We start from the raw sequence: 72,089 nt of genomic DNA on the forward strand, positions 1-72,089 counted from the left end.
TGCATTTTTGGGCCCCTCACCACAGGAAAAACACTGAGGTGCTGGAGAGAGTTCAGAGAAGGGCAATGAAGCTGGTGAGGGGTCTGGAGCACAAGTCTGATGAGGAACAGCTGAGGGAACTGGGGCTGTTCAGCCTGGAGAAAAGGAGGATGAGGGGAGACCTTATTGCTGTCTGCAACTACCTGAAAGGAGGTTGTAGTGTGGAGGGGGTTGGTCTCTTCTCCCAAGTAACAAGTGATAGGGCAAGAGGAAATGGCCTCAAGTTGTGCCAGTGGAGGTTTAGATTGGATATTAGCAAAAATTTCTTCACAGAAAGGGTTGTCAGGCATTGGAACAGGCTGCCCAGTGAAGTGGTGGAGTCACCATGTCTGGAAGTGTTTAAAAGATGTATAGATGAGGTTTTTAGGGACATGGTTTAGTGCCAGTGTTAGGTTAATTGTTGGACTCAATGATCTTGAGGGTCTCTTCCAACCAAAGTAATTCTATGATTCTGTGATTCTATGAAGAGGAGCTTTGGCAAGTCCCCTGTGGCATGTTCAGAGCTCTCACCACATGCTGTGCCAGACTTCACTGCTTGAAAAGCCCTCGCTGGGGCGTGTGCCCCGTGCTGAACTCCTCGGCACATCAGCTTGAACTGTCAGGGACAGGAGGTCCCAGGGCGCTTGCTTGGTCTGAGGGGCCGAAACCTGGAAAGCAGCACTAGCACAGGAGCTCCTTCATCAGCTGCTTCCACTCTCACCACACCTCTCTTCTGTGCCTGGACAGTAGTTTTTCACCCTCACTGGTCTTTGCCTAGCTCACAAGTACTAAGATATAACCTCACTGATTAGCTTCAACTAATAAGGTGATTACCAGAATGACTGGATTTAGCATTAGTGACTGCTTGTAATCTCAACATTTTTCTCACTGCATCTGCTGGCAAGGACTGAGATTTTCTTAACAACTCAGCTACCTTGAAGTCAAAACATCACCTGATAATGATTTTTACTAGTAGGAGATGGGTAAATTTTAGTTATAACTTAAACTAACTACACAGTCAGTGAGGATGCTACAGCTCATGTCAGACTTCACCTGGTGCCAAATTCAGCCCCCCATTACATTAACTGAAGCAAACTGCACAGATCCACGGTAGTTTCACAGCACACATCAGCACTGCTCGCTGCAGCAACATGCAGGCACCTGAACTACTTCTAAATAAAAAATATGGGTAGGAAAAGCCATACTGCTGCATTATAACAGAGGTCCATATGGATTAATTTTATTCAAGACTGCTGATGCAAAACACAGTGCTACTGCAGTTTACTTCCAATGCTCAGCCTCCCTTATTTACATCTTGCCTTGGATAGTTTTTATACCACGACAGAATATGGCCCTGGAGACCAATGTTTACATAGTATGGTCCCTCTGCTCTCATCTCACTTCTACATAAAACATGTGAAGAATTAAGCAGAAGTATTAATGGATTGGAGCTCTAGCCCTGAGGGACGTGGATGGGGATCTGCTGGTTGGGGACTGGAGAAGGACCTTATCCAGCCCTCCTCCCTCTGCGGAAACCAGACCCAGGGGACTCCAGGTCCCCTCAGGGGGAAAATGTAGCTCTGAAAATGTGTACTTCTGAAATGTTGTGTGGTTGTGGGAGTTTTTTGTAGTTTGTTTTGTCTTAAATCACAGAAAGCTGTTGGAGTTGCAGCGTGTCACATCAATCAACACACCACACAGTGTCTATATTAAATATCCTACTGAGTCTCATCGGGAGTCTGAGACTTCCGATGACAGAAGATAAGAAAATATTCAGCAGGTTTGTTAAACAATTTATATGTTAAGGGACTGAAAGGTCAGTGAGCAGAAATTGTGTTTTATCTTCCTTGCATATATATTTCCTGATGATTAGGTCAAAAATGCTACAAACACAGATGCAAGTAAAAAATGCTATTATTCATAGCAGAGATAGGAAAAGAGAGGGCTTTTTTATGCTGTTCATTTTAGTCCTGCACAACAGATTCAGAGTATGAATGTGCATCGCTAGAGAATGGGAGATCTGCTTTTCCATCTCTTATGGGTATTTTCGGTCTTTTGCATTACCATACCTGCACAGCTTGCCTAAAGTTACTAGTAAAATACACTTTTTATCAATTCTTGGCTATCATCTCCAGTGCAAAAATGCACGAAGAGCTAGTTCATCCCTCAACTGGCAATATTAGACAAGTGCAAATTAGGTACATTTCCATACTATTGACTGCTAAAGGGTTTGATCTTGTCTTCAAACACTTTCAGGGAGAGGTGGTTCCTCAGTAGACCTGGTAAGACTAGTTGGATAATTAGTGCTGAAAAATGTATGGTGCACATTTCCTATTTCAGGGAGTAGATGTACTCTGGCTTTTCTGGAAAAAATAATTCATCAAAAGGATGAGGAAAGACCAAATTCAGATCTTCTGTGTAGGGACTTTGCCTTGTCTCAGCTGAATTGAGTCAGAAGTTTTTAGCAATGAAGCTTTGGTTATGTTGGATTTTAGAGTAGTTTTCATTTCAGGAAAAATAAATGAAAAAGAATAAAGAATTTTTAATGCATAGGGCAGGCCACTGAGTACAAGGCATTTCTGGGCTTTTTGCCCAGATCTGTCATTGACTTCTTGATTGTATCTTGTGGGTCTGTTTAATTTTTTTAAGGAAAAAAATGCAGTAATCAGAATGCTGATCACTGCAGCGTGATCTGTAGGGTCACGTTGCAGGGTGGCTTAGGAGACCTTCAGTTATTTCGGTCCTTTTCTATATCCATTTTGCCTCTTGTCTTTATTATGTACTGGCTATAACTCTATGGTCTTTGGGGCAAATGCTCTACCTGGCTGTATGTGTGCAGTGAAAGTAGTAGTGCAGGATAGAGATATCTGTGCTAGCTTTAAATTACGTCTCATTAAAGGGGATATATGTACAAGCAAAGTCCCCAGGCTTCTCTGAGATGCACGAAGGTCCAGGCTGATGTGATGAAGGTGCTTTTGATGTTTTAGCCAGCTCCCAGCCATGATGCAATGTGCAGGATAGGCTTATCCCTGTACAGGAATTTTCTACAGGATGGTACAGAACATCCACCTCATGCTGCGGAGGACACAGGAGAGGCTGCTTATCCTTTATTGTTCCTTTTCACAAACCCCTCTTCTTGGTGAATTTGTGTGTATAGGCTCTGTGGATACACACCTGTGTGGCTACAGAAAACAAGAAGAAGAAAAAGCCCAAAAGCTGATAAGATCTGGAGATTTGTGGTCTTGTTGAAACCCAGATAGCTGATAAACTCAGAACAGCAAGAGTCTGTGGTGTGTGTCCAACACCATTAGCACACAGGAGCATCAACACTGGGTTTTATAACATAGACCATAGCCAAGGAGGTGGCAGCTGCTATAAGCAGACACAGACCACAGCTAAGGGGTTTATATACGCCTGGGGAAAGAAGGGACTTTGAACACCTTCCTAAAAAACACTGGTGCACTGGTAAAGTCCACCATTTCTCAGTAAACACCCATGGTTGGCCTCCCCACTGCTGCTCTAGCTGGGGAAAATGAAGGTTTGAGGGGGATAATTGAATGGACAGTGCCAATAGTTACCTGCTATTAAGTGACATCTTGATTCTATTATTATTAATAATAGTTTAATTCATAAACTGTGTTCGAATAAATATTGGTAGCAGTCTGTATCTCCCCCTGACTGGTTCCTCTATTGGGAAAATTTACCTCTCTCACCCCCACAGTTGGAGAGAAGGAGGCAATGCAAAGAAGATGCTACACTGTCCTTGTAAGGGATGAGGAGGAAAGGACGATGCTCTGGGGGGAGGCAGGAGAGAGGAAGGCTTTTACCGGGGCAAGGAAGAAGAGGCCAGCAACCTACCCCAAGTATCCTGGGCTCACTGAGGTCACTCATGACATCTAGTTACTGATAAAAATACAATACATATATTAACAATAACGATGGCATTAAAATACCAAGATCCTTAGATGGATGGTGCTACAGGCTGTTCTGCCTCTTTTGTTCGGTGAGTAAAGCAGATATAAGTGGGTAGTCATGTAATGATTAGTAAGTATTCTTGTCCGCAGATGACTTTTTGCAGAGACTAACTCATTTTTGAATGCAGTTTAATGTCTGGAAATAGAACACCTCAGTCCACAGAATTTTTCTCTCATTAGTAGTGTTAATTGGCTCATGAATGGACAACAAAATGTTTGCCTTTATGTTCTCCCACCCTGTTGCTAAGAGCTATATACAGTAACAAACTGTTCACATAAATTTTCTCATTTTTCTTAGCTAAAACCCCAACAGGAAGAAAAAAAAAAATCTGCTGACATTGATAAAGAATTTGAAAAAGCTCCTATGGTTTTCACCATTCCAGACTGCCAGTTTATGGTCTGGGAACATTATCGCAGCTTCATTTCCACAACAAAAAGGCCCCATTCTTTTCTTAAAGTTTGACCGTTCATCCTGTCCTTGGTGTTTTGCATCAGAAATGCACTTGTGCTGTCAGCCTTTCTATTAGCACTCACTTATCGAGGGTGCCAAAGACAAGTCTAAGAAAAGGACAAGTGTCTAACAGGTTACTATAGTTTCTTTTGTGCTCTTAAATCTGCAGAATTCAGGCGCTTAAAAACGTAATTAACATCTGTGCATATGATAAATTTAAAAATTGGGTGAACTTTTCACACTTGAATGTTAACAATTTCCATTGTCTGCTCCCCAGTAAATTTAAATCGTTGGTTATTTTTACTCTACGGATTTTTGCTGGGCTGTAATCCTGCTGGGTCATACTGGACATTTTGCAGACACAGAACAGGAAACAACCATTTAAATTTTCAGTGTAAATCTGGCAAAATAGAAGGCATTTCCCCTCCACAGGTGAGAGAAAAGGATTTCAATTATTGCAGGCTGGTAGGTGGGAAGCATCTTGCTAGTATTACATTATTGAGTTCTTTTTTTTTTCTTTCATCACTGTCATTTTATATAGTCATTTAGTTACAAGTGATGAATAATCCACTTATGCTCTGTCAACTCTCTGTGTAAAACACAGTCCCATAAGCAAATAAAATATGATCTTGGAAACATTTAAAGGTATGCTGGAATGAATGCACTCGAGGATGGAGAGATCATACATCTCACAGAACAGCATTCTTCCACTGAAGTTCCCCAACTAAATTTCAGGACAGACTAATCCTGTGGTTACTTGAGGTCCTGCAAGAAGTGAGTCCAAAGCTTTTAGTGTCATGTAGTGTAAAGCATACTGGCGTCTATATCACAAAACTGTATATCACAACACTACACCACAAAACTAATCACAGTTTCCTGATGTGGACTTGTGACACACAGTTGACAGCCTGGTTGGCAAACTCAGAAGCAAATGCAATGGCTATCACATTAGCCTCTGGAGGCAGCATTGGCTGGTCAGAATGAGGTAAGGCAACATCAGGAAATCTGCACTTTGCATATTCCACAGTCATACCCTAAACTTCATTCTCTGAGGCTACCAGGTGATACCCATCAAAGGTGCTAGTTCACACACTCCTTAAAGATGTGGTTGAGGCTCTGCCTGTAGGAGGATATTACACCAACATGACTTAGAAAGAGACGAACCTAAGTCAGTGTCTCTGAATTTTGTTGATGTGTCTCTTTCAAGATCGATTCCCAAGAGAAAAAAATGCCACAACATAGAATTTGAGAGTAAACACCTCGGCATTTTAATAACTGCAAAAACTATTTTTGGTGGAATGCCACGAACATTATTGCTGTAAGATAAAGCAAAGGGCAATCCTATAAAACAGTACATAAAAAGACAAAGACATTACTTGTCACACTGCTTATTTCAGGGCTAAAATGCTGGCTACATATTCCCATTGCACTATTTTAATGTTCCCAGATGGTTTCTGCAGCGGAGTGCTTACTTTTTCTCACAAAGGAATCAGTCTATTCCCTCTTCCAACACGATTCATATAGGAAACACAGAAAAAATGCCTCCCTGTTAGCTTTTTGCTCCCCATCTCACTGGGCTGGTGAGACAGATACTAATTACAAATCACAGGCACCAACATGAGATTTTTTGAAAGCAATATAAATAAAACAATGTTGAATCAAAGGGACATAAGTTCCATTCAGCAGCCTCACCCCATTGCATGCATCTGTAGTCCCTCTTGTATGTATGTGCTGGCGTGAGGTGGGAGCATCACAACAGCATTAAAGGCATCAATCTGCTTGCTAATGTCAGAGAGAGGATGAAGAAACTGAAGCCAGAATATTTACTCCTGCCCAAATGGCAAGGAGCCTGGAAAGAAAGGACAATGAAATGAGAACTCTGGGAGCAAAAAGGCAGGGGGTTGCATGTAAATCTGAAGAAGGTCTTGGAGAGACAGATATCCAAGGTATTCAAAAGGATTACAGATTAAGACTCATGAAGCAGGTGAAAAGATTCGGACTGGAGGAAGACATGGTTAGAAAAAATGAAAGTTTAGCAAATTTGTCTTAGATAACAGCTTGGAAGTGAAGGCAGAAATAGGCAAGTATCTTAGCAATTAAGATAAGATAAATTGCCATGGATGGGCTTGCTAATGTCATATGGAATAAAATTGTTCTATTTAATAAGTGTGTAGATGGAGGCCAAGGTGACATTAAGGCTACAAGAAAAGGAGGATAGTAAAATTCTGAATAAACAAACAAGGGAGAAAAGAGCATTCTTTGGGACAGATAAAAAAGTCTCATCTGAACAGAGTGTGAGATGGCATGGTAACATCAAAGAAGGTATGATGGAGGCAAAAATTCACAACAGGAAAAAAGAGTTGTAAGTAACATAAACTGTTGGGGAGGATAAGTTAGTCAAAATAGAGACTGTCAAGACAAAAAGAGGAGGACGGAGGGTGAAAATCTGAAGGGTGCCAACAGATAGTGGAGAGGGAGTGGGAGGATCTACAAGAGGAGGCGCTGAAGAGAACAGTGTTTGAAGTAAAAGTAGAAAGTGGAGAGCACAGGCACACCAAAGGATAAAGTGGAAAGGAAGAAGATGTGGCCAGTGGTCCTGAAAGCTGCATTAAGGAGGATCTGAATGAAAAGAAGTCCCCTGGCTCGGCTGGGAAAGAACAGCGGTGAAGTGTGGGGTCTCAGCACATACTAAAACTAGATAATTAAGAAAGTCTGATAAATGCTAGCTGGGAATCAATGTCTGGAAGTCTAACTGGGTGTGGGAAGAGCACAGGGCAGAGTGTGCAACCAGGTCTCCATGATGACCGAGAGAAGCCAGAGAATGAAGCAGACCAGCTGAGAAATGGCTGTGGAATGAGAGAACAAGGAGCAGTTAGGACCATGTTGAACAAGGAACAGGGAGATAACACCAAAGAAATCTCCAAGGCACAGAAAACAAGGGGAGGCTGGATTTAATTGAGAGACAAACAGAGCAGGTAGAAAAATCAAAGTAGTTTTAATTGTCTTTAAGGGGATTTTGATATTTAGTATCAGCAAAAGATTGCACACCTTGAAATGGTCCCCTGCAACTGCAAGATCCAGAAGTCTCAACAGCTGTAGTGCTATATATTACACTGATGCTACAGTTAACCTTGTTTCCTGAAGGAGAGACAAGAGATTAACATATATGGAAGCTTTCCAGCCCCTGAAAGTACAATAGAACTAGACAAAATATCATAAAATCTGTCTCAGTTATGGGGCAATCTAGCCATTAGTGTTGAGGTGAAAATATTTTGGAGAATCATTAGGGTTGATTAATAGATTTACAGACCCTGTGAATTGCAGAATAAAACTCTGTGGGGACCTCTATTTTCAGTCTTTCTTTTTTTGAGGAGACTACGGGGACTACTGAAGCCACACCAGCCTTGAGGATGAAGTATCAAGGCAGGCCGCTTTTGATTTCTCTCAGTACCTAAAAGATCGACTTACCTGACGTGGTCTTGTGCCTAGGTGATTACTTTAGGAAGTCAGCATGGATCTTCCATGGTTTTCTACTCATTAAATAATTGTGGCAAAGGAGGTCAGCTCCCAGTTTCCAAGCCACTTGTGGTTTATCGAACTTTATGTTGCTAGAAGAGCTGCTGATGAGACAGACTCCGCTTGCACCTTGGCACCTGCTATTCCTGCCTGGGTTCCAAGGCGAGGTGCAGCAATGATGCAGTGTGCTTTACTGGTACCTGGGTGCAAGACCTGTACTGTTGTGAAGGTTAAAGTCCCCTTACAAATTCAGTAAGTTTGCCCTAAGACACTAAAATATCCATCACTGCAGTGCCAGCACAGTATGCAGCTGCACTTTGTCACATCCTTATCGTACGCAGTGAAGGGTTAGCAGAGCTGACAACATTGCATTAGATGAGTACAGAATAAGTTGTTGACCTAAGGTAAACCACTGGCTGAGGTTGTCGTGTCTTAATCTGAAATATAAAAGTAACTTCATGTATCCAACATTGAAAATGCTAGAGCACTCTCCCTATAACCAAGAAGAAATATATCCTTGCAGATCACATCTAGCTTCCCTGCAACAGGACAAGGCAAACAAATTGAAAAAAGAGCTTTCTAAATATACTGTTCTCTCTTGCTTGGGTAGAAAAGTACCAAATAATAAATGAAATGAGAATAAAAAGTGTTTTTCAAAAAAGGTCACCTGCCATTGTATGCCTTAAAATAGTTAATTTATTAGGGCGATGACATCTCTTCTGAAGGACATTTTGCAGGCTGATCTTGGTAAAGATGTTAAACAGCCAATACATTTTTCACAAGCAATCACTCTTCAAATCACTCAAACCAAAGCATTGAATTTTATCTGCTTTAAAACCAAAATTTTTTTGCAACACCAAATCAACAACACAGTAGTCAGGTTTCTATTTTTAAATGACATGGTAGGAGGATGCTTGCATGTTTGTTTTTTTCAAAGATTACATATTCTTTATGGTTTAAGGACAGTGACTGCTTGGCTTTGTTAGGAGGCTGGGTTGACAAAAACTTCAGAGAATCTATGTAAATGTAGACATTAATACATCTGATGATTAATACCATGTGGATTTCTCAAAACTCAGATCCACTTATATCTAATAAGAAGCAAGAATTTTGGTAAAAGGTCTAGTCAGAAAGAGACCCAGAATCTCTTCCACAAAATATTTGTTTTATCTCATTTGCACTAGTCTGTCCTAGGGAGAAATACAGAAATATATAATTTCCCTACACTTGTCTGTCATGTAGATGTTGACAAAACTTCTAATTTGATTTGGAAATCTTCACTCTGAGAAGAGTTAAAGGAAGTATGAGAGGATGATAAAATCTGGAAGATGAGATATGGCACAAAATGCTTGGAAACCAAAAGCATATATGACTGATGAAAATATATCACATCTGTAGGTGCATCAGGAAGATGCGTTGCATACAACAACTCGCTAACTCGTAGTTTTTCCCACAAATCAGAAACCAGTTATCTCAGCTGAAAAATACCCTCAGCACCAGAAATCCAAGACAAATCCAGGCTGTATTTCAATGACTGGAATTCATTAATAATGGTTGGCTGTTTGGTAGAAAACCAGCTGTGGTCCAATTGCAAGTCCTTGTGAGTTTATCCTTGCATGGAAAAGCCAGCACAGTGTTTGACTATGTAATCAACAGTGTGTGGTGGTGGCTCCTCAGGAGCAGGGAAACACATTTGGCTGAAACATATTCTTACTCAAAATATTACTAGAGCACCTTTACTGGTGGCACTTGGTGGCTTGCAATTTTGAAACTTTTGTTGTATTTGTTCTATGAATCATCATAGGATTTCACTCTTCAGCTTTCTTATGTGGGCCCCTTTAACAGTTAAGTGACAAAACGACATATGTCATCATTTTATAAACGAGAAGAAATAAACCCAAGGAGAATAAATGTAACTTAGGATGATGGGATTTACATTTCATTTATTTTAAAACTGCTAGAAGTCTATTTAAGACTAACTATACACATAAAAAAAAATAGGATCTGCTTATTTTTAGAACATAGTTTTTGCGTGACCTACACATTTGTACCTCATGCTTATAATTTCTTTCCTATTACTAACCCTTTCTTCAAAGTGACCTGAGTTGGCCAGAGTTAGGAGCTGTCTCAGGATATCTCAGCCTGTCTTGCAGCACTGGAGCTCCCCTTCCTCCCCCTGTCCCTCACCTGAGTACTGGAGACATTACACCAGTCCAGTTCTCCCTGAAGCTTCACTGAGGAGGAAGGAGAAGGAAAGGGTAGACCGAGAGCCCCAGACAGACAGACAGACGCGCGTGCACACACACACACACACACACACACACACACACACACGCACACGCTGCAATACCTAGCAGGCCTTGAGGACAGGAGGAAGGACTAGGCAGAGCAGTGCAGGGCTGGCCAAAAGAACAGGATTGCAGGTACTGTATGGTACCAGCATTAATGATCCTGGTGCTGGTGCTTAGTGGATAAATTCGGAATCACTCATCCCACAGCACATTGTTTTGTTGCCCATTGCAACTGAAACACTTGTGCCAGTTCAATTATGCTAACAGGGGCCTCTAGTGGGGGGACAGCAAATGCCAGACAAACATCTGTAGGGAGAGTTCAAATGCCCTTACACAAAACTCTCCTTTAAAGTTGTCACAGCTCCATGGACCCAGCTGGCTAGTGGTGTGGCTTTTTTCCACCCCCCGCATTGTTAGCTGGTACAGGACACCATATGCAGAAAGACTGTGCACTAGCTGAGCTTGGCATCTGGGGGTTCATGAAGCTGGGGTTCATCACAGAGAATGTCTGCACAAGTGTATTGGCATCGCAGAGTTGGAATCGAGGTCATTTCTTCCTGAGAAGAGACAGGGCAGAACTAGAAGGGTGCGATGTGCCCACCACGGCTGCGTGCACAGGGTGTTGTGACAAGAGATGGGGGAGGTCTGCTGAGTTTTCAGCAGTACAATGAGTTGGCATGTGAAGATGGAGATGATCACACAGTGATGCTGTACAGCCACCCACTGACCAACAAAGTTTTAGAAACAACCTTGTTCAACTATGCAAGGATTTAAAGCGTAAGCTCTGACGTTAATCTCTAACATTACCATAATCTTCAGTATCAAATATTTGCTATTTTATTTCAACTCTACAGGGATTTCCTAGAACTTCTTTCATCAGGAATGCCTAAAACATTCCCAAAACCCCTGGTACCAGTGTAGAACATGTAATGTATACTGGGGCTGCTTCTTTATTCCGCTGACTCAGTTTCATTCCAGTGTAAACCGATGTAATAGAGAATCAAGCCTCCAGCCTCTGTGCTTGAATTAACAGACCTTAGCTTTAGTACAGAAGAAAATAAATCAGTGTATCTATTACCTATCTCTTATCTCCAGAGGCAAAATAATTTTGGATAGGTGCCCTAGTGAGCAGAAAAGACTGTGTCATTTCAACTTCTGTGATATTTGTTGCTTCCTGGATCAGAAGATTACACAGTAATCTCAACAAGAAAAAACTCCAAACAATAATAATCCTCCAATGTTTTAGCTGTGTGAAGAAAAGCTTCCTCAGTAAAGACTTTGAAAAGAAACAGGGGTTGATGGAGAGGTTAATTTGGATGCAATTTTATTCATAGAGTGGTTTGACTCGTGACTGGGAGCAGCACTACTGATGGAAATGCATTGAACTTCTCTGATGGGACTTGAACCCAATTGCTAGCAAAGGTCCTGTCAGCAAGCCCACAGCAGAGGCCCACAGTTCCCAGGAAGGTGACAGGAGCATTGCACACATGCAGGCTTCAGCAGCACAGCCCTCAACAGCATTAAATGTTGCTCTGCCGCCTTCTCTCCCATCACTTCTCCTTGCCCAAAACACTCCTTTGCATCTGACTTCATGCCTCCCTCCAGCCACAAACTTCACTGTTTTCTCCTGATTTCTAAAAGGATATGAAAGCATAGCTTTAGATATGAACTTGTTTCCCAAATCGAAGTTCTATAAAAAACAGGTAGATGCTTAGTGAAAACATTATTTCTCTTTGTTCTCGTTCATGCTGCAGAATAATAGTCTATTTTATACACACAGACAACTATAAGGGCCCCTCTGCCTCCCTCTGCACAAACATACTTGAATGGTTGTGGTTAAACTGATGAATGAGCTGGAAGTACAAACTGCTGGCGTGAAGAGGGTTTCAGAGCTGGGTAAGCATTTCTCACAGCTGTTACGTTTTCCATAGCAGGCAGGAAATTTACTCTTTGAAAAGACACTTCCTTTTTGAAAACGTTACTGGCTTTGAGGAAGAAAAAAAAAAAAAAAAAAGAGGAGAAAAAAGAAGAAAAGAAGAAAAAAACCCCACCACTTTCCAAGCTTTCTTTGCACCTTGTAAGGAAACACAAATAGGTTACGAACAGCATTTTAAGAATTCTCTGCCTGTCACCATTAGAAACCACAATTTTCTGTAAAAGGACTCTTCCGCATTTTCTTCCATTAAATCCCTTCTCTCATATGTCTTCTCAATGCTCTGTTTCTGCTATATGTGAAAAGGTATCTTAGCAATATAATATCATGTCGGGGGCAAAATTCTTCTGTGTTGTGACATACTGCCACAGTACAGTTTTAGGAATCATCTGAGCTGGTCACATATTAAGTTTATTTTCAATGACAATCTTAAGACACGTGTTACACTGTTCTAGGAGAACAAGAGGAAAAAAAACTTAAGATACAAAAAAATGCCACAGGTACCAAACTGTAGTGATATACTTTTTCATAAGGGTATACTTAAAAATATGTTAGAGGACCCAAAATATGGAAATTTTATTCTGTACTTACATATCTTTTCTGATAGAAGTTCAAGTCAAGATCTTGCTGAAGAAAATAAAGCTGTTACAAGAAAAGTCCCTTTCTACATCGAGCTGTCTTTCTCAGCTACAACATTTTGATTGTGTGTCATACAGATAGATCCCTTCCTAAAACGTAATTCTGCACCCAGTGCTATCCCTGGTAATGTCTCCCTAAACATTCCAAAGGGACCTTTCTGTCCTCATCCACGGTACATTTATCTTCACATTTGTTATCTAAAAGTTGGCCATCTAGTTCAAAACAGTTGTCCAGGGAACACCTCCATTCAGTGGAGGGAGACAAGCATCTTCACCAGGCAAAGATACACATCTCAAGACGCGTGTTGTGCACCAATAAGATGAACTGCCCTCTGGACGTACTTGTGTCAGCCCACTAAATAGGAAGCTTAGAAAATCTCAACCTTTACATGACTGAAGATGGGTGAGATAAAGCTCACCACAAAAGCACAGCTGTACTGAGGCTGCTTTAAGCTTCAGATTCACTCCAACTTTGTTTAGGTGCACTTCCAAGGTACCTACAGAAGGAGTCATTTTGACCTTCTATAGAGACTGGGAATGACAGGCACATCCTGAGAGTGAGCCATACCACTGGGCTGCAGAGAAGAACATGAGCAAGGCACTCTCAAATTCAGGCCACCTAAGATCTGCTGAGACACTACAGCAGGAGCCAAGCATGAGCCTTTCCCATTTTGGGCAACCTGGACAAGCAGTTAACATTATATGGGATGAATCCCACCTTAATCCCCACTGAACTGTGGATTTCCCATGTACAATACGGCACTAACTGCAATGTCATGCTTTGCTGTAAGATAAACAATACCCAACAATAAGGCAAACCCATGGTTGTCTGAAATAGTAGCTCTTAGTGCATTTCTTATAGCAGAGCAAAGCAGATGTTCACTTTATGGGTGTGATAAACTGTTTTAAAAATCATAGTACAATAGGATTTCAGCTGTTAGCACAGATCCTGCTAAGTCATCTGAAGAGGTCCAAGGAGAGAATTTGTACTTAATGACTACTCTTCTGCTTATTTTTAAGTGGCAGCTTAAAAACATCAGCCAGCATGAATTATTGGAGCCAAGTGGTCTCCTGCTATGTTTATTAATTTCAGTGCAGAGCCATTTTAGCCTTTTTTTTTTCTTTTCCATTCAACTGTCTGTGCACCATGTTCCCTAGTATTTCTGTTTGCAGTAGTGTAGTGTGTGGAGATATGCACAGAGCTAGTGTCACAAAAGCTGCTGAAGTGATCCTGGCCCAAAGCTTGTCCTGGAAAGTATCAAAGTCAAGTATCTAAGCAAAATATCCAAACTAGCACACCAGGAGTCCAGCTAACTCCATAACCATGAATTGTTATGGTTTAGCATTCTCGTCCACCGCACAAACTCTGCTCACCTGTAACACACTCTCAGAGGTAAGTAGACTCAGATGAATGCAAAAATAAGCTTTTTTTTCACCAGTCTCCCCTAGTTCAAGTCCTATTCTGAAGTGCAGCTCTTTGGTTATTTCTCCTAGTGCTAGTTTAACTGCTGTTATCTCAGTCCTGTTGGATCATGGCACAGTAAAGTCAATGCTGCTGCTAAACGGCTGGCCTCCACCATGCAAAGACCCACGGCCATATTAGTCCAGTCCTTCAGCTTAACTCTACAAGTCTCATTAGTTAAAATTGGATACACCCCTCTTCTCCTTCTCCTTCTCCTTCTCCTTCTCCTTCTCCTTCTCCTTCTCCTTCTCCTTCTCCTTCTCCTTCTCCTTCTCCTTCTCCTTCTCCTTCTCCTTCTCCTCCTCCTCCTTCTCCTTCTCCTTCTCCTTCTCCTCCTTCTTTGTTTTCTCCTCCTCCTCCTCCTTCTCCTCTTTCCCCTTCTCCTTCTCTTCTCCCTTCCCCTTCTCCTTTGGTTGCATCTTCTTACTAAACTGTCCATACAGTCATGCAGGAGGTGCTCACAGCAAGACACCTCCTGTTCATTTGCTCCCTTTCATCACTAAGGTAAAAACAGGATTTTACTGACAGCTGAGGAAAATATAAGTAAATAATACATAAAGAGAAATTATGAATACAAAGCAGTGTAATTCATACAAATGAATCAGACTAAAAGCTACTTTTCTCCCTATACATGGAACAGAGATTTCTATGCTTATTCTTATTTCTGTGCTTATTCTTATTTCTATGCTATGCTTTCAACTCTTACAATATTTACATTTTGCATAAATTGACTTCAGGTCTCTCCTTGGGTCACTGTGGACATTTTCCCATCACCAGTGATTTTCAAGTGCTTTCCTACAGTCTGATTTTTCTCCCTGCTAAAGTAACAATATGAAGGTGAGCTTACCTTACTTTGAAGGAACATTAAAACCAAATTTATAACAGCATGTGGTGTTTAACCACTGGGAGTTGAGGATATTATATACAGGAAGTTTACCGGAAAGCTCAGAGCTAAGGGATTTCTGCATATTAGTTATGACACCTCTGGGAATATTTAGATTTTGAATGAGAACTCAGGTAGGTTTCAGTGACATCAATTTTATCTCAAAAGAAATATTATCACATTATAGGCAAATACTACTGGTTTTTTTCTGTATATGAAAAAACATTTTTATCAAAAAGAATGTACTGACTAGGTGGACCTCTCTGCTGCACTGGAAGATTGTATAAGGTTTATGCAAGACCTTATTCTGAGGGTAGATAAAGACCTCAGAATAGGATGTGCGGGGGTGTGTATGCATATTATGGCTTTCATCCTCAAAACACTATACTGTTAAAGGCAAGAAAAAACTGGGATTGTTGTGCCCCAGTTAGCCTGTTAAATGTTCACACTAATAGACAGAGCTACTAACTGAAAAAATAGCTCTTGATGTTGAGATTGTTATCTATTGGAGTTAGAGATAAGCACAATTTGTTAGTGTGAAACTAGAAGATAAGTAGGTAAGTAGGCAGGTGATTATATACCAGTATTTCTCCCAAATTTCAACCAAAAGTAATCCATCTCTTTCTTGGAATAGGGAGAGCCACAAGATAGGAAGAAATAGTTATTTTTGCAATGGTTTGAAGCAGGAATTTGGAGCCTGGCATAATACAAACACAGTCCTACTGATCTGTGCTTGGCTTTCTCTGTGAAATGCTGCCTACAGCAGAGCAAGCTGTTAGCCTGAATTTGAAAGGAAATGAGGCTTATTCAATTAAGGTCTCTGTCAATCCTTCACTAATAACTTTTGAACCAGATGGCCAGTTTAAAATAAAAAAAAAAAAAAAAGCAAATGACAAGGAGACTAAAATCTCTGCAGCCTGAAGTTCCAAAAAGCTTTCAGAAAAGAAGCAAATACATAAAAAGGAAGAACCAAATATTGCATACCCAGTGGAGAAGACAAGTGAGCTCAAGCCACCTGTTGTGTTCAGCCTGCCAGGCAGCCCCTCAACAGCGGTACGGCCAGGGAATCAGCATCCCCACAGCCCAGGATCAGCCACAATACACATGGGAGAACACTGCGGACAAAGCGGAGGGGGAGGGAAAAAAAGACTTAAAGTAAATAAGGGGGGAATATTTTAAGAAAATGCAAAGTGCAAGGGGCCATGAGGGAGGCTGGTGCTCTCCCAGGTGAGGGTAGAGGGAATATGTAGTAACAGAGACACAAATTGATAGGAAATGAGATTTACGTAGCTCTGTGGCTCATGTGGCTTCCTGCTTATTAAACATAATCATCATGGTTTCATGCATAAGTGTTTTCATAGAACTGAGCTTTTGCCAAAAGATCATAAAAAACTGTGATCTGTATATAAATATATACATGTACCTATTTAGATCTGATTAACCCCGCTTTATCTGAAAGTCAGGTACACAAAGATATTTCTGGTGACAAAAAGAAGGACATTTTAGGCAAAGGGAAGAACAGTAAAACATAAACATTCTCTTTTTCTTTCCTAACTGTAAGATGAAATTTGGGCTTGCAGTGTTTAGGTTTAAATTACTACTTGCAGCTTTTTTGATATAACTTACAGTGATCATGAAAGCTCTTCCAGAAAATTAAAACCAATTCTGAAATACCTACAGTATCACCAGAGTCAAGAATGTCTTTATCTTTTGCATGACCTCAATAGAAGGTGAGCTTGAAAAATGTTCCACAATGTAACTGATGAGTTGGCAGACATACAAAGGGAGACCAGTACAGCAATGCCACTTTATTTTACTGCATCCTCTACTATTGTGCACTATATCCTAATTTCTCCTGCTGCTTTCATGTTGCTGCTATTTCTGTTAGACAATATATATTCTATATTCAAATGTGTTATCATAGTATCACAGAATAAAACACTAACCAGTATAAGACACCAATAGAAAATGCTGAAAGCCTTGTAGTGACGAATTATGGCGCAGACAATCTGGAGACAACCTGCATAGAGGTGAAAATGTTCCCTTGTTTTCATAACACAGTAGTCGCGGCTTTATGCAATGACATGTGGGGTTTATATTACTGTATAATTCTGTCCAAAAGTGAGTATGTTATCTATATAAATATCAAGTCTTCTGTGTACTTTGGCCTTTGACGTGAATCTGACCATGAGTGCCATGGGTCAGTCTTGCATCAGGTGCTTCATGTTTTCTTTTATTAATTTCATAAATATTGCTTTCTAATTGCATTGGAGGTTCCACTGTAAGCTTTTGCTAGCTGCTGAACTTTGCAGCCTATTACAAACTTGAGGCAGGCTATGTGCTCATCTCCTTCTCAGTCGTGCCCATTTATTGACCTTCTTTAAGGCTAGAAGGCCTAGTTTACTAATTTAGGACAATTTAAGAAAGATGAACTCTACTGGAAACTTCCAATCCCAAAGACGTAAATAGGACTTTTTCTCTTGCTCTTTCTGGATAGTGGCTGGAGGCCACTTACTGTAGGGGTGTCAAACTCATTTTCACCGGGGGACACATCAGCCTCGCGGTTGCCTTCAAAGGGCCAAATGTAATTTTAGGACTCTCTAAAGGTAACTGCTCCTGCATTTAGACAGTCCTAAAATTGCATTCGGTCCTTTGAAGACAACCGCAAGGCTGATGTGGCCCCCCCGTGAAAATGAGTTTGACGCCCCTGCCTTACTGTTTCCTGGCACCCTGGGTCTCTGGTAGGCTAATGTTGTGTATTTTCTTCTTTTATCACTTGTCTTACAGGACCCTTTGCCTCACTCCCACTCAGACCCAGCCTCTCCTGTTTTTGATCTCAGTTTGATTGCTTTGCTCCTTTGCTGACTATATTCTCACAGCTTACGAGGAGCTGTGATTGAGAAAGCGGTTCAGAACTAGGGCCATCATAGTATAATTTAGGAACAAATATAATCATCCCCAACACAGTAGATGAGTTTAGAAAAGGTTACAACTCAGAAAAATTACTAATGCTTTTTTTGTACTGAAAAGATAACAAAATAGCTGAAACACATTTTAGCTATCTGTATTTGAAATAGAAATGGTCTTCCTGAATAGAGATTATCTCTAAAGATTTAGGAAATAAAATCATAGGTTTTAGGAACATTGAATAGGAAACAATCCGCCAATCATGTTATATTACCCCCTACACCAACTAACCAAACTTTGTATTTAAAACAGTTTGGAAGTTCTTTTGACTCTTGTATTTCTGTGCTAGAGTCACAGTTTTCTGATGTTTGGAAATTTTAATTTCTACCCCCAGTTTTCCTGTGAAATACATACGTTTGTCCTTAAGTCATTACTGCCAGCTGGCTCAACTGAATCTTCCCCTTTTCTGGCATTTACCTCTCTTGCCAAAACAAACAAACAAACAAACAAACCCCATCATCATACCCCTCTCTGCTTTTTTTTCGCTAACTGAAATATAGCAATCCCTTTTATTCTCTTGATATAAACAGGTCCTCTGTTCTCCCAGTTCTCTCAGTACTCCCACCTCCCAGTACTGCAAGTCAAGTCTGTGTTTCCAGGAATGAAAAACTGTCAAGACAATACTTATACAAACAAAAAATTATGTTGTATTAGGGCATGACGACACAAGTAGAGGATCATCCACACTATCCAAACGAGAGCCTGTTCCCTGGCACAACTTCAGCCCATGCCATCCGGCATCCCTCCGGACAACACACAGTTCAGGGGACAGAGCAAATCATGGGCATTCCCAGTAGATGCTTTCAGATGAATCCCAGACTCCTCTTTTAGGCATGGCAGTTGCGAAGGGGAATGCAATTTAAGCTTATGAGCCATTTTTTTGCTAATATAGCCATCGAATTCATGACATTAATGAGACTTCATACAGTTGATGATTGCATTTTCTGTTTTCATGGACACATTACACGGATGACATCACACCAACCAACCTTTTGCCATTGAGACCCTTAGAAGCTGCTTTTGTTTACACTGCCATGTAATTATAACTGATTCCTTATCACTCATTTCAAAGCATTTTCAATGACCACCTTGTCTATAATGTCACATAACAAAGCAAGTCTAATACAGTACCTTTTCTGATTGGTTCTGTGGCTGTTTGGTGCATGTTCTTGTCAGATACCAGGTTCAGAGATATCTAAATGTTACCATTTGTTCTCCTGTCTACTAGAATGACAGACTAACATGTAAGTGAATTGCATCTATGTCTAAGTTGAAACCTGAGGGGAGATCTCTGGCAAACTTCATTCACTCCCATCATGAAATTTTATTTTTTTAACAATCATCAAAAGGGATAGTGAAACTACTTTTTTTCCTTTGTATCTCCTTTTATAGGAGATACCCATTTATAGGCTCTAGCATTTAGCGATCTATTCCACTCCAAACTTCCTTTAGCATTTTTTATGAAGATGTAATTTCTAGTTACTTATTTCTGAACACTTTATGCTTTACAAAGATGATTGCTATTTACTATATCCTTATTCTTCCTATAACATCTAGTTTAATATTCTGCACTAGTTGTTCTAATTTCTTTCATTTGTTTTGTGTAAATCCCTTATAATTACTGTATAAATACTTCAGTTGCTTTTTACTCTTTATATCCAGTTTCTTGGACAGATGAGACAGCCTTTTTCAAAAATTTTGTCATTAATATAAATACTTTATTCTAGCTAGTTAGCAATGTTTTCCTACTCTTTAACCTATCTATTTTTTTGTTTGTGTACTTTTTAATCACATTTTGTTTTCTTTGTGCTAAAACCAGATGTCTTTTCCACTCATAATTCCTCTCACTTCTTCACTCACTTCACTCTCAAGAGGCCAGCATCCCTGGTGTTCAGTACTGTTATCATAAATGTTTTCTAAGAGATATACATCCAAAATCTTTTTTTCACAGAGATAATCCTTGGCTGCATTATATTATTATGGCTATGTCACAGAATTTTAAGAAAGGTAAACTGCAGGAGCCGCTGCAGATCAAGTCCAACCTTGCTGCTCAAGGCATGGCTAGCTGCAGGGATAGACCATGGGGTGTGCAATCAGCAGTAGGAAGGATCAAAGGCAGGAGAAGAACAGGAATGACCTTGTGTTGAAGGCACCTAGAGATTAGCAGTTCTTCACAATCCTAGTGCATAGATAGCAGCTTCTCAGAACACCCAGATCAGAGACAAAGAACAGTGAGTAAGTGCTGACAACACATGAAGGGGAGAAGTGGGATAGAATGGATAAACTCATCACTGAGAGGCCCTCAGGGTGCAGAAAAAATCAGCACACAGCTCCTAACCTAAGAAGAGACCAGGAGGCAAAATGAGGTCTCAATACCGGTGTCCTTGTCCTTCAACGGGACTCCTGTAAAGACCACCTGGATTCAAGCATCCTGATGTGTGCCTGCTGGACAGACTACCCAGGCAGACATGTCCTGGTGCTGATCTTTGGTAGTGTGACAGTGCATGAGCGAAATCAGCACTGTTTTAAAGCAAATCACCTCCCAGTCCCATTTACAGGAGGCAGCAAGACCAAGTTTACTCCATGAGGGGAGATGAGCCAGGAGAAGAGGGTGGGGGGTCCCAGATGCGGCTGGTCAGGGCTTATCGGCCTCTTGGGGCCCTGGCATCCACAGAATCTTCCACACGGATTTGTTACAATGTTGCAACATTACTTCCTGCTCATCCCATTCGTTTTTAAAAATTTCCCAGACCAAAGATTCACAGACTTGAGGGAACCTGTTCCAGAGCTAAACCATGTTTGTAGTAAAGCTTTTTTTCTTGTTTAAATCAAAATTTCCCTCACTGCAGCCTGCAGCTGCTGCTTCTTGCTCTTTCATTATGCCGGTCCTCTCTTTTCCAAAGCCCCTTCAAACAGTGAAAGACTGCTCTTGGAGCCCACCAGAGCTTGATCTTCTCTAAGCTGAGGTCCACTCTGCTTTGCCTGTCCACATACACCATACACCCCAACACCCTCACCAAATGGTTCAGTAGTCCTCTGGAGTCTGCTGACAACTCGCTCATATGGGGCAGGACCCAGCCTTCATAAAGTGTTTGAGACGTGATCTTACCAGTGTTTGGCTGAGAGTAGATGGAGATGGAGAACAAAGGCTAAATGAGAAGAGGAAAAATTTACAGAGATGCTCCATTTCCTAAGTATCTCTCCCTGGGTGGCCTTAACCATCCCTGATCTATTCCAGGTCATGTCATTTGTTCACAGAAGAATGACAACCAGAGGAGACTCTTCTGGTTCGTCAGTCTACAAACATACATCAGACTACATCTTAGTCACTCTTCAAGACCACCATAACAGCCAATATGTCTGTAGATTGCTTATGAACTTGGTATATGAGAATCTCTAACAGCTTCCACCTATATGTTTTCAGGCATCTTCAGCTTATTCTATATGTAGCTGTAACTTACTTATAACATTTATTGATCATCTATTAATTCCACGTGAAGTATTTATAAATGTACCTTTCATATAAAGTATGATTCATTCATCTACAGAAATTAATATTTGGGGGGTTATATTATATAAGCCAGATCTTTATTATTAACAGAATTGAATTTCAGTATCCTGTAAAAATCATTCATGATTATAAAGAAAGAGAAACTATGCTGACATGTTTAATAGTACTAGGAATTGCATAGTATAGCTATTATACTATATATATCATATATAATTTTTTATGGCTGAACAGCATTTGGCTTCATTCTTTATGTAATAGCTATTTTGACCCACTATCTTCCTCTAACTTCTATCATAATTCTCTATAAATCATGTAGCCCATTTAAATGGATTAACTAATTGTTCTACTTGATCAGAGAAAAAAATATATAGCTACACCTATATACAACAGTAAAATAGCCAAGACAACAGACAGATAGTCCCAGATATTTGTACTGAAAAATATTTACATTACCACTTTTAAGTGTAAAGCAACTGCAAACAGGAATTGTGAAATGTAAGAACTGACAAAAGGAAGGTGCACAGCTAAAGAAAAAGCTCATTCAGTAAGAAAATTGCAATTTCATCTCTAAATTATCTGATATGAAACACCATATTTGTACTAACTTCTGGTACTTGATTTAAGGACACACTGATTTATGCCACTGTGTAACCCTGCCAAACACCCATCAAAGTTGCATAATTCGACTCAGAATCTCTACTCCACATTTTTTTCCTAAGACTTCAGCTTTGCCTACAAGAAGGGTACCCTGCAGTAAGAATATCAATTATAGTCACACCACACTGACAGGGATGCTCCATCCATGTTCAGTGAGCTGACTTGTACTTTACCATGATGCATTGTTTCTAGACAGAGAACGGAATTTATTTTGAATGACATACTCAAGTTGGGGGAGAGGTATACTGCTCTTAAACACCATGTTTCGTGGGACAGCCTCTATGAAGGCTTGGAGGACACTTAACAGAAGCCAGTTAGGTTGGAAGTCAATGTGGTTCTGAGTATGGAAACAAATATTTAAAGTGTCAAGATTTGTTTCCAGACATCACTTAAGATTTAATTGTATCAAAGTATTGTCCTGATATAATTTTCAATACTTTTCCAGCAGAGTCTTCTGTACTGCAGCTGCAGTATTTGTCAGCAAGGTACAACTTGTGCCTCCTGTCTCTGATACGTCACCACTGTCTGATTTCACCTCTGGGGCCATAAGCAGTCGCTGATGGTTTTCGAAACAGCAGCTACAGATTGCCACTGCAGTGCCAGAGATGCACAACAACAGTGGGAACGGCTTTTGGAGCGGCTTAATTCAGTGCAAAACTGTTTCTAGACTTGTGAGAAACACTGACAGGCACATTAGGTAGCCCCATTGCTGGTAACACAACTAGAAGTAAGACGGACACTCTCCTGGCGGTCTCTGCAGAGCCTGCTCAGGAGCCTGCTCAGGAGCCTGCTGGCATGGGGTTGTTTTCCTCTGAAAGCTCAGCACTCCACATGGCTCCTGGGAAGTTATGAGGCACAGACAGCAAGAAATCTTGTGATGAAGACAGGTGCCATTATTTAGTAAATACCCATGTTTTAGGGCTTACCAGCAGACTATTAATAGTTTTGCCACACATTGCTTCCATCTAAACATGAGGAAAAACTTCTTTACTTGGAGGGTGCCCGAGCACTGGAACAGGCTGCTCAGAGAGGCTGTGGAGTCTCCTCCTCTGGACAGATTCAAACCCGCCTGGACACACTCCCGTGCAATCTGCTCTGGTGAACCTGCTTTAGCAGAGGGGTTGGACTGGATGATCTCCAGAGGACCCTTCCAACCCCAACCATTCTGTGATTCTGTGATTCAGTGGACTACATCATCAGAAAGATCACTTTGTGGCCATTGCCTGCACCGTGGCTATCGGTTTCAGCAAATGGTGGAATGCAGGAAAGCATAATTTGGAAACTTGACAAGTATACACTTGCCAAAGAACCAGATTTGTCTTCTTTGATAATTTCAACTCAAAAGACTTGTGCCTACCAACACAGCACAGCCATACTGTAAGTGGAGTAGATAAGTAAAACAGTAATTTTGATGTAAATACACCTTTTATGTCAACATGTGGAAAATAATAATGATATTAATTGACATCACAGAAGCCTGAGAAGTTGGATAAAAGGGAGGAAGGTAAAATCGAATTGCATAATGACAACTGGACCAACAGTATATACTTAACACTCATTATGAATTCTAAATTTTTCTAATCCATCTAATTACTACAGTGTGCCAAAATCTAGTTAATTTGTATTTTACCTTCCAGACATGTACTAGCCTCAGAGCCACAGTTAAAGAAGGTTTCATGACTGCTTAATCATTTTAATGTACTCTTTTTAAAAATTACTCTATTTAGGGAAATGTGTGGTGGGTTATAATGGGTAAGAAACGATGAAACTCCTTGTGCTTTGTATTTTGGGAATGCTTTCAGACATTATCAATAATAGATAATTTTAATATACATCAGCATTATATACCTTTCTGGTTCTGTGAATCAGGTAAAATTATCCTTACAGCATTTTGGTATTGAACTACTCCCAGGGTAAGCATTACATTAACATCACCACGCTGATAGAGATCTGATGTATACTTTCATTTCTACAAAGTTTGCATTAATGTAAGACTGTTCTCAATTAAAATACTGCAGAGCATCAGCGCTCAAGGTATATATAAAGTTGGTGGATTTGACTGAAAATCCATATAAAAATCAATATTTCTTTCGTATTTCGAATACTTGCCTTCAGCCTCTCCCTGCCCCCCTGTGCTCTTTTCCCTGGACCATCTACCATCTGCCAACTTCCTCATCACTTTCATTCTTCTGATCAACTTTTGAAGTTGAAAATTATCACAAATTGCAGCTAGCACGTGTGGAGGAGAAAGGCAGAAATGTGTGGGAATAGTGTAACAGAAGACAGGAGAGGAGAAAGACTGCAACTGAGCATTAGTGATGTTTATTTGATAAATCTGAAACCTATTAAGCTCCAGTATGCAAGCAAAACTTCATCTGATGAACTGCATTTTTTTTTTAAAAAAAAACAGCCTTTCCAGAAAATTTGTATTACAAATGACTAAATTCATATTTCAGTTTACTGGAAACAAAATGCGTTAGGAAGAGGAAGGGAGGATGCTTTCAAAGTTTTCTTCTTGAATAACAACAAACTTAAATCTTTTAAAAGCTGTTCAGCAGAAGTGAGCTGTTATGTAACTGAATCAAAAAGGCCAGTACAAGAATGCTGAGTCTATAGATAATTTGAAATTCTTATACCATTTCCCCTGAGCTGGGAAAAAAAAATCCTTTTCATTCTAAGAAACAAAATTACAGAGACCTCGAAAACCCCAATACAAACAAGTTTATTTCTACTGATTATGTGATGCATGATTTGCTGTGTCAGACCCTAACAACATTCCATCTATCCAGTATTAGAAAACACTGAGGGCTGCATTTCCATTGCAATTTCAGACTTTTTTTCCTCAGTTGTACGTCTTTGTATTCCCCAAACGAAGTAAAGCAGTAGGATACATTGTTGACTTGCCATGTAAAGAATTCCCAGCAAATATAAAACCTTTCTGCCTGGAGCTACAGGCAAAAGGATGTAATGTGAACAAAAAAAGCTGAAGTGGCAAGAATGCAAAGTTTTCAGTTATTCACATCGTTCATGTACTTCACAGGGGATTTGTGCCAGGTGGCCCATACTGAAAATACAAAGTCTAAAGTACCAGCTTGAGTGCAAATGTTTGTCTCATAATGTTCAGAACAGAGCACCATGCTGATTTTGTGGTGGCAGCTGAATGTCAGTTTCAGAAACGATTACACCTATGGGTCACCTCAAGGCACTCCTGGCTTACGGTTGAAAACTTCTGTCCATGTGCACTTGCAGGAGGAATTCCCTTTCTAGCCCCTCGTGGTCCTCTACAGAGTTGCAGTGGAGCAGACTTGCTGTAAGCAAGGTCCAACATATTGGACAAACTTTGGATTATCTGCCTTGAAATGCTGAAGTTCTTAGAGTACACAGGTTCTAGTTAAATTACAAATGATGGTATTTTTTCTACTGCTTCACATGATAGAAGCATTACTGTGGCTGTTGTGAATTTCTTCTCTGATCGCTCAAAAAAGCAATTTATCTGGCAACCATGTTGTTAGTAATTTGAAATGATTGGGCAAAATCATTTACATTGGAAGGAAATGGAAGATGGGTATGTGTCTTAAGATAACATCTGGGTCTCAAATTTCAAGGCAAAATGTTTTTTCAGAGAAAAAAAGGATTATTTCAGTTATTCAAAAGGAATTACAACATGTTGTCCTTTCTCCTATGAGAAAGTTATTTACATATGGACTAAGTCATTCTGCCCTTGAAAATCATGGTTGTGTTGCCTGATAGATACACTTGATCGAAGCTGGAAACAAAAATAGACTTTTTGCCTCAGTTTCTTTCTAAATGTCACTGCATAATGTGATCTGCTTTATGCTAGCAAGAGTATACATAATAGCCAGAAACTTGTTTTAAGTACCATCTGGAATGTTTGTGCCTGAGCAGAGCCAGAGGAGAAACTCAGCAAAGTACTGAGTGCCGCATACAAATTAAATAGTGTGCTGCTGCCTTTCTTGTGGTAGTTCTTTAGGAAAAAAATAATGGGGCAAGAAGATGAGTTACACTGTCCGTCTCAGGCCAGGACATGCAGGGTGCTTTCCAATATGAGTGAAAAGAAAACTGTAAACAAACATTAGCAATGGAGAATTATTATTTTTTTTTAATAATTGATCTTCAGGAGAATCAAAGTGCGAAAGGCTACCATTGAAAAATACTTCATCATGAACACTTGAAGGATTCATGCAGTAATTTAATCTATGATTAATAGTGAAGAGAGCTCACTTCTATTCTTTAAAACTGACAGATCAGTGGATGTGGACATGAGTTCCAATACACTGTATTTTGCTCTTCCTTGTTTCCAGTAGTACAATTGTTTTAATTTTTAGCAGAATATCTGAAAATTATGCTGAAGTTTAAATATCAACTTGCTCATGAAGTGCATTCATCTTGACAGTAAAAACGAAACCTTTTTATATTGGGTAATTAACCTTAGTTCTGGACCATGCAAATGAACTGATTGATTTTAATTTTGACGGAAGGAAGCATTATTGTTAGATGAAGCAGAAAAGTATCAAACTAAAAGACCTTGGAAAAAATAAGCCATATTAAATTAGACTGACATCATTTTAGAATAAATTAGAGGACAAGATTACAGACTGATCTTCACAGTAGTCACATACTGCCATAAGAAACAGATGTGATAACAATTCAAATCCTTTAGATTTAAATTGAGCCAAATTTAACTATAAACTCTCTGGGATTTGCATATACTTGCTTCTTTGAAGTATGTACTTTTAAAGCCCTATAATAACTAAGTGTAGAAAGACTGGAAACTAAACTTTGGAAGAACTGTAAAATCTGACTACGGAGGGTCATATGGAAGGGACTGGACCTATGCACTAACTTTATGCTCTTAGTTAGATGGTAGATGTTACCAAAAACTTAACTTTCAGCATCCTAGTTTTGGTTTCAAAAATAATGTCTTCTAATGGACAGAATTGTTTGCTCAAATGGCATAGAGCATGAGAAAATAAAATAACTCAAGACCTATTTTTTACTATTTTATTAAAAAAAAATGGACAAGGAAATGCTAGTGACAATTAAAAAAAAAAAAAATCATAATTCTCTGCCATCGTTAATTTCTGCTACCAGTCAAAGGCAGGTTGACGTAGGGCTTCTAGACAGGGGAACCAGCACACAGTGACCAATAACAGCCAGAAAAGCAATTTTGCCCAAAAGCCATTGATACTTGGTATCTGCCAAGACAGAGAAGGGTTCCTTATTAAAACAGGTGCAACTGAGATAGGTAGACAGCAGGGCAAGAGCCAAAGCAAGGCTACACTACAGGCTTTTCAGTAATAATGTGGGCTGGGATATGAAGTGTTTAGATTTCCAACTCACCCAGCTGTGCTATTACTTTACTGGTGTGGTTTTTGTTTTTCCCCTGCGAGTGGTTGTTTTCCCACAGCAGCAGCAAATGATGCATCGTGGCTGGTCCACACTTCTGGTGTATCTGTTGCAATGCAGCATATCAGCACTGTTAAATTAATTGAAGTTTCTAATCAGTGGTCCAATGAGCTATAGCCTAGACACTGCCTGGTTCAACGCCTGGACCACCAACTCCTTTCGTATGGGAATAGTGGTGATACTGCAGATGTTTTTTCTTTTAGGAAAAAAAAAAAGCCTTTAAACATTACTATACTTAGTAGAACTTCATGTTGGCCACACTGAGAATCAATTTTTTTTTTTAATAAAGGTTCTAGTGAGACATTATGGGTGAAAATTAATGCTGAAATCTGCAAAATTGCATTTGAGGAAAGAGACTTGAGAGATTCAGCCTGCATATTTTAACATATTATTTGTTGATGTTATCATCCACTGAGATATACTATCTCAGTGTCATAAATAACAGTAATACTTCTTAAACCATTGGTAGACAGATTTTCTTGGTATTCTAACACTTATTTTTGTAAACTGATGCCCCATTACACAAATGAGAGGTTATTTTAATAAGGTTTTTGTATTTTGTGTCTCTTCCGGCTAACAACTGTTTGTTGTTGATCCTGAATGTTACTTTATGTACTCGTAGCTTCACAATTCCTAGTGCCTCTGAGAGAAGACCAGAAAAATCCTATTCCAGCCTCCTTGTTTTCCCTTTCCATTCCTTTTACCTAGTCATTGACTCTCTCTATTTAAGTCCAGTTGTGGCCACAGTTCTCTCCCTGTTATACCACAGATGGCTACCATAGATTAGCAAATTACAAACAAGAAAACCTTTCTAAATCCTGTTGAAATCAGGTTAGTCGAAACAAAGGAAATGCATGGTGTGCAGTTGTTCTCAGCACAGTCCCCTCCATAGCATAAAAGAAACACCTGCAGTGTTCCGGATGGCAGAGGCTGCAAAGCTGAGGGAAAACACGGTCTTGCAAGCTCCATAAGCAACTTAACTAAAAACTCAGAGTCACTTTCAGGGCAGTGCTTTTTATTTGCTGGATAGAAAGAGTGGTAAGCACCACACGCAGCCAGGCTGGTCCCTCTGTGCAGCCCAGGCTGGACACAAGGCTTGTCCTGTGCAGCTCTGGCCGGGCTCAGGGACAGGCTGCCCAGCCTGCCAGGTGTCCTGAGCCCCGCAGGGACCTGGAGCACGAGTCTGATGAGGAGCAGCTGAGGGAACTGGGGCTGTTCAGCCTGGAGAAAAGGAGGCTGAGGGGAGACCTTATTGCTGTCTACAGCTACCTGAAAGGAGGTTGTAGCATGGAGGGGGTTGGTCTCTCCTCCCAAGTAACAAACAACAGGACAAGAGGAAATGGCCTCAAGTTGTGCCAGGGGAGGTTTAGATTGGATAGTAGAAAAAAATTCTTCACGGAAAATGTTGTCAGGCATTGGAACAGGCTGCCCAGGGAAGTGGTGGAGTCACTATCCCTGGAGGTGTGTAAAATACACATAGACGAGGTTCTTAGGGACATGGTTGAGTGCTGGAATTAGGTTATGGTTGGACTCGATGATTTCTTCCAACCGAAATGACTCTGTGGCACAGCCGGGCCCGTGAAAGGCGGCACCGCCGCCGCGGGACAGACCGATCGGGCCGCGCCTGGGAGCGGAACCCGACCCGCGGCCCCGCGCTGCCACGGCAACCGCACGCGCCCGCCCAACGGCCACTCCCGCCGGAGCGGCGCTGCAGGGCTCAGGGAACCGCGCAGGCGCAGTTCCCCCATCCCCGCCCTGACCCCGCCGGTCCACCAAGGCCGCGTGCCGCTGTCACTCATCCGGCCTTTCGTCATCCCCGCTGCCCCGCCCCTTCTCCCGGGCCGTGCATGGGAGCGCTGGGGACGGGCGCATGCGTACTTGGCCAGTTCCCACTGGGCGCCTGCAGCGCGCAGGCGCAACGGGAGGCCGTGCGCGCGGGGAGGGAGGGGGGCATTTTAACAGTAAACATCCTGCGATTTGAACGGGCGGTTTGGGCGGCAGGAAGGGCCGCGGCCGCCATCTTGTTTGTTTGAGTGAGCGGCTCGGGGAGGAGGAGCAGAGCGCTTCCCCAGCCCGGCCTCGCCAGCCGCCGCGCCAGTCTCCCCCTGCACCGGACCAGAGTAAGGAGCGGGTCCAGCCGCGGTCGCTCCCGCCGGTCGCCCCGGCTCGTTGCCGCCGTCCGAAGGGGCACGGCTCTCGGGGCGCTGCCGGCCTACTCGGGCTCGGCTGCCGGCGCCCTGCAGCTGGGCACGGCCGCGCCGGCTCTGTGGCTGAGCCCTCCCGGCGTGAGCGAGCGAGAGGCAGCAGGAGGGGAAGGCCCACCGGGCCGCGGCGCTGCCTGGGGCTCCCCGGGTGGGACTGGGGGCCGGGACGCGGGGCCGGGTGTTAGGAGGGATCCGCGCCAGAGCCGGGGGCAGCGAGGCCCCGTTTGCGGCCTGGCGGCGGCAGGGGCAGAGCCCCGGGGAGGCAGAGCGGAGTGCACTCCGTGGTGGAGGCAGACGGTCTGTGAGCCCGGAGCAGGTGGGGTAGCGTGGTGACCTCCCCGCTTCCACGGGGGAGCTGATGGAACGACGCGTTTGGGTCCGGTGGCCGGAATAATGTAACAGATCCGCAGTTGTGGGCTGACGGAAGGGGCGGCGTAGTTGCGGGTTGCTGCAGTCTGCGAAGGGGGAGGACAGCAAAGTTTTATCTGCCTGTCTCTTATTTTCTTATGTAATTTAGCTTATCACTTGCAAAAAGCAGTCTCTTGAATGTTCCCGCAGTCCTCACTAGTAACATATGAACTACTTTCTGGGCACTCTGACTGTTGATCTGCAAATAAAAGGCCCCTTTAAAAAAGCCTGTATCTTGAGAAATTAAGATGTTTGTCTAGCAGCTCCTATGGACACTGTTATAAATCTTGCTATAGTTTTTAAGATTATTTCTGATTCTAAATGAAAGGCTTCCATTAAATATGAAACACGGTGTTGTGTTTCTATCAATAACAAAGGAAGTTTGGGATCACTGTGTCTTATTGGCTGTTTCAGTGAAAGTGGCTTTTTGTTAAATTTAGGCATATCAAATAAAATATTATTATTTTGGAGAAGTTATCATTTAGGCCCACATCGTGTGAATGTGTGTGCTAAGCACACACTTTCATTAATCTCTTCCTCATTGAAACTCATTACGTCAAAAATGGGGAAACATGAAAGCATCAGTAAGGCCAGGCTTGCTTTTTATTTTGTGAAGGTTCTTTTGTAAATATTTTATGTTCTGTGGAACCTGGAAACACAAAGCCCACTGATCCAATGTTTTAGCTAGAGAGGAAGTAAGTTTGGTGGGGGGGTAGAAGGAGGAGCAAAAAGGTAGTGGTACCCACAATAAGCTTAAATTACCACACAGTTTAATTAGTCTTGTCTTGCCATAAGTGTTGCTGATACCATGGACTTTCCCACAGAAATAAGAATAGTTGCTTCAGTTAATACACAAGTTTAATTTCTCTGAGGCAAAATGTTAGTAAGTTGGTGTTTTACATTTGGGTTCTTTAGGTGAACGGTGCAGAGGAATAACTGCTGCAGAAGACAGAGTAGCATGAGGAATTCTATGCTCTTATTCAGCTTATGTACATTTAAGGAGTGTGTTAGTATGTGCCTTATGCAGGTGTATTAGTTTGACTTGGAACTGGAATTGTGCAGAACAGGTTGCGATAATTGAGATAGGGCCTAAAATTAAAAAGGTTATTTTCCACGAAATGAGCAGATATGCCGAATCCAGGCGCAAGGGCAGGATACCTGCTGAGGTTTAGTTATTAAAATGGTGCGTGGGGGGTGGAAGTGGTTCATAGGGTTCAGTAATTTTAAACTCTGTACAGTAATTCTGAGTGACCTGCCTTTTGACTTAGTAACTTTAGTGGGGTGCTGGTTCTACCAATTTGCTTATGTAGGCGCATAGTATATTGTAATTGGAGAACAGTGAATGCAGCTTCTGCTAAGGAGTGGCATGTTTTGAGCAATTATAAGCCTGGTAGTGAAACCTCAGCCATAGAATTTCAGAGAAAAAGTCAATGGAAAAAACAATACCTGGAGACAAATGGAAAAAGCTGTATGCATGTATCGAAGTATTGTCAAGTTGGTCTAGTTCATTTTCATCTTTTCAATAATTGATTTTGTGGACATAAGAAACTGAGGTGACTTGTCACTGAACTTGAGTAGAGCTGCAGGTGCCACAAAGAAATATATTAAAATTCAGAAAAATGCAGATTAAGCAGAAAATAAATAAAGGTGGTTCAAGGAAAGAGATGAAGGTAATGCTGAAAAGAGTCATTGAGCTGTAAGGAGTTACTAGTGGAGTTTGAGAAGATGGGTCCTCTGATTTTTTTTTTTTTTTTTTTTTTTTTTCCCCCCCCCAGTGGCACCATGTGTTCAGTGTTGACAATGAAACCTACTAGTGAGACAACTTTAGTAAGTGTCCACTCCAGGGAAGTTTCAGACATGTAAGAAGGACTGTATAGTGAAGAGTTATGAGTTAAAATTGAAGAACTCAAAGTACTGCTGCAGGGTCAGGGTAATCCTGCTGGACCTCTGAAGTCCAGCAGGGCCAACTGGGAGTGCTGCAGGTGTGCAGGGTGAGCTTCCACTTCCCCAGAAAACCCAGGGCTGGCTTGGCTTAGCAAAACAGAAACAGGGACAGCATAGAAAGAAAATATGTTTGTAGGGGGAACCAGCAGAGAAGAGAGGTTGAAGGACAGTGTAAGAACAAATGAATTTAAATGACTGGCTGATTTTTAAACTGTAGTATGGAATTTGTCTTCTGATTAGTGGATGAATGTGGTTCTGGAGTAGCCTTACAACAGAGACAAAAGTAGGTGACAATAAAACAGATCAAAGACTGAACTTAACTGATGAACTGGTATGTGTGTATGTAACCTGACCTACTAGAGTAACAGGCAAATTCATTTAATGGACTAGATTGGACCATGATCAAATTAAAATATGGTGAATATTATATCTGTTGTCTGCAATATTATTGTCAACTCTTAGTTCATTAAGCTTCTTTCTGAATGTCTTGAAGGATGGGACTCAAGCTACATGAGAGTGCTTTTCAGACTTGACATAGTTAACCATTCTAATATGCAGAAGGATTTTAAGACTTAATATTTGTTGATTAACAGTTAAGATGAAGTTCATGGGTAGCATCTACCCAATTTTCTTGTCGCTTTTTCAGGTCAATCAGTTACCAGGTACTCTGATGAGAGAATGAAACAGGCAGATTCTGGATCAGACCTTGTGTACTATTTATATTGTGTTGGTTTTGCTTTACATGTTCAATTACTTTGTGTATAGAATTGTAGACTTTTTTATACTTCTATAGAAAGAAAAATATTAAAAATAAGATTATCCAGTTGTTGACCAATTTTTGCAGAGGAACCTGAGGACAGTTGTGACATATTGAAGCAAATTTGAAGATTACTAAACTGAAGTTTGAAGTCTTTCAAAAGCACAGTTTGGCAAGGTCAGAATTTGGTCCCACCCACTCTTGTGTGAATACATATTACTTTTGCCTCAGAGCAGTGCAAGCTAGACAGAAGAATTAGTAGGTTCTTAGAACAAGTTTTAAGGTCCTGATTCATATCCAGTCCATTTCAAAAATTAACAGATTTTACTTTACAAGCTTTTTAAGAGCCATCAGCCACCCGTTTTCTTTTGAGGAGTCTTATAAGTTGCTTTGGTAGCCAATTATGTATGTTTCAAATGTCTGCATGAGCACTCTGCCACTCCAAGAAACTTTCCTATAACATGCATCCCAGTCTTACATTATGCCAGAAAATCTATTTCTTCTTGTTTTGTGCCACTACATCAGCATACTGCCCTATGAATTAAAGATGAGACAAAAAGCCTGAAATAAGGAAAAGGGTTATCTGGAAAGAAGTAGAAAAATCTAGAGGAGGTGATAGCAACCATTGGGGCTTGCTTTAGGTGTTTGTGTTGATGCTTCAAACAGCAGTAGCTGAACTGCTGCAGCTCAGAACCATAAAGGTGGGATTTGTACAGTTGGTGTAACCCAGGTATTGCCATACAGAGCAGAATATCTGTTGGAATTTGGAAGTGGCAGAGACTCCTATTGTGATAGGAAATTAGTGCTTCAGGGAATAGAAGTATCATTTGTTAATAACAGTCCAGATTAAAACACACTTTAAAACTGTCTGTGGTCTGATTGTCAGTGTTTCTCCATGTATTTTGCTGTGGTGAGACTTCATTAATGGATGAAGAGCAACAGATGACCTCTGTCATAAGCTGGTTATTTTTAGTTCTTATTCACCCCAAAAGTTTAAGTACCCTGCACATGTAGTATAACTTTCTAATTAGTTTTACAAGCAAGTTTTAGGTTTGACACATAACTCCAGTACCGAACAGTTGTTAAACCTAGGAAACGCTTCTAGCACAGGTGACCAAGTACTGTTTCTGTGTGTTCCCGTGGTGTAGTGGTTTTCAGCCTCTATTCTTTGCTTTAATTGCGAAGGAAGCGTATGTTTTGAAACCTGATCATATATATTAAGCCGCTTTACAGGGAATACTTTAACTCGGATTGTCACTGCTTTAAAAGACAGAATTTAACAATGTCTTTTTTTAAAAAAAGAAGGGGGGGCAGGGAGCAAGTTGTGAAATCATTAAATCCCAACACCTCAGTTTTTCGGGGAACCTTACCTTCCTCTTCCATATCTTACATAGTTGTTTGTCTTAGGCTTGCAATACCTTTGCTGTCTGGGATTTAAAATGAGATGTTGGTTCAGAGTTGTCCGAATGGTATGTTTCACATTTAAGAGGAAATCTTCAGTATGTTTTCAGGGTTACAGTTAACTCTATGTTTAAAGTTTTGAGAAGCCTGTGCTACATATTTTGGTGATTTTAAAACATTGGTCAATAATTGTACCAAACTCTATGAATCAAAGTACATTCTTTTGCAACTGTTGTTGGAAGTTTTTAGTCAAGTAATACAAATGGTTTTGTTAACTGTATGTTTCTGTTTTCCCCTGCTCCTCATATTTAGGGGTAATTTACAGGCCTGCTGTTACCAGAACAGTGCATGGCAACTCAAGATGTCAAAATGCTGTGCTACAGTTATGTCTCTGCATACACAAAACTACTGTGAGGTCTTTGAAAATGCACAAGGGATTGAAATGTCTGGTGGCCTTTGAGACAGTCTGTCTTTTGAAAAAAACATTGGGGTGGGGGAGTAGAATACCTTCCTTTAGATAGCTTTTATTGATGCAGGAGAATTCCAAGATTGTTTTGTTGTGCTTCCTAGAAAACCTTGCTCATGTCCATCTTTATGTAGTGCTGTCCTTAGCCTCCATACAATCTCAACAAATAAAAACGACATTTTGATTTTTTGTTAATCTACAGCTTTGCTATGACTCAAATCTATCAACTTCACTCCTAGGAATAGTTTTAATCCTTTCTGTCTACTACGTTAACTTGAGCTGAAGCTGAACATGGCCTTTATTTCCGTTAAATCCTCTCCACTGTGTCCATGCTTGGTAATGAACAGAATTAGTGGCCAGTCTGTCATTAAGACAGTTCTGTTGTCCAAATAACCCTGTTCTCTTGTTTAATGCAGCTGAAATTCAAATCTTTCATCGTCTTCTATGTTGAACGATACCTGTGAGTGAATACAAGTACATAGTATGGTGCCACTGCAAAGATAGTTTTCCCTATCCTTTATATTCCTTTAACTCCCATTTATTAAAATAAAACAAGAAAAAAAATGGGAGGGGAAATATCATTGGCCTTACCTTTCAGAGATTGACCCCTAGATCTTCAGTTTTTCACTTGTTATCCAGATACCTAGAGGTTGGCTTTGCTTCCACTGAACCAGTAATTCCAGTGCTTCTCTTGCCACTATTCTTGTTTTTCTAGCAGTCACAGTTGTGGTTTTTTTTTCTTAATAATATGAAGCATACCTTATAAATAGCAACAGCTCTACCCTAGCTGCTTTGAAACTTGTTTCTTCTCCCTACAAGTCAGTTGATATGGTTTAGGAATTGGCTTCCTGAGCATCTCTCTTTGGCTGTTATGTTTACCAATGCTTTGTGTTTCCCTGTGTTTGCTATTTGCTTATGAGTTGTGTTGGCATGCCTTTGGGAAACACTGGGGTTTTTATGGCTGGAAACTGGTGCTCCTCACATTGCCTCTGCCCAGATTAAACTGCCTGGCTTTTACTGTGAGGTTACTATGCTGCTGCTGGCGGTTTTTCTGTGGGCATCAAGGAGGTAAAAACTGAACTGCACTTCCTGCATTTCTCTTGTTCTCTTTCGTTTCTTTTTCGCTAGTTACTGAGAGAAAAAGCTGTGGAGAATCTTTCACCTCTTTAAAGCAAACTTTTTGTTTTCTCAGCTTGTAGTTGAACTGAATCATGTGCTTACCTCATGCATGAAATGGGCATGTTTAGATCATAAGACATCATCCTGTTCTGCTTCTCCATGGTTGGCATGGTTGATAGGTTGGCATGTTATCAGCTGTAGGAAGGTAGTTACTAGATAAGTAGATAAAAGGATTTCTCTTTTTCTGGTGAAGGAGAAAGAAGAAAATGAAATTTTCAGGAAGCTTGGGATAATGCAGTGAATTTCCTTACCATTTTTATCAACACCTGAGTAAAAATTGAAGTGTTACTAAGAGGATTATGAAATGGAGAACAGTCTCTTCAGAAGTGAAGACACAATTATACTTTCTTTTTAAGAATTTATGTTGAAGTCCAAAAAGTTTTGGACTGTATGTTTTAGAATGCTGAATATTTTACTGAAACAATTACTGATATAGTGTAGTAGTAGATACTGAATTAAGAGTAAAAAGCAATGGAAGTGATAGAAAACTGCTGTGGACTGAAAACTGAGACATGTTTGCTTGCATTATATGAGTTTGTTGTGATTACCATAAAGATTGATGTATAAGATTTTTTTTTCTTGTTGGTTGATCATTTTTATATTATGTAAATGGTCAGTGGTTGCTCTTCTTCCTGCCTTATATTTGCTCTGCCGTAAATATATTTGCTGTTACATGGCTGCTACTTGGAAGTGCTGGCTTCTTAAATATTTTATGCAAATAGTCTGACCTTAATTATTGAAAAGCAAACGTGCTTTGTTCACTGTGGGTAAGGGCTGTATTTACAAGGATGTTCCTCATTAAGAAAAAGTTATAGAAAAAAACCCAGCATTTTTCTTCACAGGTTTGCACTTTGTTTTAGACATCTGGGACCATGTTCTATGCCCACTTTGTCCTGAGCAAGCGTGGGCCGCTGGCCAAAATCTGGCTGGCGGCCCACTGGGATAAGAAGCTAACCAAAGCCCATGTTTTTGAATGTAATCTGGAAAGCAGCGTGGAGAGTATCATTTCACCAAAGGTATCTATTCTACACTGATGTAATGTTATCTCGTAGTGAAAAAAAATTGTGTATGCCGTTGGTAGTTACTATTTGGGTCACTGAAACGAAATTCTTAATGTTACTACTTAAGAGTGGAAGGGTATGTTCAGATGTGAAATACTGTATTGACTCTGATTCTGAAGAATATTTTCTTTTTATTTTTCTAATGCTAAAGTATAATGCAATTTAGTTACAAATGTAGAGTATTTATCTTGAACTGTAGACTTTGCATTCTTTCTTCAGGTTTCTGCTGATGTTTATACTTGTTTTGGGTATTTGATGTTACTGACAAACTCGTGCAAAGCTGACTGAAATTTCATTAAAGGAAGAAAGACTATATCTGATTCACTGATTGTGCAATATGTTTTTAGGTGAAGATGGCACTTCGAACCTCAGGACATCTCTTACTAGGTGTCGTTAGAATCTACCACAGGAAAGCAAAGTATCTTCTTGCAGACTGCAATGAGGCTTTCATTAAGATTAAGATGGCTTTTCGTCCAGGTATTTGTCTTTATCTAAGCACTGTCTGAAAAGTGTAGTGTATTGTTATATAATGATGTTTGTTAAGAAGATGTATAATTCTACCCTGCTGTCTCCATACTGGAATTACATAGTTATACAGGATTGTAGAAGATACTGTTTTCTTTGGTGCAGCTTCAGACTGGCTGTATGACTGAGTTGCTGGCTGAAAAACATCTTTTAATTGAATTCTGAACAAAAACTTTTCCTATTAGTATTAATTCAGTAAAATCTCAGTTATGATTTTGGCTGGTTTTGGTGTATGATGTTGAATGGTTTTTACTTTCTGTCACAAGTCTGAAAAAGGCCAGTTGCATGTACTGAATAGAAGCACAGAAGGGAGCTTGTTTCCATCAAGGGTAAAGATTACCTTGCTATGAGTTACAAAAGAAACATAGAAATAAGCTGGTTTTTTTACCACTTTTCACATTGTAGTTCCTGGAAATAATGTGAACTGTAATGTGTGCAACAACGATATTTTCCATTTTGGATGTGTGACCTATAACTTCCTCCTCTATTGTTGCTTACTCTAAGATTTTCCATGAAGTTGGGGAGCCTTATTAATACCTGAAATGACTTTCCATCCAGCAACTATTACTTGGCGTACACACGGTTGATAATTCTCTTTAGTTCTGGCCTCGGAAACTTTTTTCCAGCTGGAGTGTAGCCATGGCAGTGATGCTGCTGGGTACTCACAGCTGCTGAATCATAGTCTACCTTTTTAAGTTTCTCAGTGTAATAGATTTAAAAGCTGAATTTAAGGAAGACTTTTTTTTTTTTTTTTTTTTTAAGGCAACTCTTGAAAACCAGTGCAACAGTAAATTTGAGAAAAGTTAAGGCATATAGTGGCTTTATCTTCATTTCCTGATCTTTGCATTGCGATTCAGGCATTCAACTTTATGTAGCTTTCAGTGGCAATTTGTTGACTGTTGCCACTTCTTTGTTTACTGTCCCATTTAACTTCCCTGGGTGATAACACCCTAACTTGTCTAATTTCACAGAACAATGTTTTCCCACTCCCAACAGAGCTCATGTAGAAGGTGAAGCACCTTAAAACAAGATTTACAAAAAGTGACATGCTGACCTGAAACAAGTTGAGGCACTTTTCTTTGTTCTCAGTTTATCAGCTTTGTGTCTTGATCCTGTCTCCTCTCTGAGAGTCATTTACATGTTTTATTTTAAGCAACCAATAGGTAAAAATGTTGGATAGCCCTGGAAGGATGGACTAGGTTTCTTCATTCCTAGCAGAGTAACAAGATGAGTAAACTACAGACTCATGCTTGTTCCTGGTCTCTCTGGACAGTAGTTCTTTGATCCATTGTGGAGGGGAACACAGTGGGCAGAGTGTTTCTGAAATACCTGTACCTGAGAATTGCCTGTGTTGTCTGGGTCAGAAGGCAGAACATAAAGCTCAAATCTTCTGCAAGTTACAGAAGGAATTGAACCTACATTTCTCGTGCACTTTCAAGCATCCTGACCTCTAAGCCTTTGAATAAAAGAGAGGCACCAACCAACTACTGGCACTGTTTTTGTGTGATGCCTAATCTGATAGTCATGCTATGAGAATGCCCGCTGAATAGCAGATTAAGCATCTCGGGAGGATATGAAAAGGTATGTATGTGGTTTAGGTAATCCAGCTCTTTTAAATGTAGAAGCCTGCAAGTTTGTGTGGCCCAAGTAGAGTCAGTACTGTGCTGGGATTTCCAGAGCTAATTGAGCTGACTGAATGACCAGTAGCAAATGAGTCATACTGTGTTTCCACTGCTTTACCCAAACCCAAAATACAGGACTGCAGCATCATGATAAAATGATTTTGTAGCAGATACCTGAATAGTGTTGTGATGATATACACCTGTGTTAGCTGCACAGATCTGCATTGTGCTACACAAACATTGAGTGATTTGAGGCTTCCAGGGTTATACAAAACAGTACAAGGGCCTGAGGGTATGTATTTTGAATTTAGACTGAATCTCAATACTAAGATTATCTAAGGTTTCTTCATAGGTGTCTAGCATTGGTTCAATTTGACAATTTAAAGACAAGGAGGTCATGCAGAGAGAGCAGTGCCGAAGGCACAGGGAAAAAAAACTGTCCTTGTAAGGAATGGGAACTCACGTCTGAGTGTTCTCTGCAGGGGTTGTCGATTTGCCTGAGGAAAACAGAGAGGCTGCTTACAATGCTATTACCTTACCTGAGGAATTTCATGATTTTGACCAACCACTTCCTGATCTAGAGTAAGTTTGGTTTGTTCTTTTTTGGTTTTCTTTTTATTTCCATGAAAAGATTGGGTTTTAGCTGAGGAAAACCTGCTTTGATGCAGCAAACTCATTGCTGAATTTTAAAAAAAGAAAATAAGTTACCTACAGACCTTTCTCTTAAGTCCTTTAATATACCAAGCAAGTACACAGTCATCTTTGTATGGATTTTAAGTTCAGAGTAGCATGTAATTTTAACCAAATGAAATCTGCCCTTGCAGAAGCTTTTGAAAAACTCAGATATATAGTATCATTTTCTTTTTTCTTCTATGTGAGGTACTCTAAATCACATATGTTCTCTGGTTAAATGATTAGTTTTATGGAAGTATCCTTGTTGACCTTCTGTAGTGGAAGTTTTAAGAATTAAAACTTATAAATACTAATAGATTACCTGTAAACATAATAACAAATATACAACCTGAATAGTTCTGGAAAAATCGATGTTACCCTTTCAGATTATTCATAATGGAATTTCTGGCCTACAGTGTGCTTTACTCAGTGTTCTATTTGGTTTATATTCAAATTAGCGTATATACTAATCTGAAACTACATAAAAATCCTGTGTTCTTCTAAGAAACATACTTTGACACACCACAGTTAACTTGGTGCTGTTACAAGATACACTTTTTAATAAATTATATTAATAGCTTTTGAAGTTGAATGGAGGGAAGTGTTTTCTTGCTTATTAATTTGGCCTTTAAAATTAGTGACTCCAATATGGCAAAGAGAGGTTACTGATACATTTCCTAGAAGCTAATGCAATTTAGGTGATAAGTTTTGACCAAGAAAGATCATAACTGTTGTAAGTAGCGTTTTCTGTTCTGGATTCACCATCAGCTTTTTCATTGATTGACTGAAGTGTATAGTGTACTTCTTAGGACCTAATTTCACATTTATTTAAGCAGGCTTTATATGTTGATAATTTTTCTTTTTTAATGAAGATTTTTTTAATAATTGCCTTCTGTTTGTTCAAGTGATATTGATGTGGCCCAGCAGTTCAGTTTGAACCAGAGTAGAGTGGAAGAAATTACAATGAGAGAAGAAGTGGGCAACATCAGTATCCTCCAGGATAATGACTTCGGTAAAAATCTCATGTGTTATTTTGTGTTACTAAGCTAGTTTTGGTAACTGTAAAGTTACAGGTTTGCAATTACTACTGAATTCCCACTAAGTATAAAACAAATCAGATCAAACATGCTGTGTTTCCCTACATCTAATATTTAGTCTACACATGTCAGTTTTCCAAAAAGCCTGACCTCTAATTCAGCAGGTTTCTAGCTGCCTATATAAAGCTGAAGAATGTTTTCAGATTAGTTAGTGAAGTATTATGTCTATTTTTATTTTCAAAATGTGGTGTGAATATGAAATCAGCCATTGCTTCAATCATAGGCATGCTTTCAGTCAGAAAATGTTATGAGATTTCTAATGCTATAGTAGTCAGTGGTGACCAGTCTATCTCTTTCAGTATCTTTTCAAGGACAGCATTCAAAGATCTGGAATTCTTTGTTTTCAGTGCAGCTAAAATTTAGTACGATCTTGCTGAAATAAATTCAAATAAGTATAATAAAATGCTTTGAAGAGAAGATGGTTATTTTGATAATAGAACAGTATTTTTGCTATGGTATTGTGGGGCATAATTCCTTACATCTTGTCATTAAGTCTGCAGTTAAGATAACTTGAAATAAAGTTTGGTCTCAATTTGGGCCTTTGCTGATTGTTTAACTAGGTGTCTTGCATTAAGTTTTAGCATTTATAGCAGTGAAATCATATTCTTGCAGGTGACTTTGGGATGGATGACCGTGAGATGATGAGAGAAGGTAGTGCATTTGAGGATGACATGCTAGTGAGCACCAGTGCTTCCAATCTCCTGCTGGAACCTGAACAGAGCACCAGTCACCTCAATGAGAAATCTAATCACCTGGAATATGAAGATCAATACAAAGATGATAATTTTGGAGAAGGAAATGATGGTGGAATATTGGGTATGTTTGAGAAGTTTGTTTTCATCTGTCCTACCTTCTGCCTCAATTAGTTCTTGGGGAGGCTGTGGGAAGGTTGTTTCCTTTTTTGCCAAGGTTCCTCTCTAACTTACACCTTCAGCAGTGGAGTTCTGTTTTGTGAGTGCTACAGCAATATGCATGATGTGTAGCATGTTAAATGTTGGCATATTTCAAATTAAGTAAAATTAAATTATCCAGAGTTTTTCCATTCTATCCATAATGTTCTCTAAAGAAAGATCAATATGCAACTCTTCTTGGTTTTGACTCCTTCCAAGGATTTAATTAATATGTTGAGAATTGTATTGAGTGCTTTTCTATGAAGTACCAAGAAATCTAGTAAGATGCAAATATATGGCCAAGTGTATTGTAATAAAAGTTACCTGTTATTTCGGAGTTTGAGCTGAAATGTGCCTTGAAAAAGCACTCCTAATTGCTTTTGAGTCAGTATTGAAAGCATAGGTTTCACTAACTTTTTAAAAATTTATATGTACTTAATAAATGTGTCTATACTTGTTTCATGAATTTGGGGACACAAAACTGATTATTTCATATGGTTGTTTCAGATGACAAACTTCTCAGTAATAATGATGGTGGTATTTTTGATGACCCCCCTGCACTCTCTGAAAGTGGAGTAATGATGCCAGAACAACCTCCCCATGATGATATGGATGATGATGATAATGTATCAAGTGAGTATGATCTAGGGCTAGATCTAGAATTACTTGTTTTCAACCAGTTTCATTGGACTTCTAATTCTTTAAAAGCATGTTGAGTTCAAAAGTATGAAATGTAGTAAATCACTTTAAGGTGTGGAGGAGGGGATGGGAAGGGTAGCATAGTTTCTTCTTAATGTTTTGACATAGTTCAAGATACTTGTTCTAATTGGCAGTGGGTGGACCAGACAGCCCGGACTCAGTAGATCCAGTTGAACCGTTACCAACTATGACTGATCAGACAACCCTTGTTCCCAATGAGGAGGAAGCCTTTGCTCTGGAGCCGATTGACATAACTGGTGAGTAAACTATTTGAAAATATTTTACTTGGGTCATCAGGGACCACCTTAGCTCAATAGAGTGGAAATTAATGTCCAGCTCTGGTACTAAGTCTGCTTCTCAGTTGGAAGAGAAAGCAGGGACCAAGTGCTGAATTCCCTTTATTCTAACGGTAGCTTTCCAGTATTTTCCAAGTAGGTAGCACTGATAGTCTTGGAGGATACTAGTTTGTTGTTTCTGCAGTCAGTATGTATAGTGGCATGATACTGTAGCTTTTGAGAAGCATGCTAGTTAATGAGGTAGAATAGAACTTGTCACGTCTTCAGTTCTCATACAGTATATGTAGCTCAGCACAGTTCTCAATAGGCTATTTTTGATGGCCAGGAATGACTTTACACTGAGAGTGAGTGTTCTTCTAGTGATTCATAGCTTTAATGAATTGTAGAATTCAGTAAATGTGTCTCTTCATTTGAAGTTCTACTAAATAGTGAAATCCCATGTCTTTTTCCCTAATGCAAGACACTTTCTTACTTTAACTGGTACTGTATTGCTTTATTAAAAAAAAAAAGGAAAAAAGTAGTTTTCAGACTGAACTCCAGGCCCAGATTCTCTGCTTTCCCAATTAAAAAGCCCTAGCGCTGCCCTCTGGTGGCAGGCTAACAACAGAGGCCCTAGCTCATCACCTGGGACCAGCCAGAGCTTCAGGGTCTGCTGTGGAGTGCTGGCCTGTAAGCAATTTACAGTAAAGTCATTTTAGAGCAGGATGGAGGTACAGGTAACCACCCACATTAACACCACCAAAGCTCAGATGGGGCTTAAAGGAAAATCTCGGTGTGGTATTTTGACTCTTTGGTCAGAGGAACCATACATCTCAGGAGTTTTCTCCTGAAGAACACCACCAGGCTGACCAGAAGGCCATGAGGGAGGGAGGCATGTGCAGCTGAAGACATTGAGGCTTGGGTAGATTCAGTAGAACTACAAGTATACACAGAAGAATTTGTTAGGTTATGGGGCAGCATTCATAGTGTTTGACCTTTCATAGTGCTCATAGCTTTTTAATTCCTTCTCCCGAAGTTAACATTTCCTTAGATTCTTGAGGCAGCTTTATACATAGGCAAATAAGACCTGTAGAGAACCTGCAAGATTCTTCTACAGTGTGCTATCTCTTTGAGCTAACCTTCTTTACTTCAACAGTCAAGGAAACCAAAGCAAAGAGGAAGAGAAAGCTGATTGTGGACAGTGTGAAAGAACTGGATAGCAAGACTATTCGAGCCCAATTAAGTGACTACTCTGATATTGTTACTACTTTGGACTTGGCACCTCCTACTAAGAAACTGATGATGTGGAAAGAAACTGGTGGAGTTGAAAAGCTTTTCTCTCTGCCTGCACAGCCTCTGTGGAATAACAGGCTACTGAAGGTAATGTTTTTGTGCAGGTTAATTTCTAAATGGAAGTGAGCTATGTTCAGGATATATAATAAACATCAGCTTATGGATAGTGATATAGTGATAGCAGCATTCATCCTTAAAAACAAAGGTAACACAAATGCTTAAAATATTTACTAGTTACTGCAATTAATTAGGGGTTTTTTTAATGCTACTACTGTTGGAGAGGAGCTTAAAAATAGAAAAGGAATATCCCCTATGATTATTTGATCTGCAAAGAAATTAAGGACACTGAGAACTACAATAGTGAATAATGTAACCTTTTCCCTGTAGCTCTTTACTCGTTGTCTTACACCTCTGGTACCAGAAGACCTAAGAAAGAGGAGGAAAGGTGGAGAAGCTGACAACCTTGATGAGTTCCTTAAAGACTTTGAAAACCCAGAGGTTCCCAGAGAGGAGCAGCAGCAACAACAGCAACAGCAGCAACGAGATGTCATTGGTTTGTGTCTTGTTAAAAATGCTCTGCTTTCCCTTGGAGCTTATTTTTCTTTTTTGTTTGTGCTTTATAGTAAGTCACCAAAGATTCTGAATGAAGCAAAGAGCTTTCCAATTGTTGTTTAGTTTGATATACAGTCTGTGATTTAAAATAACTTTTTCCTAGAAGACTCGTAGAGGTTCAGTTTGATCCTGTAAATTGAGTATTGGGTTGAGTTGTATGCACTTCTGTACCAGTTCTATTTAAGTCACTGCAAAAGCTATGGAGGCTGTTAAGAGTGCTTAATTCTAAATTAATAGCAGATTTGACTTAGTAATGTAATTTTAAACTGTACCAATGTATCTAAAACTGGATTTGTTGTGGAATATAGATGAACCTATTCTGGAAGAACCAAGTCGTTTACAAGAATCGATGATGGAAGGCAGCAGAACCAACCTGGATGAATCTGTTATGCCGCCCCCACCACCTCAGACAGGCGTTAAACGTAAACTGCAGCAAGTAGAACCGGAGCCAGTGTTACCTGTGAGTAAGATTGGTGTTTGTTTTTTTTTTCCTATTTTGAGAATGAGAAGCAGGTGGTGTCTTTGAGCAGGAAATGATGCAGATTTGAAGCACTGTGGTGTCTTGAGATATGCTGGAGTAGTATCAGAATCTTTCTCCCTGGGTAGTTTTTATGGTGTTTCTTAAGTGGAAAGCTTACTGAAACATTTAAAATGCAGGTGGGATAAAGAAATGGCACTGTTTCCTCCAGAAGAGGTCTTCAATGATTAAAGTGTATTGCTTACAAAGCTATCAAGTGTTGTTTGGCAAGGATATATGACCAGCTTTCATTGATAAAGGATTGTGCTAGCTGCACAACATCCTTTTTAAGATAGTTCTAGTGTTCCAGGTTAAGAGTTAAAAGAAAAACTTTGATCTTCAGGAAAGATTTTCTAGTTGAATTATGAGTATGTTTGGAAACCAGCTCGTATCTACGTCTTCTGTAAAGGCTGTGTTCAGTGTGAAAGGAAACCATATTTGTGAAGGGGAGAGGAATGGGCAAAATGAAAGGTTTATTTTTTTTCTGAATACTTACCTGGTGAGAACAGTCCTGGTTTGTGCTTTCTCATATTTGTGCCTTTTTTAACCCCACTTTTTACGTGTTTCTTGGCTAGCAGGTTGTTTGCTGTAGAATGAGATGTTAGATGTTACATTGTCTTATAAAAAGGGTGGCAACTGCTGCTTCTCTTGGTTGTGCCCCTGCGTGAAATTTGTGCTGAACTCCATGGTGTTGGGATGTGTTGGGAATTCTTTGATCACACCAACCAGCTTAGACCTGTGGCAACATACCTGTAGCAGTATCTGCTGTATGACCTTAAACCAGAAGTTATTTTGAGCTATTTCAGGATACGTGTAGAAACGGTTTCAGGTGCCAAGGTAGCTTTACTCACAAACGCTTAACTGCACATAGATTCAGGGAAAGAATACTATATATTAATTTTATAAAACTGGCTACATAAATCCTGTTAAACTGCTTTTCTGGATCTACTGACTGATAACTTGAGTACCAAAGTCACTCGTACATTTTTGGAAACTTTACGAAGTACTTATGTTTTAGTTCCCTCATACTTGTATTTCAAAGAACAACATTTTGATATTTTGAAGATGTCTTGTTCCAGTGGGTTGAAGTGTGTTCAAGTGGCACTGAATGTGGTCATGTGGGGTTTTAAAGTTGCATGTGCTCATTCAAGAAATGAGATCGGTAGTTTGGATGGTGGACTGAGTGAAGTTATTGGAAAGCCTTTTTCCTTACAGTGGTATCATAATTTCTGGTTTGAGTAGAATCTAAGGGATCAAAATACATCTGTGGAAAGCAAAATGAAACATTGCACTTCATTTTTTCAAAAAAGAAAAATTCTGACAAATAGCTAAGATTTAGAGACTTGGATTTTGTGAAACTGGTTTGTAGCATCAGCGTTCTATTGTAAAAGTACTGATAAAATGATACCGGCAGTTTAACTATATTGTGTACTCTTAAAGCATCCACCATCACAACAGCTCGAAATACCACCTGTAGAAATGCCTCCAGAGGAGCCCCAAAACATCTGCCAGCTAATACCAGAGCTAGAACTTCTGCCAGAAAAAGAGAAAGAGGAGGAAAAGGAGAAAGAGGAGGAGGAAGAAGAGGAGGTAAGAACTTAGTGTAGAAGAGGGTTGGTGTGTTCCCCAGAACTATTTGGCTTTGGATTCATTAAATGGCATAAGAAATAAATCTTCAGTCCTTACTTAAGAAATTATAATCTTTGGAAATACACGTTTCAAAATTATTCCAAGACCATTGATTATTATTTATGTTATTCAGTTTTGTAAATTTCATTTACATTCTGCTTTGAATTAGAGGGTTTTCCTTTTCTCATACATGGTTGAATTAAACAATTCTGTATTATGATATCTTATACAAGAAGTTTGGAACTCAATTTTATGTTTCCATTTTAAATATTTCCTGGCACTTAGTGAAAGTAGATTTTTGTAAGAAAACCATACACATCTTAAAATGTGATAACTGAAGTTGTTTTTTAGCTATGGTATTTGGATATCAAAACAAATTTGGATTATTTTTATTTTACACCTAAAATGCATAATACTTAATTAGTTTTTCAAAGATTGTTTTATTGTTGGAAAAATAATGTATCTGGACATGTGAAGTTTCTTTCTGTAACAAGTCACATGTACAAAGAAACGTGAATTACTTTATTCAGTTACTTTTGTCAAGGTGATTTTCCTAGCAATGTAAAAAGCTGTTAGAATAGAATAAATATTTTCAGTTGGAAGGTACTTACAACGATAATCTAGTCCAGCTAGCTGACCACTTCAGGATGTAGCTGGATGCAGAGAAATGTCGCTTTAAAAGTAGTACAATGAAGAGGGAGAAACACATGCTGATGTAATTTTGAGAAATTTTGGCTGGTTTTTCTGCACAGTTTGAAGTTCTTTAAATAAGACTAGAAACAAAGCAGAAACTGCTTGTGTGTGTGTGTGTGTTGCTTTTGTGGTGATTTTAATTGGTGCTTTTGAAGTAAAGTTCTTATTTTAGAAGTCATATGTAGCACATCTTGACAAGTCCAGCTCTGTGGAGGTGAGTGCTTCAATAGGACATGGGGAGCAGAGTTGTTGGAACTGATCTTCACAGCTTTTAGCAGCAACCTATTTTCATTTTCAGTGGTTCTGTTTCCACAGTGAAATGAAAACTTATGGGTGTTTATTAATGTTTGCAAAATAAAAGCATTGTTGATACATTTGTTCAGTACTAGCAATCCTAGACTAGACTGAAGTGTCTCTTCTGATTCAGCTGTCATGACCGAGGTGCTTAGTTTCACTAGTTTTGAGCATGACATTTTGAGGTACAGTCAGAGTGGCAGGCAGCCTTCCTGCAGTACCTCAGCTTTATGTGTGTGTTTTCCTCTGTCCCACTTTCTGCCTCTCCTGGATGTATCCTGTAAGTCAGGTTGTCTCGACCTTCTGGCTTGCTGACAGTAAAAAACTGTAATGATGTCTAGAAATAACTCTTTCATAACTCAGTGGATGAAAAGAGTATTGTTTTGTAAATGCATCAATTTTGGCTGTTTGCAGGAGGAAGACGGCACAGGGGGTGATCAGGATCAAGAAGAAAGGAGATGGAACAAGAGAACTCAGCAAATGCTTCATGGGCTTCAGGTACACATGATAATTTGCTTCCTCTTAAAGTAGCTTTTGAATGTGCCCACTGACACTTTTGACCTGAGTAAAAAGGCTAAGAAAGAGCTTTCTTTGCAGTAGATGTTACAGACTTAAAGCATCAGTTCTCTCGTAAAGGGTAGAGAATGCTTGTAATAGATTAAATGTAAACACAATTGTCACTTTTTTCCAAAGAACATTTGAAGTAACATTTTTTGCTTAAGTGTTTTTCAACCTTTATGTTCACACTTGGTGAGCAAGTAAGACTCCCAGAAAATCACATTTTAAAATCATTGGGTTTGGTTGTGTTTTTAATGAAACCTTCACACTTTTGACTTTGTGCTATGTGACCCTAAGCAAACCCCAGCAAGATCTGGGAATAAAACCATTTTGTAGTAGGCTTACTCCCATATAGGCTATTCTGAAAATTTACACACTATGAGAAGCTGAATCTGTAACAACTGGGGAAATCTGATGTTGCCTGAAGTGCAGCATTACTTTTCACCATGTGGCTTTGGCCTGCACAGACAGATAATCTTTGTAGAATGGATTCTTGGCTTCCTAAAGAGCTTTTTTCTGACAAGATAATTGAACACCCCTTGTATACACTTAAACTTAAGTGCAAACTGCTGTCCATTTGCACATATGTGTACTTCATATATTCTTGGGCTACCTTTGCCTTTCAGCCTAGTTTGTGGTTCCTGTTTCTCTGTTCCCTTAAACATTCTGACAACTTCAGAGATTCTGCTGTCACTGGAGTATTTCAGTTCTATCTCTCTAAGCTAGTTTAGCTGTCCAAAGTCATCCTCACTTTTTTGTGAAGTTCATGGGCTCTGTCTTTGCTGATAAAAGCTCATTGTCATTATTGTATCTCTTGATTTCCAGCATAAGTGGATTGGAGGGGGGCAGAGAATGCTTTTGAGTTTTCCGTAAGCTAAGATTTAGTAGTATTTCGTTTAAAGTTTCTCAAAAGTATGATGTAATCAAGCAAAAGCTTTTTGTTTCTGGAAAATGGTAATAGAGTTATAAGAATTACTTGTTTATATCTGTAAACAATGAAACCTTAACTTTAAAATCATATATAGCCTTTATGACACTTACATACACTCAGATTTAGTTCAGATTACATTGTAAACTGATACGATTTAAGTTGGTTCTTTTGCACACTTGCAAGAATTCCACTAGCTTAAGAAAGATTGTTTTAAACTGTTGTTGTGGTTTAACCCTGGTAATTGGCTCAGCCCCACACAGCCGCTTCCTCACTACCCTCTGGTGGGATGGGGGAGGAAATCAAAAGGGTAAAAGCAAGAAAACTCGTGCGTTGGGATGAAGACGGTTCAAAGCAAAAGCTGTGTGTGCAAGCAAAGCGAAATACGGAATTCGTTCACTGCTTCCCAACAGCAGGCAGACATTTAGCCATTTCCAGAGAAGTGGGGCATCATTACATGTAATGGTTACTTGAGAAGACAAATGCCATAACACCGAATGTGCACACACCCCTCTCTTCTTTCCCTCTGCTTTTATTGCTGAGCATGATGTCACACGGTGTGGAATATCCCTTTGGTCGGTTGGGGTCAGCTGTCTCAGCTGCATCCCCTCCCAATGGCTTGTGCATCCCCAGCCTGCTTGTTCCAAAACAAAAACATTTGCTCCCATCTGAAACACAGCACAGTATGAGCTACTGTGAAGAAAATTAACTCTGTCTCAGCCCAAGCGAGTACAGCTGTTGCTTAAAAGTAATTTTTAAAGTATACAGATGTTTAGTCAGGAATGTTGTGTAATATTTTCCTCCCTAAATGTTTCATCACAATTTCTGAAAAGAGCTTCAGAATTCTCTGCGGACCACGTCTAGCTTTGTGGGTTTTTTGTGTGTGTGTTGTTTTTTTGTTGTTTTATTTTTTAAATTATTTCTTCCATGTGCTTGAAAGAGCATTGCACTGGATGGCTGAAACATGAAGTCTGTAATGAGATTCAAAGCTAAGATCTGTTTAATATAAAGTAATTTGGTTTGGCCAGCCTAATATCTTTTCATCTAGTAGATATTCCAGAGCAGACAGTTCTGTTTTAAATTGAAGATGTCAGTAGTTGTGCTAGCCAGCAAACAGATGTATTTTCCTGATTTTTTTTTTTTTTTTTTTTTTTAATATTCTGGCCAAGACTTTGAAAAGATGGCAGCAACTTCGGGTACTTAGTTTCAGACAGACAGAGGAGTTTTAGAAATAAACAAGCTTTCACCTTGGCAAAATTATTTGTCTTTTAAAGAATCTTACCTCTCGAAATTTTTGTTTTAAACATAGCTTACTATTATTTTTGAGTTATTTTAAAAGATAAAATGGGGGTTTATCCCTATTTAACAATATTTATTTTGTAGTCAAAAATGGCTGGCTAGCTATCAGTGCAGAAGGAAAATCTTACGCTATACTACAGTGTTTCTGGAGGACATTGCACAGATTCAAGACAGATTTTTCACACATCTCTGGGAAGCCCACTTGGTTTCATTTAGATAAGGTCCATATGGAAATTTTCATGTGTGTGTTGTAATGTCCCCATCCGATGTCAAGTTTTTCCCAGTCCCTCGCAGTGTCCTGGGGTGACAACAAACAGAATCTCGCCAATGGACGTTGTTTGTACGTAGTTCTCTACTTAACTTGCGATATCAATGTTTGTGTTTTTCAGAGAGCTCTCGCTAAGACTGGAGCGGAATCTATCAGTTTGCTTGAGCTGTGCAGAAATACGAATAGAAAACAAGCAGCTGCAAAATTCTACAGTTTCCTGGTACTTAAAAAGCAGCAAGCTATAGAGCTGACCCAGGAGGAGCCTTACAGCGACATCATTGCAACGCCCGGTCCCAGATTTCACATTATTTGAATGGTTAGATACAGCAGAGCTAGTGTTCATTTCACTAGTGCGTACATGTATTGCCCCATCTGTAGGGCCCACAAGATCATTGCAGAAAATTTAGATTTTATTGTCTGTATAAAGTCCTTGGGTTTTTTGGGGAGGGGCTCTTTTGGGTTTTGTATTTTAAATTTACCACTTAAATTTTTAGTGAAACTGCTGGGGCAGGTGGCTTGAGCTCCAGCTGCAGAAACCAGACAGCTCAAGGACCCAGGTGAAGATTGCTTTAACAACTCAGAGCAGATGTGTGCAATATTGGTGCATGTGATGTTGAGTATCAATGAAAATGTCTTATGATAATTGGACTAGTTGATTCAATAGTGATATTTTTAACCTATACAAGTAAAACTGAATGGCCAACCTATTGTCTGATTTAAAAACTTTGCCAAACTCATCTAAAATGTTCGGTCTGCTTCTCATTGTGGTGGTTTTTTTTCCCCTTCCCTAGATCTTTGTGCATACCGTGGGTCACTTAAAGCTGCCAATATGAAAGGTAGTGCCTGATACGTCAGCTTGCTTTGTCACTGCATTTTTGCAGTCGGATTTTTGTAGCCCTTGATGCTAAGGGGAAACGGGTGTCTGTGGAAAACACTTCCTCTACATGATACTATTGCATAGGTGAAAGGACAGAACACACGTTCAGCATTTTAGACGAAACATTCCTTTTCACTTACCACCTCATTATGGTCCACTACTGATAATGGCTAATTACTGTTAATAAGTGTCAAGTAAAAACTCTAGTCATTTCATTTAAACCTTTATGATATCAGAATGCTTTAGGTTTGTTAGAGCTGTATATAAACTCCAGACTTTTTAAAACAGACTTCTAGATTGTAAATTATCTGATTTTTTTTATTAAGCAGGCATATGAAGAATGAGAGAAGTTGAACAGATTGCCTTTGTAAAGATGCTAAATTCAGATACCACCTGTACTGAAAGGGCAACAAACTTGAATATACAGTACAAACGGGCACAGTTCCACTTAATTGTGTGGTGTATTAATGGCTTTTGGATATATTTATGGTTTTAGGATCGATTTTTTTCCAATAATGCACACTCCTGTGTTCAAAACATTTTATCAGTTTTGCAAAAAAAGTCCCACTTGATTTTACTTCTGAAGAATTAAGCTTTACTGTTAGACCAGGTAGCACCAGAAATTATGTGAATATGTTGATTATGGGAATGTGTCTTAACTTTTTTTAGGGCAAAATTATTCACACTGAAGGTTCTGGTTTTAATGTTGGCACTTTTGTGAAATAATTTTGGGACTCTGAAATTTCAGTGTATACTCAACTGTAAAATTATGTGAATGTTTAAGAAAATCTGAGACTACATGATGACCATGTTTTAATAATCCTTGAAAAAGTTAATTGTATAAAGTTACCGCAGCTTTATTTTCAACATGATGTGCCTGTAAAACCATGATTTTCCCCTTTGTAAAAAGAGACATTGTAGATAACTTGAATGTTTAATTATAGAAAAGGTCATTAGTTCTTGTTACACATTTTTAGTCTGGTTTTGTTGCTTTTCAAGGTTGATATTCTTGGAAATAGTCGATGCTGTTATGTATAACTTTTCTAATAAAAGTTGTGTTATAAGCTGTTACGCGTTAACTCTCTATCTTGTTTGAACACCTTTCGTGCACGTAGCAGGGACCTGGCATTGACGGGTTACTTGTTTTGGTATTGGGAGTAGAAGTGTTGTGATTTAGCTCTCCGAGAGATTTAAAGCTTGAATATGTAAATAGATTTCTTGCCATCAGGAAGGAAGAGTTACTTTACTGGCCATACTGTGGTTTTGTTCAAGCATTCTATGCTAGGAACGTCTGTGTGGAAAATTAGGGGAGACTGTCTATAAAATGTGATTCATCTCCATACCAGTCGCTTCTGAATGCCAGAATATATCCAGTTTGAATTCTTTCAGCTCTACTGTTCCCTTGCTTCTAGAATTTCCTCTGCATGTGGGGTATGTCCATGCCTCTGGAGTTCTGTGCTCCTGATAGATCCAGAGGCTTGGACCCAATCCTATGGGAGCAGCACGTCTCCCAAGGAGTTACTCGGTGCCTGCGGAGCTTATGCAAAGATTACTTGATCTGGGCCCTGCCAAAGTGACTGCGCTGCTTCTGAGCTACCTGTGGAAGCAGTCGGGCTGATCTTGTTTGCGCTGTAAATCTTGTGGGTTGCAGGCTGGCCCACGCTGAGCTGAGTGTCTGCCGCTCGTCTGCACCAGAAAAGGGCTTGATTTTTGTTCCTTTGGTTAAAGCTCTATAAGGGAGAGAAGGATGGGAGCTCAGGTACTTGGGCTAGAATGAAAGGTAGCTTTCTGCCTCCTTATATGAATGATGGAGGATGTTTCTATTATCAGTTTTGTTTTCTTACACCACTGTGATCAGCATTCACGACTTCATTTTGCACAAATGAATACTGATGACACTAAATATAATCTGAGGCAATGAAGGCAAGTTCTGCTTTGTAACTGAAGGATTTGTTACTAGTTTTGAACATGGCCTGCAAGTACTGACAGACTGACATCTCTTGGAGAGCAGCCTTTGCACTAATACATTGATCAGCTGTTGAATAAGGTCTAGAGAATGGTGACAGACAAAGCATTTGCTGTCTATATTTCTCGTATATCTACAAGAAGTTTATTTCCCTCCTCTGTTACTGTGCAGACGGATGATGAGATGCAGAAAGGCTCTCAGTTGCACAGCATGTATTGTTTTCCCTATGGCTGCTGTTCTTTACAAAGATATTGGAGTACTTAAAAAAAACACAGTGTCTGCATTTTATTATAGTTCCTCTTCAAATAAATGTCTAAATGGTTTTAAAGGAATTAACCATAAGCATTCAGTTAGTTTTCACTAGATAAGAAGCCATTTTCCAAGCAGTTCAGTGAGTAACACTATCTACTTCTCCAAAACAAATCTTCTTGTGAGGGATTTAAACTTGAGCAGGAACATTACTGTAAAACATATTCCTTGCTGCTTCACCCTTCAGGCTGGAGTGTCTGCTGTGTTTAGCTGCAGCGTTACACGGCACCAACAAGGGAAAGGAACCACTGTGAAGACCTCAGTGTTCCATCGTCCCTACTGGCAGCAGGTTGGTTCTGTCTGCAAATCCTAAGTATTTACCTCAGTGACTATGGCACATGCCCTGCTTTCCAAATGACCCCTTTGTGGTGGGTGAAAACAGTTTGTGAATCTGAGGAAATATTCCTGTGAAGAGATTCAGTTGTTGAATAAATTCCTGCCCTATGTGTCTGACCACCTTGAAAATGCACTGCTCTGGTTTTCCTCTGAGACAGCTCTGCTCTCGTTCCAGCTGGGGCGGAAGGGCGTGCAACCTCATTAATGTTTATAAATATATAAAGGGTGAGTGTCACAAGGATGGAGCCAGGCTCTTCTCGGTGACAACCAATGATAACATGAGGGGCAATGGCTATAAACTGGAACACAGGAGATTCCATCTAAATTTGAGAAGAAACTTCTTCACACTGAGGGTGACGGAACACTGGACCAGACTGCCCAGGGGGTTTGTGGAGTCTCCTACTCTGGAGACATTTGAAACCCGCCTGGGCACCTTCCTGTGTAACCTCATCTGGGTGTTCCTGCTCCGGCAGGGGATTGGACTGGATGATCTTTAGAGGTCCCTTCCAATCCCTAGTGTTATGTGATTCTGTGAGTAGAGAACACTTTCTAATTCACGAGACATTTCACAAGGCAGGTTCTAACTTAGCTAGTAGTATTGGCTGGAGATATCACTGGAACTCAAACTTCAGGATTTTAAAGCAACCTGGTTTGCAGCCTTAACTGGCAGCTGTCATGGGCAACTTTGCTTCAGGTAATTTGTTGGAGGGTTGAGTATAGGATATTAAGGACATCGAGCTGTGCTCATCTTGTGTAGACACTAGATTGCCTCGTCTGCTTTGGTCTTTCCAGCCAGCATGCTCCTACACCTGCAAATAAAGGAAATCAAACTTCAAAGGGTTATTCTCTGCTCCTTATTGTCATCCCACTGCCACACATATGGCTGTGGGGTTTTACATAACAGATGATGTTGTGGGGGGGTGGTTTCTGACAGATTTTTCTGTTTGCAAAGCTCTCAAGTGTCCCATATTTGTGCAACGTATTTCTTCCAGTGGTTGTCGTGTTCCTCCTTGTGCTTTTTTCAAAGATTTTCTTTTTTCAAAGATTTTTCTTGTATTACACCTACAAGAATGTGCTAGGCTATATACTGTGAACTCCTGCAAGACCAATATATAGAAAAGCCGAAGGACCAGGAAATAGATTGTCCCAACACAAAGGAGGAAAAGAATGTCTGATAAAGCCACCAGAGAGACAAGAGGAAGAGGGAGAAAAAGGGAAGGTTTCCCCTGTTGTTCTCACAGGAGCGGTTTTTACATTTGTTTCAGTTCAAATCATTTTCCTGCAGAGCCCAAAAAATATCAAAAACACAGCTAGGAGAAAATAGTCATATTAGCCAAATGCTAACATTAATGTTGTGTTATAAGTGGAATAAAGTGCCAGAAAGTTTCTGGGAGAACACACCCTCCAATTTCCCTTGGCTCTAGCTATTTCCCAGCAGCCAGGAAGGATACAAGAAGTAGTTTGGCTGTCGTGAGGTAGGTCTCTACATGTCCTCCCTTCCTCACCCCCCTCTTATTTGCCCAACTCTTGTCTTCAATAAAACATTAAAAATTATAGCATTGACTGAAAATAACGGTAAATAATTGAGGACTGTGTGGTTGTAATCATGGATGTTTATAAATGTTTTTGACATAGACCAAGAATACATGTGATGAGAAACACAGACTTGCTCATGTCACTCAGCATCCTTCTAGAACAGATGGAGGTTTAAAGCCAGACGCGTTCGTGCAAGGACTCCTCTCTAAATTAAACCGTTCCACTACTGTCTTAGAATACTTTCCCTTTCCCTTCCTTGCAGTGCCCAGGTAGTGCTGGCAGTTATCTGTACCATTTAGTTAGTTTGTGGATGGTGGGAACTGATTCAGAGTAAAACTCACCAAAAGAAATATGGGGTTTTTTTCTCCAGCTGGATCAATTCCTACATCCTGTGCACTGGGCAGCCACACAGAAACTTGTGCCAGCATAACACAAGAAGCACCAGGCAGGAGAATAGAGAAGGGAAAGGGTGAGGATTGTTTTTTTCAGATGGCTGCGCCAGCTTTGCATGTGTATTAAATCAGTCTGAGAAAATGATTCAAAATAATGCTGTTTGAATTCAGGAGCCCCAGCACTGGCCAAAGCTGGTGTATTAGCATGCTTATCGTCAGCTTGTGCGCCACTGTTAGTATTCTGCCTTTCCAAGGCAAAAGTTGAATGTTCTCCCTCAAAATGGGTATTTCTGACACAGCTCAAGTCCAGCTCTGCCAGAGGATGTGTCTGCACTAGCTTTCTGTTCATTTTGTGGAAGTTAATATATCCAGTCCTCACGCTACGTGAGACTTAGCCAGAATTAGAACCAACGTGTGCTTCACAGGCAACATGTACCACACATCACAGTGGATTTTACCTCTGAAATGAAGGGATTCAGATACCATAAGCCTTCCATCACTGAGCATTTTCACAGAAAAGTTCAGCTAATTTTGGTTTTGTACAAATTAAGCTGCTTCTCATATTCCTTGACTACGGGACTAATCTCCAAAACAAAAGAAACGCTGATGTTTAAGGAATAAGAAACCACAGACAATGTTGTGAGAAAAAATAGAAAGAGAAGCAGCTTAGCATTTGGATTCAAAAGGTAAATTTGATGCTGAACTCAGGAATGTTTCTCTGATTGGTCAAATAACTGATGAAAAACCCTGCAAATAAATGTACCATTTTGTGTTGTGTAATTATATGAATGCAAACTTGGAGCTAGTCTGGATGATGCTGAGGGAGGCAGCAATGAGCCAGAAAAGACCTGAGAGGGTTTGTTATGGTGGCAGCTACTTAGCAACACAAGCTGCAGGTTTTCCTTGATCATTTCTCAAGACTGAAATAAGTGTGGAAGACACTGGGTGCTTCCAGTGCTAAGTTTCATCTTCACATCTGTCAGAAGTAGTTCCAGTTCGTTAATTGTGGCAGACTGCTCCCCGCGGTGTGAATTTGGGCTGGGATCTCTGTCACCTTCGCCACTGAGCCTGTGGGATTACAAGGAGACTCTGTTTGGAGCTGAGCAGACAGCCCTAGTGCTAAAAAGGTTTAAAACCAAGCCCAAGGAGACCAGACCCACTGCCTGCGAGAATGTATCAGGAATACTTAAACCACCCTTCACATCAGCAGCAAAGCCACAGTCATTCTCCTGTCTCGCTTGTGCTGTTCCCTTGGCGGGGCTGACATGACCATCGGAGCGTTGCAGATGTTCAACAGGTTTTACAGGTACCAAGGAGCTTTCGGTGAGGCACAAGTGAGCAAGCGGTTCGGTCTCTGGTGCACACAGCTGCGGAGGAAGTGTTTGATGCAGCTCGTCCTCCCTGTCCTGCTGACCAAGAGCTGCCCCTGGAGGACAGAGGCAGGTTGCTCCCAACACAGAGCCCAAGCAGAAGGAGGCTGAACCCAACTCAGGGAGGAGCGTTAGGTCTAGATAGATTGGTGCACACATAACCTTACCTAAAATTATTTTGCATTATGGCAGACTTTGCTCTTCTGGCTCACTAAGTGCCACTTCTGTTAGGAAAAGGCCCTTCTGGTTCAGTGTGATGCGCGGATCATTCACACCCCAAGAGAAACACAGCAGGAAACAAATCCAGCCAGATGTGCTGGGCATGCGAATAGTGGAGCCACAGGACTCTGAAGCCGTGAGGCTGGGCTGAAAGTGAGAGGACTGTGGGTTTTCATCACGAATGAGGTGGAGGCATAGGGTCTGCCAGCCGGGGAGGTGGATTCAGTGGGATGAGAGCCACGGCCTGTAATTTGGTTGCTGGGACAAGGATATGACAGAGTTACCCACCTGCTCAAAAGATCCATGGGTACAAACATGAACATGCTGCCTCTACAATCTTTCTTCAAAATCCATCTCCAGCTCTATGGTTCCCAAGGCCCAGTTTTTCAGCTGTAACAGAGACTTTTCTGCTTAATTTAAGGGCCAAGACTTTCACAGTCAAAGGCACAGATTTCTGGAACCAAGGCTACGTGTGTTCTTTCTGTATTGGAAAGCAAAACACACCTTTACCTCACATGCAAATAAGGTATCATCAGTGGAAAAACACAACCAAAACATGCTTACCATAGTGGAAGGAAAGACAAGACTACTCTTACTCTTGAAGATGCTGATGATTACATACTCCTACCTCCTAAGTGTGGCACTTTTTGTATTAACATGTGTCGTTTTAGTTAACAATTAAACAACAGCAATTTTTTGAACCTAACACTTCCTTACGGTAAGAAGAGCTGGGCTGCAAAATGCCTGGATGCATGGCAATGCAGTACATGAGATTTATAATGTCATCTGTGAAGAAAATGGGCACACGGTATCAACATTTGTGCCTGGTTGAGGGAACCACCACTGTTTGAGGAGGGTACCATGGCTGTTGGCTTCCTGTAGTGTCATCTCTGAGTACACAGGTAAAAACCTTTGCCTGAGTGTTCTTCTATCCAAAGGGTAAATGGATGCTCTTATGTGGTGGCCCCATGTCTGGTATTTAACTGTGAGCTGCCAAGAGTTCCCTGACAGCCCTGGACCTGGGGTTTGCCTGCTCCATAGGAGCTGACATTTTCCTCAAGGACACCCCTCCGCAAATGGCACTGAGTCAGTCAGCTGGACTATGAAGCACCCACTCTCCTTCCTCTCCAGCAGAGGAATTTCCCAGACTTTTCCTACCAGACAACTGGCCATGGCTGACCAGGGTGAAGCACATGTGAGAGAACCCCGTGAAGATGATTGAGGTATGTGCCCTGCTGCTTCTCTCCAAAGCCTTGTCACCTCCAGCACGTTGCAGAGAAATCCGATACTGTGTTCCTTATCACAGCACGATCTGCCAGAGGCAGAAGTGAGGAGTAAGGTGGAAGTACCGCCTCTCACCAGGAGCCTCACAGTTAGGAGAGTCCTTGCACCCAAGTCACTGATGCACAGCTGGGTCTTCATCACTTGGGTAAGACTTAGACTAGAGTACCAGAACAAGGCCCATGGTGAGGGATGAAAAAGATGTCCTTATGCTTTATTGTAGGCATGTGAAAACAATGCAACTTTTAGGCAGAAATCAAGGTAGTTTCACCTAAATGTTACACAGATGTAAGTAATGAATGCTCATCCATTATTCTTTTCCACTTACTCCAGTGGAGAGATACCAAGTTAGTAGCAAGTTACTAGCATTCAAAGATGTAACTTAAAATGTTACAGGAAATATGGGGTTAGCATTTAAAGCAAAAAATAATATTCTAAGGTCATTGGACTAGCTTGCTATAAAAACTGTATATTAATAGAAAACTGCAGCTTCTAATTGAAGTTGTCCAAAGTAATTCTGTTCTGAACACAGGATACAGAAATTCAGTTTAACCAAAAGGTACAGGAACTACATTTGTGAAGTTTGATTGTGGAACTAATTTGCTCATAATCTGAAAAGTCATCACTACAATACATGGTTTGCATGTGTTTAAAACACATCATCCTATAACAAGTTTCTAGATCCCAATTAAATGCGGTAGAAGTAGCTAGCTTTTCAAATAATCCCTTACAAACTGTAATTTCTCCATACTGTTTTCCTCCAATCAGCTAAATTATATCTTCTTTATCAGGTTTAGGGTTTAGAAGCACAATAAAGTCTGGTAGGTATGAGTTCTTGATGAAAGCCACGTAGCGGTGGGCAAAAGGCCAAGAAAACAAGATTTAAAGGAGGTTATTTCATGCTTACTGAAGGATGTGTGTGAGGTCACATCTTCCATCATGATTCCATATTTCCTTCTGGAGGGGATGGAAACTTGTCTTCATCACATTTCTGCACTGATATTTTAAATTTAGAGGGCCTCACTGTAAAAGAAGGACCAAGAAGCTAAGCAGTCCAGGGAAGGATCTTAAACTTTTGAAATATTTGAAGTAATATGAAGTGGAAACAGTCCACAGAAAAATGTCATCAGCTATCTGCTACCAACCTAAATATCTGTCTGCACCACCACTGAGGACTGAGCTAATCCACTCCCTCTGTGCCTGGATTGGTCTCACAGAGCCAAAAACCTTTACTGGAAAATACCTTTCTCAGAATCACGTTCCTGAATATTCTTTTCATGAGTCTGCAACTGTAGTCACTTGGTTCTCAGTTATTTTTCTCCAGCATTGGCAATTTGTTGTTTCTCTAAAATGTTCATCTGGCTCTGTTTTGCTTAATCATGTTGTCTCCCAAAGGTCTGCACTAATGAGTTTCTGCATTCATACCATATGCTTTCTTTGCCATGGAGAAGTTTAGCTGTATAAAAAACAGATTTTGAGGCTCTTTCTATCCCATTCCTGTTCTATACTCAAATCTAAAAGGTCTTCCAGGCAGAAAAGGCTTCTTAGGTCCCTTTACCCTGCTAGTTGGAATCAGACCACTTCCAGCATAATTGGCAAAACTTTGAACGCAATCATCCAGTTCCTTCTTGATTTGGATTTAGGTTAACTACCTTTTTCTGGAAGCTTCATTTGAAATTCCAGAGACCAAGGTCATCCACACATTCAAAAAGTTGTGGCAAGTCTGGGAGACAAGAGTCACCAGCTTCCTACTGAATGAGCTGTGCTTCTCAGCATGGTACTCGCAGCCAGGTGGGATGGGGAAGGACTGCTCTTGAGCAAGGGGAGGTTTCAGAAGGTTTTAGGAGGCTTGAGGCATCTAGAAGATCAGCATTGGAGCACAAACCTCCATGAAAGGCCAAGTCAGCCATCCTGGAGATGATCACAGCAAAGGGAATCACCCAAACCACTCAACTAATGCAAACAACCCGTAGGAGCTAAATATCCTAGACAGCGCATATGAAATCTCATTTAAATTATCCAGTTAGAAAACATCTCACCAGGGAACACTTTTTACAAGAAAGTCCTTGAAGGACTATTACTCCTACCCTTTCTGGCACTTGTTCTCTCTCCACTCCCATAAATTCCCATCCGAGGGCACTTACGGCACAGATCTGCTACCAAAAGCAATTCTTAGTTCAGTGAATAGTTGAACTTGAGGTAATTTTCCATGCAGTTACAATCTTTTCTTCTTAGTAGCTAGCAAGGTCTTTTGTTTTTGATTTAGTGTAAAAATAATGAGATAGGACCCTGGAACACAGTTCATGTTTTCTTCCAGTAGCTTTACAGTGTTTGGGATTTGGTATGAAGAAAATGTAACAACTCACTGATATCATGGCTGTTTTCAGGAAGACCAAGGACATCTTCAGCTGTTCCACTGAGGGTGAAAATTGGTAGGAGGGACGCACAGATGTGACAGCACCTAGATTGATATCCAGGTTGATCAATGAACATGATCATCATGCTCCATATGTAAGTGGGAAGCTGCTGGGGATGGCCCTTCTATTTCTTTGATGTCTGCCATCTGTGAGGGCTCCTGCCCCTGTGCCTCCCCTACTCCTGCTGCCATCTCTGCATTTTGCTGGACTTGCTGTGCTCACCGTGTCCACCCTTTAGCGTTCATTGCTAGGAGCACACGTTCCAGCAGCTAAGTATTGCTCTTTATCACTCTTCTGTTATTGTTATATTAAATTTATTTCCATTTCATCCCATGAGTCTTTTCTCCTTTTCCATTCCTTCCCCCTGAGGAAGGAAAGGCAAGAGAGAGTAGTTCTCTGCTGTTCAGCCATGAGCACAAGGCAAAACAGTAACAGTGAAGCATCACAAATCCAGCTCCAGTAGCATAAAAGAGTTCCCTCCTGCATTATCCCCATATGAATCACTGTTTCTAGTTTTCTCCTGCAGACACAATGGAAGCAGCATTCCAATGACATTGCAGTTTTTCAGATTGTCCAGCAAGTTGAAAGTGTACATGATGCTGGTTGCTAACGTAGGTCCATGTACAACCTGTTCCCTGGTACAAAACCACATCCGCTGGCTGGAACGTAAGGACGTATGGAAGAACCTGGTGCTTTTGGTCATAAGAGTAGTGGCAGGAAGGAAGATGGTTCACTCCAAGACAGCTGTATCAGGACACCTTCTGAGGAGGGAGCCATTCACGCACTGGCCATGCATGAAGTATGGGAAGATGTTGGTTGTCCCAAAGGATGGAGACAAGGACAGTGCTGCTGCCGTACACTGTGGCTGGGGGGGGAATTCTGCAGAGGAGTTTGTATTGGTGAGCATTGAGAACATGTATCAGAACAGACTTGTTCAGAAGAATTTTGGGGAGTAATGACAGTTTTTCTATAGTAAAGGACTATTTTTTTTTTCTGTGATGGTAGCAGAGTAATGACAGCATCACTCCTTGATATCCTTCAGAAAGAGACTATTTGCTTGTTCAGGAGACTGTAATTTCTCAACCCGTTTGTTCCTGCAGGTCTGATGCACTTTGTCACCATCCCAGAGCAGCATTTGCGACACGCAACCTCCTTAGCAGTGGTGCTAATTATAGCTCATCACAGGGTTGTGCTGGATGTACCTTTGCATCCCTTTGTGATACTGAGATGAATTTTCTCAGCAATGAAAACCCCATCTAAGTGAGAGACTCACCACACCTGATGTTTGCTGGTCATGTCCTTCTCTCTGCTTTGTAAGTCTGCTTGGCAAGTAAGACAAGAGTTAACACTGGTATATGGCATTTGACTCTGAGACATTAGCCAACTTTCAGGCAATGGTATCAAATCTCAGCTGATTATCTAGGCATTGTCAGAAGAGCAGAAAACAAAATTGTGCTTATGTCTCCAGGACACCAGTTCCAGTTTGTCTGCTGAAGTTACTACTGCTACATTATTCTACAGCATTTGAGATTTTTGCCCAGGTGTTTGTCATATGTATTGTTTTAGTTACTATGGATTTTCTAATATCTAGTTTTGTTTTCTTTTGCCTGGTTTTACAGACACCCCTCAGTGTTCGGGATGCTTTAATGTAAACACTGGGCTTACCTGTAGGATGTCCCCTGGTAAACCTCACTGTCAATTATGCAAGCTCACATTTTTCAAAAGCTGGCCAGACTTCTTGAAGCGGACCAAAGAATGTTGCATTAATGTATGGGAAGAGACTTAATCTATTTTTATATCCATTTTCAACAAACCACAATTTTCTCTGAAAGATCTGCCTCAACCCTTTGTCTCCTGACTTGAAATATATTTCTGAAAGTAATAAAATTTTCCATTACACCAGCAAAGTACATATTAAATTTTATTTCTCTGAATATCAGAACTTCCCATCCCTTTAGGGATGTCTTCTGTGTATCTTTGCAGACTTGATAAATGAAGCACAATGAATCCAACTGATGTCCCACCTTCAGAGCACGGTTATTACAAAGCAAGGGAAAAAGAATGTTTCTACAGCAAATGGAATCAGAAAAAAAAAACTCCTGTTCTTAGGATACTCAGAAATTTCTGGCAAAAAAATAAGATAAGGTATTTTACTCCTGTATGTGCACATAACCGTAAAGGCAGTTTGCTGTATACTTCACTTATTTAGAGAAAACATCCCTGTGATGGATGACACAATTATGTAAAAAATAACAGAGCCTGGTCATAAATTCATTGCACAGCTTTGACACATTGTCTAATACTCCATCTCCTCAGGACTTCCTCATTTCAGGTGTCCTGGCCTCCTCAGCTGTGGCTGTATCTTCTTCTATTTCTTCTTTTTTTTACTTTATTTTCCTTTAATAAATTCAGACTATGGGTTAAATGTTTCTATCTCTTTGCCCAGGTACAGAGATCTTACCTGCTCTAGGTCAAAGGCAGGTGAAAGTCTACCCAGTACTAGTGAAAACTTTGCTACATGGACCAAAACAATCACTCTGGGAAAGTGTGGCATCTTCTCACATGAAGTAAAAATTGGCTGAAATGCCAACTCTGTTGAAGCCAGTGGAAATTTCCCAATGGATTTTATTGAAGCTGGAGCTCCAGTCCTGGATTTTGGGACCATGGAGCTGGGCTGTCCAGGGGACACGCTATGGTCTTGGTGATCGTGTCCCACAGGAGCCAGCGCTGTGTCATTGCTCTCTCTTGCTCATGGCCAGGTGCTGTAATGAACAGAAATGTTGTGGAATGATGGTCTTCATCACCCGACTAGATAACTATGTGGGCAGATGTGACCCTCTGCAACCAAGTGCTGCCGTCACCCCAGGGAATTGCGCTGGGCCACGTGCTCACCCTCTCCTTATTCCTCTCTGTGACAAAGAAGGTTTAATAATCTCACCCAGTCACCCATTCCCAGGCAAGACTCAATGCTCCTCTTCAACATGTATTTATAAACCTGATAGTTTAAAACAAAGTTAAGAAGTCACGCGGTCAGAAACTGTCAGGATTAAGGAAACCATTGGGTATTTCTCATGCTGAGAGAACACAACACTCAAACATTACTATGAGGTCCTTGGCCAGTTTGGTCTGTTAACTTAGGTGTTGCCCTTTTGCTTCTGCTGGCAGGGGAGATGGGAGTTCAAGCAGGAGCCTCCTCATCTGACCCACCATCCACGCCGTGACCACCGCCTGAGACAGGAGCACAGAGATGTGCCTCCTTCCCCTGAAATATAAACCTACCAAACACTACAAAGGACTGACACAATTAAAACCATAGTCCAGAGAAGGAAGATTGCCCCTTTTGCAAGTTGAATGAGATAGGTAGAAGTGATGGTGTCTTTCAGGTTTTAAAAGACACATGGGCAAATCTTTTACAATGAGGATGGTGAGGCACTGGCCCAGGTTGCCCAGAGAGGTGGTAGATGCCCCATCCCTGGAGACATTCCAGGCCAGGCTGGACGGGGCTCTGAGCAACCTGATCTGGTTGAAGATGTCCCTGCTTATTGCAGGGGGTTGGACTGGATGAGCTTTGAAGGCCCCTTCCAACTCAAACTATTCTATGATATCTGCTTGAAGCCCATCCTGCCCACCTCCTCCTGCCAAACTCTAACCCACACAATGAATCCTGCTTCTTAGCACCAAGCCAGGGCTGCTTTCACATCTGATGGAAATGAAAGTTTCATTATTCCTAAAATGGTTTGCTGAACTTGAAATGGAAGTGCTTGGCACTGAAAGATGCATAGCAGATACCACAGACTAAGGCAAGGAGTCTGGGGATACCTGATATCTACTCAGAGGCATAGCCAGAAAAAAAAAAAGCTACCTGTTTCCCTCTAAAATGTCCCTCTGTATGCCAGTAACAAGAGTATGCAGCTTAAATTAGGATAGTAGTTGGAAATGTTTTAAAATCCATTTGCAGGTCACATCTAGCAGGCAGGCAGGCTGTCAGCAGCTCTGATTTTGCCATTTCATTTCCACTGTCTCTCATTCATGTGGAAAGATCCTGGAGCGCCCTGGGCTGTGATCTGCTCCTCTCTATTTTCGGCTGTCTGCTTTCTGAAGGAAAGTGATTTCTCAAATGTGGTTGTTTTCCAATTATCACTTGTTGAGACATACCCCCTGGTTATATTACAACGAGAATCAGGTGGCAAGTACATATTTACGAGTCTTTATTCTAAGGCACAGGAATACCTTCTTGATCTGAGCTTTGAACTGAAACTATGGGGACTCTCTGGAAACACATTTCTTCCGGCTGAGTTCACCCAGCCTCTTACCCTTCCATGGGAGATACAGAAAATTAGGTATCATCTAATTTATTTGTGCGTCTATACGAATAGAGTGAGCGTGGTCCATTGTACAACATTCAAAATCACCAAGTGCCTCCTACAACATGCTGTAAAGTTCCCATTGTATTTGTTATTAAGCAGGCTTTTTTCCAGTTACTCTTCACCCACTGCACACCAAGCTGTGATCCAACTGCTTCCTTCATTTCAAAAGCTTGATCTTTTTTGTGTATAATATTAGTTTGTAAAGCACTTTATCAGGAAAGCATGGATTTGTGAAGGGATGAGTGAGTGAGCGAGGAGTGCTGTGCCCTCTTTGTTTGCTCTTTCCCACTCACAAGATGCACAGGATTACCTTTGAGCTCTCTCAGCAGCCCAGGTTTGAAAACTGGGAAAAGCATGACAATAAATGAAATATTTCCATTAGCAGAGAGCAGATGGACTCGTTCTGCATCAAAAATTAGCTCAAATATTGACAGCATTACAATAACACATCAAATACAGGAAAACAAAAGCCTTGGGGCTGCTGTGTTGGCTTCTGGCAAACTGTGCCAAGTGCCGACCACCTTCCCTCCCCATCATCCGCTGCCCCTGCAGAGTCCCAGGGCAGGTCCCAGGAGTCCCCAGCCACAGCAGCAGGACCAGCAGGGTCTTGCTTGGAGCAGTCTGATCATCAGTGGAGGCTCCTTTCTGTGTCAACGTGCAGGACCAGCTCGGGGAAACTTCCAGGCATTGGTTTTCCTCCATCCTGCGAGCTCCCAGAAGTGGGAAAAGTCCCAGCGAGAGCTGCTGAGAAGAGAGAATCTGTTTTGTTGATGCTGTGGATGTTTCATGGCTCATAACCTTTGATTTTTTTTGGCAGCCACCTTTTCCTTTGCACCAGTGTGGTCAGCAGCTGCCTTTTCTCCTTGAAATTTGAACGAATTTGACGTATTTCTGCAGTTTCAGTTACTCTGGTGAGCAGTTTACCCCAGGGTCTTTGCACCAGCTGTTTTTCTCTTCCAGTTGTTTGCACACATCTGATGGAATGATTTAATTAGAGCAGCTTCAAGCTCATTGTAGTCAATGCCTCAGTTTCTTTTATGAGTTGTTGAGATGCGGTTCATTTTCTCGCTTGTAGTTTTGGAGATTGAAATTGAGCTGCATCAACATGCTGGCAATTTCTGGTTATTTCTTACCCATCTTTTCATTTATAGACATCCTACTTTTTCTAGGCAAACAACACACCCATTATCCCCCTTCTTTCTATGCATTGTTTGATTCAGAAAATCAAATCTGAGAACCAAGTCATAGAGCTTCTCATCTACAAACACGTGTATCAGCCTCTGGTGAATTTGTTTTGGCTTTGGTTCAGATAAACAAGAGTACCAGATGTAAATATGATACTTGTAGGGCCAGGGAAACTGAAGGAGGAAACCGGCATCTTTCTGAGCGTGGCAGAAGGATGCACACAGTACATGTAGGAGCAACCTGTTTAAGGTATGAGGTCCATATGCCTGGACTGTGCAGCTGTACTTTGTACCTGGGCATCCAGTATTGGGAATTTCTGTGAGCAACAGCTGCCACAAAGAGTGCTGAGAAAGAAATAAAAGGTACGATCATGCTGCAAAAAGTATGGGCAATGAGTTGAAAAGTTCAATAATAGCATCAGAGAGCCAGAATGGAAAATGCCCTAAAAATGTATGATTAGTCTCTACAGAGGCTTGTGGTTGAAATTTCAATACAGTAAGTGGACTATTTCCCTATCAAATGTGACAGAAGGCAGAGCGGACTGTAAGGCACTGTATAAATATGAACTATGACCATTATTTAAAGTTACCCTACTGAATAGTCTGACACCTGGAAATCCATCTACCAGTAAGAACAGTTATTTCGTCCATGCCTAAATCATGTTTCTGAATCTTTTCTACCTGTCAGTAGTTAAGTTAGAAATAATTACATGATTCAATAGCATGTTGCTGCAAAAATAAGTAGTATGAGAAAACGGGTCTTTTTCTCCTATTCGGCTTTGTTTTCCATGTTCCTTTCTGTGCCACTCTCACCCTCCATGTATTATATGAGGGATCCATACTAATGTGGAGGAAGAATAAAGTGGCCTGGAAATTCTTTATTCTAAATTACATGTGCACTTGGGCTTCTGACCCATGGAGCAGTCTGACAGAATAAACCGGTATGCTGAGTTTTATTGAAATGGCTTTTATTGAAAAGAATAAGCAAGGGAGTTTACTCTTAAGGCAGCAAGGGTTAATCTGCTACAATTTTGCTAAGTTAATTAAAAATGGAACAATCCTGTGAGTGCATCAGGATTCCTATTAAGACTAAATCAATAAACCGATGGGTTCAAATCACTGAATCACTAAATTAATGCAGCGAGTAATCAAACTGGAGGCCAAGGTTGGCAATGGAAATAATTACTTTGTGTTAGTCCTGTTTCAAACTCTCGTGAGAGCAAAGGACAAAATTTAAGGAAAAGCCAGCTTCCTTTCCATCTGAGGCTGCAGGCTGTAGTCTAACCAGCGCATGAAATTACCTAGCCAGGGAAGAATTATTTTGGTTTTAGGCCCATGCCAAGGAGACATTGTAATCCCATCCTGTTTCATTTTGAAGAAATGTAATTTAGAGAGTTCTCAGCCGCTCCTCTCTAACACGACCTCTTCATGCATGGCTGCTGCCAACGGTTATGGGTTAACTGTTCTCTCTGAATACCACAAAAGCTAGAAACTTCCCCAAGAAGAATAAAGACTCCTTCCATGAGGTGCAGAAGAAGTCATACACAGAGGACCCCACTGCCCCCAGACCAAAAGCTCTTTCCTCAAGCACTTGTTCCCATCAGCAAACTGCCAAGCTGTGCTCTTCTGACCTCTCTAACTTGGGGAGAAATTATTCCGCCATCCCACAAGACACTTTTTAATGTCTCCACAACTCTGAATTTTTTATTCCAGTATAAAATGTCCATCAAATTGTTTGTGGATGTCACAGTGCATCCTCCCTCCAGACCTTCTGGACTAAGTGCCCCTGCACAAACTGACCTCTCTGCCCACTAATCAGCCAAATAAGTGGCAAGACTTCAGAACAGTTTGGAATAATCATTTTATTTTATTGCTTGTTTTATTTAAAGTCCCTTTAAAATTCAAGCTGTCTTATTTCTCAGAAGACATACCTCATTCTCCTTGCTGTAGCTATGGCTTTCTTGATGCTCTGCCTTTATCCAGGCAATTTCAGGAGAACACACTCTGTAAAGCTAAATGCTACACTGTTTTCCAAACATTTCACCCATTTTCTTCTCAAGACAGAGTAGTACAAGGAAAACAGTGAGCTTTTACCTGTGGAGATTTACTTCAGGCTTCACTGGTGAAGTTTCAAGAGCCATATTTTTAATGATGCTTTGAAGATCCTGACAGACAACTTGCAGGATTTTTAGTACAACTGATTTGTAAGTTTTTGAGTTTCTAACTCTCACACAGACCAGTGCATTTAGAAATCAGGTGTAATGCCTAATGAGTGGGTGCTTTGAGTAAGTGAAAAATTGCCCTATTCATTTCTCTATGGTTAAATAACCCCTGGTACTAAGCACCCTACTGTGCAAATTGTCCCAGTAGGTATCTTGTCCTACATTTTATCTGTTTTGGCGTATTGCTTCAGTCAATAGGGTGACCATCAGACAAACACAGTATTTAAGAACTGATTAGGACATTATGATAAGCACAAGACAAGGAAGCCAAAATGCTGTAATTTTTTACACCTTGCATGTAAACTGGAAAAGTTATTTCTGCCTTTGGGAACTGTGCCCCTTCTTTTCTGCGGTCCATTGTCACAGGCATAGGGTATTACACGGGAGGGAGGGTCAAATCTCTCTTAGTCAGGGTGGCTCCACATCTGATGTAGTACCATCAATAATCAGTATAATTCCTGCCCAAGTGCAGGGAAGTCCTTTGTGGCCACCAGCTCACACCAGTCAGAATGGCCAAATGATTTCTTCCATCTGAAATAACTTTTGTGGTGTACCGACTGGGAGTTTAGCCTGCTGGGCATAAATACATCACGTCTGGCAGAGCTGTTGGGGTTGTGCCATCACTGAGTAACTTGAGATGGCTGGGCAGGCAGTGATATCCCTGCCATAGACTTCTACAGGACAAGTGAAAAATACACAAGCGGACTAGCGTGCTTTACTGGATTTGACATATTTTTAATGAATTAGAAAAAAATCTATGGTAAATTCATTAAGACTTTTCCGTGGGGGTCTCTAACCAGAGTCCCACAGCTGGGATTTAAAGGTCCTGAGACAAGATGTAGATGTTTTCCCCTTGGATGAGGCCCAGAGAACGTACTGGAAAGATAAATGCACACTTCTTTCCTCATCTTCTTTCTTTCTCTGTAAAACATTTAGGCTTAGATCTTCCCTGGAGATAAACTGGCACGGTTTCACTTGTTGCAGTAGAGCTGCAATAATTTACGAAGGGCTTATGCATTTTAAATCACGTCACTTACAGCAGAGACAGAGGGAATATTGCAAACCACAGTACCTTCTGAAGGACCACATCCCCTCCAGCTCCCAGTCCCCACCTGACTGCTCTCCCCACCTTCTCTTTAAATCCAGGCTTGGCAGAGATTTTCTCATCCACCAGCACCTTGGTTCTGGCTTGGGGACTGGCAGCGCCCAAAGGAGCAGAGCTGCAGCCAGAAGCAGCTCCATGTCCAGACAAGCCAGCGCGATCCCACTTGTTGCGCTGAGCACAGGCAAAGTTCAGGCTCCCCCAGAGCTGCATCTTAGGAACCCCTTGTCACCTCGGCCCATCCCTGGGGCTCCCGAGGGCTCTGGCTGCCCCACACCCCTCACTTTGCAGCTGGAGTGCGGGGCTCCACGTCCAGCCTGGCCTTGCAAATCCCCCGGCCTTCCCCGGAGCCCTTGCAGGATTCGGGGTTTCTATTTTGCATCCCTCCAAAGTAATTAATACAGAGGGCCGTACACTGATTCTGCAGAGCCCATTAATCACTTCTGCTGAGACAGGGGGATTGTTTGTACAGAGTTTGCAGAGATTATCGCCCTGGCTCCGGGATTTGTCACGTTGCATTACAAATGGTGTTTTAGTGAGCTCCTCAGTTCCCAGGGGGCCATAACCTGTCTGAGGCAAAGTCAAATATTGTTGAGCAGCAGAGGTTTCCCAAGAAGGGGCTTATCTGTTCCCGATTGCTTGATTATATAAATAGGACTTCGATATGGGATATAAATGCAATTAAATCCTCAAGAGTTACATTTTATAATGGCACAGAAATTAATCTTCAGTCGCAGAAATAACACTGGCCGTTTCACAAAATTTAAGTAAAAGACTGTAGAGATACCCACTATCCCACCAAAAATATTGCTTTATTTTCCCTTTTAAAAGAATGCTATTATTCTTGTAACCTACTGAGACTGCTTATTTGAAAATATTTTAACAGGGATTAATTGACTAGTAAGCAAAGGAAAGGGCACAGGAGCCACAAAACCGCTGAGCTGCAAGCACTGTCCTGTACGAGCAGTGGGATAAGCCCATGTTCCCAGATTCCAGATCCACTCTCCCAGCCATAATCAGGCAGAAGGATGATCCAAGATTGAGTTTTACAAAGTCATTTACATGTCTAAGTACTCTGGGGTGAGTTAGTTGCCCAACACCATTGGGGAGCTCATTGTAGATAACATAGCAGGTAATTTCCCATGCATAACTGGGAAACTCTCATGCGATTCTACAAGGAGATGGTGATCATAAATGCATTCTTGCAAAGATTTACCAGCAAGACAGTCAGATAAGGACAGTCATAAAACCAAGGGTATCAATGAAGAGTAAATGTTTTCAGGACCATACTGTACATTTATCAGCTGGTCCTTCTCCTCTGAACTGAAGAGCAGAATTTCCAGTCTTAAGGTTTTACTTCAGTAAACTTAGGTATACTTAGGTATACTTCAGCTTACTTAAACTTAGTAACTATTAGTGTTATGGATTTTTTTAAGTATTAGATTTTCTTTCCTGGGCACAAACTACCTAGACATGTAAACGCATCCAGTTA

At 40.6% G+C, this 72,089-nt stretch overlaps 1 protein-coding gene across 1 annotated transcript; it reads left to right on the plus strand.

Annotated features, from left to right (window-relative positions):
- The first annotated feature begins 29,686 nt into the window (after positions 1–29,686).
- On the plus strand, positions 29,687–52,967 carry RAD21 (RAD21 cohesin complex component). The gene is made up of 14 exons (XM_065830805.2): positions 29,687–29,848; positions 36,930–37,103; positions 37,496–37,625; positions 39,778–39,877; positions 40,873–40,979; positions 41,677–41,880; positions 42,462–42,587; positions 42,788–42,910; positions 44,085–44,308; positions 44,609–44,774; positions 45,142–45,293; positions 46,791–46,940; positions 48,381–48,464; positions 51,141–52,967. Exons 2-14 carry the CDS (start codon positions 36,960–36,962, stop codon positions 51,330–51,332), a joined length of 1,902 nt encoding a protein of 633 aa, XP_065686877.1. The 5' UTR covers positions 29,687–29,848; positions 36,930–36,959; the 3' UTR covers positions 51,333–52,967.
- The last annotated feature ends 19,122 nt before the right edge of the window (positions 52,968–72,089 follow it).

The sequence above is a fragment of the Patagioenas fasciata genome, chromosome 2 (genome assembly GCF_037038585.1).
Source record: "Patagioenas fasciata isolate bPatFas1 chromosome 2, bPatFas1.hap1, whole genome shotgun sequence".
Lineage (NCBI taxonomy): Eukaryota > Metazoa > Chordata > Aves > Columbiformes > Columbidae > Patagioenas > Patagioenas fasciata.

What these genes read in the sequence shown, in the direction of transcription:
- RAD21 (XM_065830805.2), top strand. Translation starts at nt 36,960, where the DNA reads ATGTTCTATGCCCACTTTGTCCTGAGCAAGCGTGGGCCGCTGGCCAAA. An exon ending in TGATGATGATAATGTATCAA is followed by an intron (nt 42,588 to 42,787) that starts GTGAGTATGATC and finishes TCTAATTGGCAG; the next exon opens with TGGGTGGACCAGACAGCCCG. An exon ending in GGAATAACAGGCTACTGAAG is followed by an intron (nt 44,309 to 44,608) that starts GTAATGTTTTTG and finishes TTTTCCCTGTAG; the next exon opens with CTCTTTACTCGTTGTCTTAC.